At 39.9% G+C, this 72,089-nt stretch overlaps 2 protein-coding genes and 1 pseudogene across 2 annotated transcripts; all 3 read left to right on the top strand.

Annotated features, from left to right (window-relative positions):
* Nucleotides 1-3,269: 3,269 nt before the first annotated feature.
* LOC113276439 (E3 ubiquitin-protein ligase SIS3-like) lies at nt 3,270-7,127 on the top strand. The gene is made up of 9 exons (XM_026526040.1): nt 3,270-3,558; nt 3,657-3,762; nt 3,877-3,950; nt 4,467-4,605; nt 4,691-4,783; nt 5,428-5,493; nt 5,887-6,009; nt 6,155-6,268; nt 6,476-7,127. The coding sequence occupies exons 1-9, from the start codon at nt 3,530-3,532 to the stop codon at nt 6,857-6,859; spliced, it is 1,128 nt and encodes a 375-aa protein (XP_026381825.1). The 5' UTR covers nt 3,270-3,529; the 3' UTR covers nt 6,860-7,127.
* Nucleotides 7,128-7,499: 372 nt separating this feature from the next.
* On the top strand, nt 7,500-12,019 carry LOC113276440 (annotated as a pseudogene).
* Nucleotides 12,020-12,326: 307 nt separating this feature from the next.
* LOC113276441 (2-methylene-furan-3-one reductase-like) lies at nt 12,327-14,341 on the top strand. The gene is made up of 4 exons (XM_026526042.1): nt 12,327-12,877; nt 13,235-13,558; nt 13,659-13,818; nt 13,921-14,341. The coding sequence occupies exons 1-4, from the start codon at nt 12,497-12,499 to the stop codon at nt 13,923-13,925; spliced, it is 870 nt and encodes a 289-aa protein (XP_026381827.1). The 5' UTR covers nt 12,327-12,496; the 3' UTR covers nt 13,926-14,341.
* The last annotated feature ends 57,748 nt before the right edge of the window (nt 14,342-72,089 follow it).

Genomic DNA, 72,089 nt, shown 5'->3' on the forward strand with positions numbered 1-72,089 from the left:
TTTATTTATAAAATCGAAAAGCTTCACAAGTCTTAACAAACCACTTTTCTTACCATCGTAAAAATCCGATCGTCGACCCCTTCATGGCGACGAACTAAATATTCTTCTTCATCGGCCGAGTCTGATTTGCCAGTTCTGAGTTGGGAGCTAGAGACTGTTAATCTTTCCAGAGATCGTCACATGCTTCCTATTGTATCACAAGGTCTCATCGTCCCAATTCTTATACAGGCACATTGACAACTCAAGAACAATTGAATCAAATGGAGTTAAGAGATATTGAAACTAGACGTATATACCTACAACAGTTGCACATATTTGGGGAGACCATGAACTTTAGTCCCAATTTTTCTCAGAGAACAACTCCATATTAACAGGAAGTAATGCTAGAAACACAAGTACCTCTTGGGAAACAATCTCCATATCATTTAGTGCAACGTTCTCCAATTCGTCTAGTGCAACAATCTTCTCATCGTCAGCTCAGTTAACTAACTCCCCAAGGTTATCAAGATTATAGGATATCATTAAACTTCGATGAATCTCCAGCTGATTCTTCGTGTCCACGTGTTGGAGGTCAGAGTTGAGGACATGATGTTGAAGGGTCTCAACCTGGAGGATCATATCAAGGATTTGGGAGTTTGATACAGGGCGGGAATGTATTACAAGAACTGGAACGGAGTCGAATAAAATTTTGCTTTATTTAATATTTTTAAACTGAAGTTATAATTAGTTAATCTACTTATGTAACCGTCACATGTAATCAGTACTAATTTATTTAGAAAGTAAATTAAAACTTAATTTGAGACGTTCATTTAATTAAAATTGAAAACAACTACATCAATATTTTGCTCGAGTAGTATCTATACTTTCCAATATCCAAAACGAGATATCAAAAAAATCTTTTTAGATTGCGTAATGAGCTTCATAAGTAAAAATTCGCATTTTCTATCTGCGCCATTCCTCTCGAGCTTGCAATACAACATCAATATTTGTCTCACCCCTAAGTCGATAATGATTAATAAGCCGAACCAAAGTTATAAATTCTCCAACTTCTTTTTTTATATCACCAATTGGACAAACCAACCAAGCCGCATTGCGGTTATTGGGGTTACATGTATTATGGAAGAAGTTTTCATAGATTCTATGGATATAATTCACACTCATTAACTCATTTTGACGTCGTTCTGCATCCCTAGCCGGATATAAAGCTTCGTAGTTTCGATAAAGCAACAAATCTTCAATCGTAAATTCCGTGGAATTGATATACGGTTAAGCCATCACTCAGAAAAAACTTTGGTGTAGAAGGAAGGTGTTGTATTGGAGTTCAATTCGATTCAATTTATAGGAAGGGGATTGATATCCGTTACCGACTTAGTTAAGACCGATCGGCTGAAAGTAATACGAGCAACGTCTCAATATTGCCGGTCGGCCAAATTTCCGCGGTCGTCTCTGGTTGATTCATTCGACTCAACTCAAGACTGATGGGCTGTCGTAGGCACAACAAATTGATAAATATATTTCCCACTAATTAACAAGTAATATAACGGTAGTAAGAGATCGTTCCCACAGAGAGCTGTGTAATTGATATGTTATTTGAATAAGCAAAATAAAGTAAAAGACAAAGGGGGATTTTGTTGTGAGATAAATAAAAAGACAATAAAGAAGAAAAGGATGATTAAGGAATCCTTCGCCGTTACCAAGCGTTAACAGGATTAGAATACTTATCTATCGTTCGTAAGAACTATTCATCACCAACCGTGGAATAACAGATAGATCAGTGTTATCCCCAAAACTCCTTCTATCACCAGATACGGAAGTTCTCGACTACCAGATTATATCCAACGAACCACCAAGTAGTAGAGCTCTCAAGGTGTAATACAATCGAACGCCTTAAGATTTGTGAATTTAGGTTGATCCCAGTAGTTAAACTCTTAGATCAAGGTTTATTTGCTGGTGTTGTCTTCACACACGATTGCTCCACAGAATCCCTATGTAAGGTCTTGCGATTTCTACTTGTGTAAAGAGTTAATCGACGATTACTTATCTCATAACTTCTACTAGCGATAGAACAATCAATAGATCAATCTAGCGTGCACTCCAAATCAATCTAAGAATCACTCATAAACCCTAGATATGGTAAAGACAAACTATGATGATAAAAACTCTCAATATATTTGTACTATTAATAAAGCTTCACGCTTAGAACATTGAATTCATCCTTAATCAACACAGGATTTAGCTACTCATATTACAAAGAAGATGAATAATGGTGGTTTCCCCCTTTAAACCCTAGGTTTTGATGTAGAACTTGTGATATGAGATGATATTCGATTACATAACCTAATACTTTTTTATATGTTTACATTGCTTGGCCTTCACGTATTTAGTTCGGTTCAAGAACCCGACTCGAAATAACGAAATAACGATCCCAAACGTGCCCTTAAGCCTTCCAAGGAGTTTATACACGTTTTCCTACTTGCTAGGTATGCATACCCATACGCGTACCTCAAATTCCAGCAGAAATTTTCGGAACTGGGGTATGCGTATCCGTACGCGTACCCTAGTGTCTTTGGTATACAATTAAAACTCGTTTTGGCCACAACTTCTTCATCCGAACTCGGAATGAACTCATTCTTTTTGCATTCTTTTTATCTTTCAATTCTCTTCAAGATGGTGATGAGAAATCCTTAATTTGAATGAGTTAATCTTGGTCTTTGGACCTTCTCTTGATTTTGAGCGGTTTGCTCCTTTTCGTCGCACTTCTTCCACTTCTCTTGGACTTGGGCACTTGGATACTTGGAATACTTCTCTTCCTAGCTCTTTTCAGCACTTTGTAGCTCCTTTTTGGATGATTCACCTAATTGAGACAAATAAGAGAAAACAAGAGTAATAATACAAAAATATGCAAGAATAATTGCTAAAACAAGTATGGAATGGACACTAAAATTATATGAATTATGCACTTATCAGAGACTCATGGACAAACCCTTTTATTTGAAGGTTTGTCCATCCATTTTACTCGTTTGTCTATCCCAAGTTTTCCATGCCCATTAGAGTTACTTTTAGCCACTTATACTTGCCACTTTGTCATATCCATAATGGGTGCAAAAATGGCAAAGATATATTAGATCCGTCCGTATACCACGTGTTTAAGAGTACTGTACGTTTTATTCACGCAATAATACAAGTGGGTGAACAGTATGGTAATCGTCACTCATTTTAATTTTAACCCCGTCATAACAGCCGTAACTTTTCCACGAAAAGCCTTACTATTATTCTCAAGAACTGATCTTTGCTGATTCAGACTGATTCTGTCTACTCCCACTTCTTCTCTCTTGACTCTTGTTTTCCTCGCTAGTCAATTCTCATTCAAATTTTAGGGTTTTAATAATTCCTCAAATTGATAAATTCATCACAATCTCATCCATCAATTCTCAAAAATTTTAACGTTTGATTAGTCTGTTTGCTTGAATCTTGAAGAAATTTTGATAAAGCACTAGGGTTTTTGGATGTAGTTTAAAGTTCATCTGTTATGGCTATCAGAGACATTGATTTCAAGTGGTAAGGTTTTAATTTAGAGTAGTTTATTTGTTGTTTGTGAATTTGCTTTATTGATATGGGGTAAGTCCTTATTTGTTGCTCTTGCTTTTTTGTTTCAGGTATGATGGATTTTTCTTGTCTATGTTAGCAATGAGTGTAATAATTGTTTCTATCAATTGGAAAAGATACCATCTTTGTACACACCCATTGCATATATGGATAGTGGTAAATGATTTCTCTATCATTCCTTTGATCATTTCATTCAATTAATTATTTTTGTGTTATTTTTGATTTTAAGGATAGTCAGATATTTTTATTTCTTTCGTTCTTCTTGTATAGGTTGATTATACAACGGTTTTCATTTTCCGGCTTTTGATGTTCGTAGACAATGGGCTTGCTGCAGGGATGGGTTTGTAAGTAGTCTCATGACTCTCATTTGAGACTGGTACTAGTGTATGGATTTTCCGTGTCTTATGTTTTGGAGTTTGATATTGCTTGCACAATCTCCCTGTGTTGGAAATGTTCGACAAATTTAGAATCTAGTTTGTAATAGGTTGTGGATGTTTTTCTTGCCAGGCGAAATTGAGTATGTTGAGATTTATGATCCTAAAAGCTCATTGAATGCAACGTTATTATTCTTTTCTATAGACTATATCTACTTCTGTAGAGATTGCATGGTGTAATTTTATTATTTTTATCCTTTCTTATATCTAGAACATCAAAAATTGAGTACTGGTTCATGGAATTGTGTGGTTATTTTTGTTATAAATTGCATGACCTCTTGAGATATTCTGTAAAATATATGTGAACTGCGGATTATGGGTTAAATCTCTCCAACCTGGGTTTCCTTTTGAAAAAAATCTTCTGCTTCTTCGATATGTACGACTGCTTGTGATAAGATCTGTTTTCCCCTCAATTGCATGTTATAGGGATCTGGGTTGGCAGCAAAGGAAAACTCGCTTCTGTGGGCGCATTGTAGTTTTGACAGTTCTTACCTTGCTACTTTACCCCTTTTTGTGGGCTTGGACTGTGATTGGTACCCTATGGTTTACAAGCGCAAGGAGCTGTGTAAGTTCTGCATTTTTTTTGTTTGTTATTGAAATCTTAATTTGGATAAAGCTTCTTAATTGGTCTGTTTCATATATGCACACAGCTGCCCGAGGAAGGTCAGAAATGGGGTTTCCTAATATGGTTACTTTTTAGCTACTGTGGACTAGTTTCCATTGCTTGCATGTCTATGGGGAAGGTATGGTTCTTTGAGTTTCACAAGTCTAACATAATAAAAAATGAATAAATTGTTTAGTTATATACCAGCGTAGAACTTTCATCTATCACATGTCAACAGTTTTCCATGAGATTAAAAGTCATGGTCCCATAGATACTGCATGGCGCATGCATTGTCCATGAGTGGAGTTTCTCACATGGATAAAGCATGTATTAAGCAAAAGATGAAAAGTTTCTTTTATCGATTCGAGATTTACAAGTTACACAGCAAACAACTGGTGTGAGAATGTTCATGATTTATCATTGTAGATAAAACTCAAGTATATCTTGAAGTAGGACAACACTACTAGCTCACTGAAAGTCAGACACTTGTAATGGAAAACTCGAGAAAAAAAAGACCCAGTAATAAGTAATTTTCCAAAATAATGTATAGACAAGCCTCTTTTTGCACATGGTTGCATTGCTGTCTATTTATGTGTCTATATTTGTAAATGGGACTTTAATGGGGTTTCTTTGTTTCCGGTTTCATGTAATTTTATTACACCAGGCTAGTTTGAAATAGTTGTTTGACATGAGTTTTATTGGTCCGATTAAACTATTTTTGCCCTTGATTTGCTCATGTAAGATATTCTTGTATCCGATCCTAATCTTTTATTTTTGTTGTAGTGGTTCACAAGGAGAGAAGCACATATGCAACGTGCTCAACAAGGGATTCCTATATCAGAATATGGGGTGCGATCAGTTATCTTCTCTAGAACTCTCATTTAATGCAGGAAATCTATGCCATGTGTGTCTACTTCACTTGTAGTTAGGCAACTTTTGCTATTGATAGGGAGACCTCGAGTCCGCTTCTTTGCAGACAGTTTTTCTTATCAGGATTTTTAAGGGGCTTCAAACTTCTTAGGCTACGAAGGAAGCAAACATACCACTTGACAAGAACTAGGAATCCTACATAAATCAAAAGACTACCATGTATCTTATAAACAACTACTATAAAAAATAGGGGAAGGAAAGATACCACTTGACAAACAATGCTTTGAGTTAGATTGATCTCATCTATTACATTTTGGTATCGTAATTCCAATTCATCTGCAATACAATGTTGCTTCTATTCTACCATATCAGGTTTTGCTAGACATGGTACGTGTTCCCGGTTGGGCCTTTGAAGCTGCTGCCGGTCAGGAGTTGAGAGGGATGGGTCAAGATGCTGCTGCATACCATCCAGGGTTTTACTTGACTACAACCCAGGTAAAGTCTGGGACCTTCTTTTATAATAAGTATGCATTATAAGTATGATAGTATATGCCTGCATTAGTTAGATAGATGTTATCTGCTGTTGATATCTTGGTTTTAGTAAGCCACTCATTCCTATTAATTACCATGATACCTGCAGAGAGAAGCGGTTGAGGCTCTCATTCAGGAACTTCCTAAATTTAGACTAAAGGCTGTTCCAGTTGATTGTAGTGAATGTCCAATCTGCCTTGAGGAGTTTTGCATGGGAAACGAGGTATTATTATCCACTAGGTCGCCATCAAACGAGTTAATGACTTCGAAAACTTTCAACATTCATTGCATTTTCCGTCATAGTGTCTCCCCATCATGCAGGGTTTTATCCCCTCTTGGATTGGTCAACAGCTTTCCTGACTGGCTAGATGCAATAACACAAGTGACAAATTTTCAAATCTCTCTTACCGAACTAAGTTTGTTTATGCAGGTACGAGGCCTCCCCTGTGCTCATAATTTCCATGTGGAATGTATCGACGAGTGGCTTCGCCTGAATGTGAAGTGTCCAAGATGCCGTTGTTCTGTATTTCCTAATCTTGATCTCAGTGCCCTTACCAATATTGGAGCTGGCACAGGCCACCCTTCTACCAGTGTGATGACAGCAACGTCAACATCAACACATTTTGTGCAAGCACAACCTACTCCTAGCCGGAGCTATCTGTTGAGATTGCAGGGTTTTCTACACCCAATCCGCACCGAAAATGCTGTAGGCAATACAGATTCAGACACTGGTTTGGAAGCAGTAGAGGAAGGAAGATCAACAACAGTAGTAGCTCGGACTCCTCATGCAGGCACTGTAGTGTCAGTACCATAATTCACTGCTCACTCATCATCTCCATCAAAGAACTAGGAGTAAGAGAGTTGCAGAAACAAAAGATAACGTATACATATAGCTTATCTATGTAACGGTTTTCATGGATTAAGAGTCATTACCATGTACAGCCCTGGGTTAAGTGTTCTGTTTGGTTTGGTTTTTTGGACTTGTATCGCCACACCAAATACTGGCTTCACATTGAAGGAAAGAGAATAACATATTTTGTTTTTTCCGCTGTCAACCAAATTCTCCAATGTTTTCCTGTGTATGAAGTCGATTGCCCTCTTCTTTTTTTGTTTTTTTGAAAGACCTGTCATTAAACTTTAAACAGGGTTGCAAATATCTGCAGCGCTTTAGTGGGGTTTTTGTGTGTGTGTAACCCATTGGGTTGGTGGTAGTTTTCACAAAGCATTTATTTTTTCAATAGTTCTTAACAGGCCGTGTAAATAGACAAGGCGAAAACCGTGTCCTACGTGTAAGCCCATGTGTCCTTCCAACAAAAGTGAAACGTCAGCTTTGTTTCTAAAAGCAAGTCTGAAAAATTTGTACATTATGTTAGCGGTAGATTTGTTTCTTGAAAGATTCAATGGTCCGTGTCCATTGGATTTATATCTAATGCAAACTAGTTTTAATTCTTCTGGCTCTTTCATCTCTCTTTCTTTAATATTCTGATTTAACTACCTTTTTGTTTTCTTTTGTTTGTGATTGTTACGTTTCTCTATATTTTTCTAATTGATTTATAATTGATCATTTTATTGTTGTGATTCTTTTAGGAACCGTGCAAAAATCAGAATTAAGAAAAGAAGAAAGGAGAAGGAGAGAAGAAAGATGAAAATGGAGTTTTTCCTACTATTTTGAAGGTGAAATTTTGATGATTGCGCTCAAAAAGTTGTCAGGTCCATTAAAGATATGAATCTCTAATATGAAGGAATTTCTACTCTAGATTAATTTTTATGTTTACTTTTTTGGTTTTAGATTTTGTTCGGATTAATTGTCTGGTTCTCAATTTTTTTTTTGAAGCAGGTTCTCAAATTATTGTTTTTGGTTTTATTTTTATTTTTGTCTTGTAATTCTGTGAAGGAGTTTGTAACGATTTTGCAGGCAACATCTTATTAAGCCTCTTGTATGAAGACTGAAATTTGTATAATACATCGCCTAATTGATTAATTCGAAACACCAGCAGTACCAGAAGAGATTTGGAGTTAAATCACCGATCAGAATATGTCATTAGATCTAAATCCTACGAACCGGAAGCATTGAATCTTTCAAGACATAAATGAACACCTAATATAATACACAAATTTTTAGATTCTGACGTTTCAGTCTAGCTGGAAGGACACATGCGATTCCACGTAGGACATGGTTTTGGCCTTGTCTATTTACACGATTTGTAAAGATTTTTTTTTTTCTTTTTTTTTTTTCTTTTGTAAAACTCACAGCAATATCATGCTCTCTCGGCAGGGCTGCAAATGTTTTTATCTGGGGATATTCACGGTATAAAGCAAACAAACATACAGCCACGTCTTCAAAGATTTTCCACTTTTATCCTTAAAAAAATATTTGCTTTCGTTCTTCTCCTTTCTCCAGAGCAGTCCTTCTAGAGAAAGACTTGCGAAGAAGAAGAAGAAGAAGAGATGGTGGTAGCAAGTGGATTAGGATTGCAGAATGCAAACCCTATATTCCAAATGAGAAAGCCTCAATCAGATTTTTCACTTATCACTAGAAAAGAAACTAATCTCGGGTTTTTCTGTTCAATACCTCAAAAAACACCAAGTTTCAGAAAATCTCGAAATCTTAGTAATAAGAATTTCTCTTGTCGGTGTAGTAATTCATCTTCTTCTTCGTCATCATCTACTGAATGGGATTGGTCACGTTGGAATCAACGTTTTTCAGAAATTGAAGAAACTGAGAGTATCTCTTCTGTTCTTAAGGTAATACTAACACCCATGTTTTTGCATCGAAACTATGTAGAATTTCAGGAAGCAACCTGGTAATTTTCTTAATCATTAATGTCTTGTTATCTTTTGTCAGACATGCTTTTGTTCACTTAGTAGTCTCATGCAAGAAACTAGTAAGCGTAATAAAAATGTTATACTGCTCTAGGATATGGTGCATGTGCTGGCCTATCTTCTGTACATGCTAGGCATTTACCCGAATGGGTTGCCCATCCATCAGTGAATAGGGTATCCATGTGGGACATTTGCACCCTAGCATAACTGGCTATTAAAATTGAAGAGATAAAAATAGTGGGTACTGGGTCAATAATATTCTTATGTTTTTGCAGGTAGGCTGGTGGGTTGGCTGTTCGAAGGATTTTGATGATCCTTTTGGAAGAGTTGTAAGAATAACCCCTGGTGTTGGTAGATTTGTGGCCAAGAGTTATACTCCAAGGTGGACACTTTTTCTAGCATATCATTCATTGTCTTGGTTTTCACTGATTCTATTGACGGCAAATTTAAAAAATGGGTTATGTTTGTTCCAGGCAATTGGTTACTAAATCTTCGGGGACCCCCTTATTTGAAATTTTTGTCGTCAAAGATGCCAATGATAGATACATGCAACGGGTAATATGCGGGCATTGATTGTGTCAGAAACCAATATGCTTGTATCAAACACAATGACTGAATGTTGGTTGTTCAGAGTCAGTTATGTTACGCCTATTTCTATATTGAATCGAGTTGGGTTTTCCTTTAAATGAGCAAAATTTACAGTGTTTCTCAGTATTAATGTCACCGCTAATACACGTGAGACTTGTTTTGACTACGCGGAAACGTATGGTTGTGACGTTAATGATGTGTGATCTCTTCTATTAGTTTCAATGATATTTGAAGGTTCGATGATAACATTCTTGTATCTGGACAGGTGGTATTTTTGCGACGAAATAAAGGAAGTTCAACAGTTTCTTTGTCGTCATCATCATCAACATCACCATCAAAAGTGTCAGAGGATCCACCCAATGTCGATTCTGAAAATGCTACAGACAAGAGTGTGGATAATGAAGAAGATGAGCCACATAAGAGCCAGGAGCGTGAACATTAGGGATACAAGTGAAGAAGGGATTAAAGGAGTTATTAACTTTCTTAAAGATAAAATTCCTGGATTAAAACTCAAAGTCATGAATGTAAATGTATCAGAGGAGATAATAGAAGATGGTGAATCCCTGGAGCAGCTAGTGCAAGAAAATGAAAATGAAAAGACAGATGCTTCTGAGACTTCTGAAGACGAAACTGAAAGCCTAGATGAGGTTCTTCCGGAGGGTATTCAACTGAGAGAAGGTCCCAGCACAAGGGATGAGAGCAAGAGTTTGGCTATGAAACTTTTTATCGGTGGACACAACAAGGATGATGTACCATTAAAAGATGATTTTGTACGCTCTCCAGCGGAAATAAGGGATATGGAAAAGGATTCGTTTGTCCTGCATATTCCCGAGAAAATTGTAGATGCTGATATTGGTGAGATGGAAGTGTCTGAGGTCAAATTGGCAACTGTTGCAGCTGAGGGAGTTTCTGAGCTCATGCCCCGTGATGTTGCCAAGGCATTTTGGAGTGTGGATAAGGTTCCTTCTAAGGTGAGTTAATTGTGGAGAAACAATGGTTTCATTTTGTTAAGAATTGACTTTGATTACCTCAAAGTTAGATATTTTATAGTTGTTGTTTCTCAGACTGATATTTTGGTCCTCCGATGGTTTATGCGAGTATCTAGTATATGGTAACATAGGAAAGTTATGTAAAGTATTATAGGCCATTCATTTCTCCTTTTTGTTGGGAAGTATATGCAGTGTGTCTTAGATCATGTTTTATTCTAGTTAGAATCTGTTGTATTGTGAAGAAACAATTTGGTTTAGGGTGTCGTTTCTGATCAAATATGTGATCTTATTACTTACTGCTGGTTCTTAGATTTCAAAAGATGTTCGTGAGATTGTCAAGCTTGCAGTTAGTCAGGCCCAAAAGCACAACAGACTATCAACGAATACAAATTTCAGCCGAATCATCTCAAATGATGATTCCGATCCCTTTACTGGTGAGTTACTTCCATTTACTTAGTTCTGCAGCTTGACTTTATAGAAGTAACAACACTTCAGTATTTTGAGGATAACACAAGCTCATCAATATGCAGGTCTCTATATTGGAGCTTTTGGCCCATATGGTCCAGAGGTGGTACAGTTAACCCGTAAGTTCGGTTACTGGAATAGTACAGATGATGTAGAAAATGTGGAATTTTTTGAGTACGTTGAGGCAGTAAAACTGACTGGTGATCTTAATGTTCCTGCTGGGGAGGTATTATCAAAACCCTGTATGTAATTAGATGTTTCTTCTCTTTTCATCCTGTGAAATAAATCAAGCAGTTTCTGTTAAATTTTGCTGTGCAGGTAACTTTTCGAGCCAAAATTGGTAAAGCAAACATGAATGCCAACCGTGGGGCTTTTCCAGATGAACTTGGAGTGGTAAATATACCTTCCATTGGGTATCCATAAAAATTTGCTGTTCATTTCCTAAATTCTAGGAGCTGATTTGTTAACTGGTGTTTATTCCAGGTTGCTAGTTACAAAGGTCAAGGAAGAATAGCAGAATTTGGGTTTCGCAAACCACAGTGGGTTGACGGTGAACTACTGCAACTTAGAGGAAAGGTAATTAAAGAGAGGATATTCATAAGTTTTTATTGTTCCTTTCAATGGTCAAGTAGTTTCATTTCATATATTAACTCTCTCCTTGATGCGCAGGGCACGGGACCATATATCAAAGGTGCAGACCTGGGTTTCCTGTATGTTATGCCAGAGCAAAGCTTCCTTGTTTTATTCAGCCGCTTGAAACTACCGGAGTGAGTCATTTGTTATAGTATTTTATCCGTGTATCCTTTGATGAGAGGCTCTCCAGAGTCGGAGATACCGGTTGAGACAGATACCGTGGGAATGTTCTGAATCGTCGTTACACAACATGCAAAAGCACCAGTCCCCCACTTGATGAACACAATACTGAGTAACTTCATCTTCTCCATGCGAATTCCTCGGGTCTTTTTTCCCATTCCCCATTTCCAAGGGGTGTCTTGTTGTGCAATGTATAATACCTGTTTTTTTTTTTTTTTTTTGTATCAGTGTATATCCAGAGTGTAAGAATCATACCTTCTTCTTAAACGTTTCAATACTATATACAGAATCCTATAAGTACTCACTCCATAAACATTCTATCTTTTTATATCCGCTTATGTGATCTTTGCTTCTTCAGATGCGCAAACCACTGATCAGTCGTGCGGGTGCAAGTCCACGGTTTTTATTTGGTGGACGGACGAGTTTTTTCACTCACTTTTCATGTGGGTGATGGAAATAACGCGAGTTTCTTTATCCTATGTCTAATGTGGATCACAATCCTTTTCTTATCCTTCTCTACGGATCTTTTAAGTTGTAACAAGTGAATCATCAATTGTGCATGGTACTACTACTATTAGTACAAAAAATAAAAGAACAGAAAAAGTAATTATATCCAGCAACAGAAAAAGAATAAAACAAACACTTGGATATAAAACCTCTGTGAGGGCAGGGAAGTGATAAGTTGGGGAAGAAAAGAAAGAAAGTATACCAACACTTGCTAGGCTGCTAGCAAATAGCAATGGAAGCTCTATGTACCAACACTAACCAATTTCATGCTCCTCTGTGTGATTCTTCTGGCATTGGTACGCCCATTAGCTATCTCTCTAAAACCTTGCTCACTCTTCTCCAAAACATTAAGAACAAGAGCAAACATTATCTCCACAACTTCAAGATACCCATCTCTAAGAATTTCTGCATCTTCTCCTGCTTCTTCAACAGAGACTGCTACTGCAGTTTCTGCTGTACCTTCTGAAATGAAGGCTTGGGTTTATGGAGAGTATGGTGGCATTGATGTTATCAAGTTTGACTCAAAAGTTTCAGTTCCTGAAATCAGTGAGGACCAAGTTCTACTCAAGGTTGTTGCTGCAGCACTCAATCCAGTTGATGGAAAGAGAAGACAAGGAAAATTTAAAGCAACTGATTCCCCTCTACCTGTAAGTTTTTTTTCTGGATTTCTGAAATTCTTCTAGTTTGCTTCTACTTGGGATCTTGCATGATGCATAGGTAAGTGCGCCATAATTTGTGAGGGGACAATGTTGAATTTTATTGTAGTTGACTAGTTTCTATCAAGTCTTTAAAAAAAGTGCCATACATGGACAGAATCACACCATGAAAGGCAAAAACTCAAACTCTCTTGCCTCTCTATTAGTTATTAGGTACAAAATGCCAATTGAAATCAAAGTTTAGTGTAGCATCCTGCCTAATCTATGTAAGCATGACTGGGTACTCAATTGCTGTGACCACTGCATAAGATGGATTTATTCATTTATTAAACGGGAGTTTCTGTGTAGACTGTTCCGGGCTATGATGTTGCTGGTATAGTTGTTAAAGTTGGAAGCCAAGTGAAGAATTTGAAAAATGGCGATGAAGTATACGGAAACATAAATGAGAAGGCTTTGGAGAACCCCCACCAGTTTGGATCATTAGCCGAGTTCACTGCAGTTGAGGAGAAATTGTTGGCTTTAAAGCCCAAGAATTTGGACTTCAGTCAGGCTGCTGGACTTCCTCTCGCCATCCAAACGGCTTACGAAGGTCTTGAAAGAACGGGGTTATCGGCCGGTAAATCAGTTCTTGTTTTAGGTGGTGCTGGTGGAGTTGGATCACTGGCAATTCAGGTATCTTTTGCTGTTCGCTCCCTATGCTTTTTATGTGATTGTGTTGGATGGAACTAATAAATGAATAATTTTGTTTTCTTTCTGTACTTTCCGAGGAAAGCTGGCAAAGCAGGTATTCGGGGCATCAATAGTCGCAGCTACTTCTAGCACAGGGAAAATAGAGCTATTGAAAAGCTTGGGTGTCGATTTGGCCATTGACTACACCAAGGAAAATTTTGAAGATCTTCCAGAGAAATTCGATGTTGTGTTTGATGCAGTTGGTAAGATATTGGCAATCTCCTACAGTGATAATAATATATGAATTGAAGCAACAGTTTAAACCTTCAAGTTACTATATACATTTTCCTTTTTATATGAAACAGGGTAGTCAGATAAGGCGGTGAAAGCCATTAAAGAAGGTGGAAGTGTTGTGGTGCTAACAGGTGCAGTCACTCCACCCGGTTTTAGATTTGTAGTCACTTCCAACAGAGAGGTGCTAAATAAACTGAACCCATATTTGGAAAGTGGGAAGATCAAACCAATGATCGATCCCAAGGGTCCATTTCCATTCTCTCAAGTCGTGGAAGCATTTACTTATCTTGAAGCAGGCAGAGCTACTGGAAAGGTGGTTATACATCCGATTCAATGAGCTTTAAAATCGTGCATGATCAACATCTCTAACTGAAAGGGTACTACATAAGCATATATCTACTGAGTACCTTCATTCAGTTTCGTCCCACTCTGTCTTGTACTAGATTCGAGACGTGAATCATAATTAACCTTAAATAACATTTCCATTTGGGGGACAGGTCAGTTGAAAGTGGGCAATTACAAAGTTAGGATAGCCTGACTAGGTAAGTGTTGGAACAATTGCCGATTTCACACCTGCAAAACAGAGATTAAGACACAAAACAAAATGACGGCTGAGTCACGACCAGGTCGCTCTTTTTAGGACGTTTCGTGACTCTGCGGGCAAATAAATCATGCCATAATTAACGCAATTAAAACATAATTAAGTGCAGTAAAAAAAACGGTTTGAAAAACCTCCCAAGACCCCGCACAATAATATATATGCACAATCGTAGGGGAGGAATTCGATCCTCAGACCTAACCCTCCAGGCCCAAAATACTTAACCACTGGGCCAAACTCGAACTATTGATATAAATGTATAAAAGAATTAAAACATATATCCCAACAGTAAGTCTAGACGAATACGGCGGATGATATATGGTAAGTTGGGTTGCGCCGAAACCTGAAGGGAGCGGCCATACCCGTCCGTGTCTGTACCAATACCGATACGATACACCCCCGAACTGCTTCATCTCATTTTTGTGTACAACTAGATCAATTTAGCATGTACGGTCTGAACAGTTTATGGCAGTACATAGCTTTATATAGATATGAGATGAGCCTCGACTAATTCTAGACTTACCTAGTCAGGCTATCCTGTATTACAGGAGATGCAGCAATCAATACAACTAGAATACAAATAGATAAAACAACCATTGTAGCTCAATTGTTAAGTTAGTTAATGCACTATATTCCGTTTAAGCAGATGAACGTGTGACAATAGGTTGCTTCTTGGATTTCCAAGAAATGGCGCTATCACCAGTAAAATAAAATATCCAGTGGTAGACCGACTAGTGGTAGGACATCGAGCCCAATATGAATCAGTAAAACCTCGTAACTGTATAGAGCTACGAGAATGTGAACACATAAATCTCGAAGCCATCCACGTGTTCCAGATTGTGAACACATAAATCTCGAAGCCATCCACGTGTTCACAAACAATAATCGCATACATTCTAATTCTGAAATTGTACATCATATATGTAAAGGGGATGATTATATCGATTCATCGACTCTAAGCCTTCGGGCTTGTCGTTGTCTAGTCGAATATTATCATGAATAATGTTCGTATAAAAGGAGTAAACAGAGAATCAAACATAAATGTAAAGCACATGACGTTCAATGCTGAATGTAAAGTGCTGAAATATAAATGAGACAAAGATTTACGTGGTTCGACACTAAGGCCTACATCCACGGGGTTGGTGTTTCACTATGTATTGAATGATTACAAAGATAGTCAAATGACTTTAGAGTACACATAGGTCTGTGGAAGTAGGGGGATCACTTACTCTTCCTATTTCTCTCTCCCATATTCTCCTATCTTTTCTCTGGATCGGTCGACCTCTTATCTCTTAGTGGAGAGGGGTATTTATAGGGTTGGAACGTGGGTCCTACTTCTGAGGTGCCATTGTAATCTTATCTTCTTGTGCTTTGTTCCCATTACGCAGAGGTCTTCGGCATATGCTGCGGCCTAAGCTTGAATACGAAGGGTTATCCTCGCCTCTTACACGAGCTGATTGACACGTGTATATCTCTTTGGTATTTAATGCGGGTAGATGGATGTCTGCTCGTGTCAGACAAGTGTCTCTTTGTCTGGTCACATCTATGTCAGTCAAACTTCCTCTCATCCGTTGATCTGGGATCTTCCTCGGGATTGGGTGTATTAACACCCAAGGGGTATTATCTGGTGCTCCTCTAAGCCATCATACCTCTGTGATCCTCTGTCCCTGACCGTCAGATCTGCTGACCGGTGGCATCTTCTGATGAGATGCTTGTTATCATGTTTTGATATCTTGTTTTGCTTGCCTTCCACGTGTCTCTTTCTGTACACGTGGTGGATGATGAAAGGTGTACGTACAATTTTCCCCTCCTCTTCTCACTTGGGCGCATTTTTCAATTTAGAAGAAGAAAGGTCGTCCTACACGTTTTATCTCTCCTGAAATAACTTCCCCTATAAATACGGGCACGTTTTCCACTTTGCATTAACTTTCCCCATAACTGCTCCTTGGTACGAGGGACAATTATTGTCTTCTCTAGCTTTATAAATATGAAAGAGAATGTGAAAAAAAACTTTTATCCTCTTCTTTTAAGTGTTCATCCTTTCTTTGTTTTCTATTCTTGTTCTTTCGTCATTTATTATCGTCATTCTTGTGAGGAAGATAACAGCATTCAATTTTATGTCTCTTTCGCTCTCGACTGTTGTTGCCCCTGTATCGCAGACAACTATCTTTTGATATCTCCGATCCTCCTTTCTTCGACTGTGGTTGGTGCTTGTCGTCCTCTTCTATACAGGTATGGGGTTTTTCATTAGATGATCATCATTGATTTATCTATGTATCTACCCGTTTGTTTCCTGCTGCTGTATTCTTGGCTTTGTGATGAAGAACACACATGTCGAAGTATATATGCTTGCCCCTGTTCTTTGTTACAAAGTCTGTGAGTCTGTATCTAAGTATTATCCCTGGAGTTTGATGGAGTACTTCTGGTTATTTTTAGTTCTTAGGGTTTTTAATGTTTATCCGGATGAACCATCAATTATGTTTTTTTTTTTTTTTATCTTTAGTGATCTCCTCGTATTCTTCTCTAAACTGTTTTTGTGTTTCCTTGTAGATATGTCTGATCGTCCGCGGGCTCCTTACCAAACCCCGCCGTCTAGTCCGCCAAGATCCCCTCCGCGTCGAGATTCTGACAGATCTCCACTTGGGGAAGGTCCTTACAAGTATTCGCAATCGGATCCTCGGGGTCATAGGGTTTCATCTTCCTCTGGTGCGAAGGTTGTGCCTACTAGGAAAGGGGATGTGCCGAAGGGTCCTTTTGGGTCTAGGTATGCTGTTAACCGTGCCTCTTCTCGTCCTCGTGAAGATTCTAGGAGTACGCAGGCTCCCCCTCGTGATGACTCTAGGAATACGCGGGCTCCTCCTCCTCGAAATGAAACATTGGATGTTCCGCCCCTTCGTTCTATGGCTCCTCCTTCAGTGCCTCCGCAGAAATCTTTGCCGCCTCCTCCCACGGTTTCTTTCAAAGGGAAGTACTCCAAGGGTACTATGTCGAGAGCTGACCCGTCTAAAAATCTTCCTTCTAAAAGGAAAGCTTCGGAATTGAGTCCTACTTCTGATTCCGCAGACGAAGAAGAAACTGTCCCCGTGATACGCATCATTTCAGTTGGTAAGAAGAAGGTCACATTCAAGCATATTGATCTTGAGATGTTCAAGGAAAAACATGAGCTTCAAGCTTTTGAGGTTCGCTTCTATGCCCCTGACGATGATATCACTTACGAGCTCCTTGCTAAGTATCAGTTTGACGAGTTTCATCTATTGACTACGGTTGGAGCCTTCGAGGCGGGTCTAATGTTGCCCCTATATAAGTCGGGTGACTCCTTTTATTATGACGTGCTGGCTAGTCGCGAAGGCTCTTCCACAAACACTCATAATCGTTCCGTGTCACAACTATCTGGGAATTATCTTCGTGCACTGAAGGAATGTTACCAGCAAAGCAAGGGAGAGACTATGATGACCTGCTATGTTCCAAATCCTGCTGAGAGAGAGTGGTACACTCCTCAGAATTTTAACAGTTCCTTTGGGGATTATGTCAACAGTAGAAACCGTAAGCCGTGGAGTGTTAGTCTTCGTAACATTGCTTCTCCTCGTGGTGAAATTCGTCTTTTGAGTGAGGTGAGTGATGCCAAGCTGAAGTATGTTCCTGGTACTGAGAGATCTGCTAAACGGAAACTCTTTCCTGCTCGTGAAAGGATTAAGCGTGACCATGATTATGAATGGCATGCTACTGTTATTGAGGTAGTTGGTCCTTGGGCTTATGGCTGGATTCCTGGTCCGCGCGGTTGGCGTCCTTCTGAAAACAGCAAGCCTCGTGAAACTCCTTCTGCTCGTTATGGAGATTTCTGTCCTTGGCGTCCGAATTTCGCGGGCATGAATTTTCCTTACGCTCTTGATGTCGTTGATGGAGATGAGGAGGAGGGTTCTGGTGCTACCCATCCACCGAAGAGTGCTGCTGCTGCCAAGGTATAGTTTCTTCTTATATTCTCTATTCTATTTGCCCCTTTTTCCTTGCTTGAAATAATTTTCATTTTTGAAGTGAGGGAAAAAATGAGCCTTTGTGGGGATGTGTACTGGTTTATAGGCCCAAACAATCTTCTACTGTGGTTACCGATGAGGCTGAGGTTTATGAGGAGGTTACGAGTCCTGTAAAAGAAGGGTGTGCTGAGGATGAAGAAATGTTCGATGGAGAAGAGCGTACCGATACTTCTCACCCTGATGACGAAGGTGGTAATGGTGAAGAAGAAGTTTCCGCGGGTGGTGATGGTGAAGAATAAATTTTCGCGGGTGGTGATGGTGAGTCTGAGGGTAATATTACCGTTGGTGGTACTGGCGGGGGTGGATCTTCTCCTGTTGGCGATAATATTGTTGGTGTGGGTACTCTGCCCGTTATTTCCCCTGAATTTTCTTTTGGTAGGATATATTCCGCGGGGGAATCCTTTGATGTGAATGCTGCCATGGGTCTTGCCGAAGACTTCTCATTGCTTTCCCTAAATGATGATTGGGATGTTCTTGGGGATATTGGTAAAGAAGATGCCACCGGTCAGCAGGCTGAAAACGCCGGTGGTCATACTGAGGCTGGTGATGTCGAGACTTGCGCGAGTGAGGGGAGAACAACCAAAGGGAAGTCTGCGGTTGAATATCCTTCATAGGATTTCCCTTACTCGCTAATGCCTGAAGGCGAAGATGCCATTTTGGCTTGGCTTAAGAAGAAAAATCTGATGTTCGTCCCCAACCATGCCCCAGTGGTCCCTGGTGAGAAGAATTCTGACGCTTATACTCGCCAGATGATGCAAGTGTCTTCTGAAGTCCGCGTTGCTGAGATGTGGGAGAAAAATCTAAGAGTTTCAGAAGCTAACATAGTGGTTGACCCTCCATCCTCTGTTGCTGATATGATGGCCATAGCTGATGGGTACCAATATGGTTTTCCCCAGCAGCGTGTCTTAGAGGTAAATCCTTATACTGATTCCCTCATGATATACGAACATTGTATTCTTCGCGATATCCGATCCCTTGGGTATAATAATGTTTGTTGTTTGTGACATAGATGATGAGGAGCGAACATTGTAACCATGTTCTATACCAATTCTTTAAAGCAAAGTCTTTAAAGTTGGAGGCTAAGCTTCGTCATAGAGAAGAAGAACTATCTGCGGACGAGATGGAAATAAGTGAACTGAAGGGTCGCCTGAAGGAAAAGGAGCGGCTGGGTAATGCCGAGGAGAATCTCCGTTCGGAACTTGCTATAGTCCGCACAGAATTGGAGCAAGCTCGCAGAAATGTATCGTCCCTCACAGGTTCGTATTTTTTATTGGTCTTTTACTCCTCGTGATTCCCTATTTGTACTTTGGTGTTCTGTCTCAGTCTCCCCACCCTATCTTCAGTGGGTGGAGTCCTCGAGCTCATATGGCTTCGGAAAGAAAGGGAACGACAGAAATCCCGCATTGCATAATTGGTGGGTAAGTTGAAAAGCGAAGCCGTAAAGTGGAATGCTCGTGCTGATGAGCACAACGCCTTAGCAGCTGAGTGGCGTGAAAAGCGAACACTGATGGTTGATATGCAAAATAAGTACAATCATGACCGTCGTCTGTTTAATGGTACGCTGCTATGGACGCGTGACAACCTGCGTGATGCTCGAGGACATGCTTCAGACTTAGAGGCTAGAGTGCGCTTTTTGGAAGGAGAGTTACAACAAGCTCGTTCTTTCTTAGGCCTCGGGGTTAGGGATAGTATGCTGCATCTTTCTGAGGTAAGAGATAATGTTAGGGCTGAGGTTGGTGCTCTTAGTAAAGCCCTAGCAGCGTCTCGATCTGATGTTGCTCGCCAAGTGGAATCTGAAAGAGATCTTGAAGTGAATGTGTATCGACTCCATAAAAGGATGGGGGAGATGAATGACAAAGTCAACCATCTTCGTCACTTGGATTCAATGAAGCAGGTAGACTTAGACACGAGTCAATTTGCTCTTACGAACCTTCAAACGGATTATAAGAAACTATCCGACGAATATGACTTTCTTGATGAGGCTCGGGACGCAGTTGTTAATGAGTATGAAGAGGCTTCGGCTAATGTCGAAGGTATAACCTCGTTTTATCGAGTGTGATTCTGTTATTTCTTCGTTTTAACCCCTTGGTATTTCTTGTTTTCAGCACTCGAGGGACAGCTTCACGCAGCAAATGATGAGCTTAAAAAAACTCAATCTGCCTTAGTGCAGCAGGAAGGACAAGCCAACTATTTCAAAGGGTTGGCCGCGTCTCGTGAGGAAGCAGCAGAGATTGCCTCCAAAGAGGCGGAACGCCTATCTTCATTGCTGTCTCAGGCCAACCAGTGGACCGCTGTTATCACTTATAAAGCTCGATGTCAATTAGCTGAAGAGACCAACAAAGTCCTAGATAAGATTGAACTTGATCTTAAAGTCGAACATGGTCTTGTCAAGAATTATCCGCGTCGTCCCCTTCCCGCGCCCTTGCCTGGTTCTTCTGGGCCTTCTTCAGGTGGTAGCGTACCTTCATCTCGCAGAGACAACCCTGTTGATGGAGCTGTATCGTCCAAGTAGATTTCTTTTATTAGTCAGAGAAAGTTGATCCTTGTTGATTATATAATTTCGGATCATTTTTTGATGTGTTTCCTGCTTTATCTTATTTGCTGAACTTGTAATCAACTCTTTATGAAATGGATCATCCTTTTGGCATACCTGCGTTATCAATTCATTTTTATTTCAAGTATTGTGAAGTGTTAAACTAGAAATAACTTGCTTTGTAAAAATTTGAGAGTGTTTGGGTGCGACACCGAAGGTAAATACCTTTGTGATCGTCTCGAGACCTGTCACCCCGCCGGCGAATCCTGGGCCAGAGGATTCCCAAACGGTGGGGGCCGAGGCAACGTTCTAGGATATGGGATGCTTATTTGAAATATTTACATGCACCCATTCCGTCGACCCGCTGCCTTAAAATTGGTTGGGTATCTCTTTCTGCTGGGTGCCTTCCCCCTGGTCTTACACTCATAGACACTGATAGGGGTGCCCTGAGAGATTGTAGATTAACTACTTTCCCCAATATTGTTAATTTATTATGTAATGTACATGCGTTCACCCAGCGGGCCTTTTGACCATTTCGTTTGCTTGAAGATTTCCCAAAAAGTTTGTTTGATTGATAGGTTGAGGCCTGCTACTCCTCGTCCAGAGATAGAAACATGTAAAGCGGTTACGCTGCCTTCTTCTTCTGGTATTCTTCACGCAGATGCAAAGCTGCGCTGCTCCTATGGGTAGTACGGTTTGAGCCATTTAGCATTCCAAGGGTGCCGGAGGACCTCGCCTTTCAGATTGCGAAGATAGTAGGAACCGTTTCCCGCAATGTCGTGTATTATAAAAGGTCCTCCCCATGTAGGTGCTAACTTTCCCCATTTCTTCTCTCGTTGATACTGCGGGATTGTTCTTAGCACATACTGCCCTTCTACAAAATTTCGAAGCTTAACCTTTTTGTTGTACTCTCTCGCTAATCTCCGTTGATAATTTTCCATCTTTTGCAATGCTGCTTCCCTCCTTTCTTCCAGGTCGTCCAGTCTCTCTAACATCATGTCTGTTGTGAGATTTTTCTCCCATGCTTCGGTCTTTGTGGTTGGCATGAGGATCTCTGTTGGGATGACTGCTTCAGCTCCATAAGTGAGGAGAAATGGGGACTCCCCAGTGGCAGATCTTCGTGTTGTCCTGTATGCCCATAATACATTGTGTAGCTGTTCACACCATCGCCCCTTGTGTTCGTCTAATTGCTTTTTGAGGATAAGGGCGAGGGTCTTGTTAGTAGCTTCCGCTTGTCCGTTGCTTTGAGGGTATATGGGGGTGGACTTGTTTTTCCTTATTTTGAAAGTGTCGAAGAGCATGTCTATGTTTTTCCCCTGTAATTGTTTACCATTATCGGACACGATTTCCGCTGGTATGCCGAACCTGCAAATAATGTTTTGGAATATGAAAGTAAACACGTCCACGTCTCTGATCCTGGCTAAGGCTTTGGCTTCCACCCATTTACTGAAGTAGTCCGTGGCTACTATCAAAAATCGTCTTTTCCCTGATCCTTCGATGAAAGGCCCAACGATATCTATGCCCCATTTTGCAAATGGCCATGGACTATCCACAGAATACAACGTTGTTGCTGGTGCGTGTATCTTTTTGGCGAAACGCTGACATTATTCACATCGCCGGGACATTCTTGCAGCATCTTGTATCATTGTGGGCCAGTAATATCCTTGCATTTTTGCTTTGTCGGCTAGTGATCTCATGCCGCTATGATTCCCTGCGTCACCATAATGGATGTCGTTTAGAATTCGATGCCCCTCTTTCCTGGATAAGCAACGTAGTAACGGTCCGAGGACAGATTTCTTGTACAGGACCCCATCCCGAAGATCATATCTTCCTACTTTGGAGAGTATTTTCCTGGTTTGTTTATGATCCGCGGGTAAGGTTCCATCCTTGAGAAACGCATGGATCATCATTCTCTAATCATCTTCGTTGTTGAAATCTTTGTCTTGATTTGCTCTTGACAGGATATCTTCTTCGTCAAAATCGTTGCAGATGTCTTCTCCCACCTGATCTTCGATATTTTCTTCCACTGTATCTTGATTTGTAGCAAAGGAAAATTGTGATGCAATCGAAGGCTCGTATACCCTTGTTATTTTGATAGCTTCGATATTCTTGTCCTTCAGCATGGATGATATATATTCTAGGGCATCCGCGTGCCTGAGATCCCTTCTGCATAAGTGCCGGAACTTGATGTTCGGAATTTGTGATGCCAATGTTTGGACCAAGGCCATGTAAGCTGAGAGGGTGTCGTCGTACACATTGTATTCGAGCCCTATTTGTCGTATGACAAGCTGCGAATCACTTTTCAGTCTTACATCAGTTACCCCCATCTCTATTATCAAGCGGAGGGCATGTACGACTGCCTCGTATTCGACGATGTTGTTAGTATGCTCTTTGAATTCTAACCTGAGTGCCTGTACGATCCTTTCTCCAGTTGGGGTGGTGATGACAATGCCTATTCCTGCCCCTTCCTTATTTTTGGAACCATCAACGAAGACTTCCCATCTTCTTTGACTCGCGGGTTCGAGGACATCAACTTGATCCTTGCTTTCCTCGTCGGCTTCTGGTATTCCCCTAATCTCTTCATCGTTGTCCAGGGGGAGGTCTGCTAAGAAATCCGGTAATACTTGGGATTTTTGGGAATGTTGAATTTCATGAATGATGTTGAATTGGTCCAGGTGGGTGTTCCACTTGGCTATTCTACCTACTTTTCCCGCGCTTTTGAGGACTGCTTCCAGTGGTGCTTTGCATGGGACGCAGATGAAGTGAGTTAGGAAATAGGTTCTCAGCTTTTGAGTAGCCCATACTAATACCATGATGAGTTGTTTGATCTTCGTGTAATTCCTTTCCGCAGAATTGAGGGTCTTGCTGACATAATAGATAGGTTGTTCTATCTTCGTATTGGTTTTGACCAACACTGCGCTAACTGCGTCTTCTGTCGCTGCTATGTACAATGCCAAAACCTCATCAGGATCAGGCTTCTGCAGGATTGTAATTGAATCCAGATATCCTTGATTCTTTGGAAGGCTTCTTCGCATTCTGCGGTCCATTCAAACTTACTCCCTTTTTTGAGAATATTGAAAAAATGTTTGCATTTGTCCGAGGATCGGGCAATAAATCTGCCCAAGGCTGCTAAGGACCCATTGAGCTTTTGCACTTCTTTTAAATTCTTCGGAGATGGCATTTCCACTATGGCCTGAATCTTCGCGGGGTCTACCTCAATACCCCTTTTTGTTACCAGATATCCGAGAAATTTCCCTGAGGTGACACCGAAGGTGCATTTTTCTGGATTTACTTTTATATGATGTTTCCTCATTGCTTCGAAAATATCTCTCAGGTCCTGGTGGTGATCTTTGCGCATCCTACTTTTGACGAGCATGTCATCAACGTAGACTTCTAGGGTACTACCAATCCATGGCCTGAAGATAGCATCGACCATTCTCTGGTAAGTTGCCCATGCGTTTCGAAGTCCAAAGGGCATTCTAGTGTAGAAATAAAGGCCATGCGGGGTGTAGAATGCTGTGTGTTGTTGATCTTTTTATGCCAGGGATACTTGGTTGTAACCAGAATATCCGTCCATGAGTGACATCTCTTCGTACCCTTCCACTGCTTCAACCAGTTGATCTATGATCGGTAGGGGATATCTGTCTTTTGGACATGCATTGTTGAGGTTAGTAAAGTGGATGCATATCCTAAACCCTCCATTTTTCTTAGGAACGATGACCATGTTGGAGATACATGTAGGGTATTTGACTTCCTTGATGAAGCATGCTTCTAGTAGTTTCCTAAGTTCTTTTTCCACTGCCTTATGATACTCTGGTGCAACTTTTCTTATTTTCTGCCTGAAAGGTGGCGTGCCTGGTTTGATGCGCAGCTCGTGTTGGATTATTTTTGGATCAATCCCCGGCATGTCTCCTAACTTCCAGGCGAATACATCCGCGTATTCTTTAAGTAATTTGGTTAAGGAATCTTCTCTTTATTCGTCCATTATGGTCCCTACTTTGATCATCTTCGGGTTTTCTTCCGTTCCTATGTTGATTTCTTTTACGGGCTCCACTGGTGTGAACACTGGCTTCGGGTTCCCAAGGACTAGGACGTTCTTTAAATGCTATTTGGTATGTTTCTGTCCTTCGTTGGCTGCTGAAGTACTTGCCTCTGTGTTAAGGACATTATCATCTTTTGTCAAGCCCTTCCTGCGATTTCCTTGAGGAACAGGTCTATGGCCTTTTCTTTCGCAGCTTCTTTATTTTTGATCCTTCGGGTTTTTCGCTGCTCTTCCTGTTCGTTGTTGATACGATCCTGAGTGGCCTGGCACTCTTTTGCAGAGACCCGATCTCCCTTGATTTCCATTACTCCCTCGGGTGTAGGGAACCTGAGATATTGGTAGTAAGTTGCTGCCACTCCCTTGAGTTTATGTACCCACTTTCGTCCAATAATGGCGTTATAGGGGGATGGGGAGTCTACCACGCTGAATCGTGTTTCTACTTTCATGGGCCCGGCGTTCACCTGCAACACGATGTCTCCCACTGGCTTTGTGGGCGCTCCATTGAACCCGTAGATGGTGTAATAAGAGGTCATCAGCTTTTCATCATGGAGCTTCATCCGTTTGAAGGCGTCGTAGAATATAACGTTCACTGAGCTTCCCCCGTCGATGAGGATCTTTTTGAGGTTACATCCGGCCACTGGTAGTGTGAGGACCAAGGGATCGTTATGGTTTTCCATATCTTCTTCGATATCTTCAGTATCGAAGATGATAGGTGCGTCCATCCACTCTTCGTGCTCGTCCACCTCTACGCCATCAATCTTAAATAATTCGCAGTGGTCTTCGAATTGCTTTCGTAGCCTCTTTACTATCTGCGCTGTAAGTGAGGGCCCTGCGGCTTCGGAACACGAGATGGTGTTGCTTGTGCGGTTTCCTTCTGGAAGTTGGACTTGCTTGGTTCAATTGGATCTGTCCTAGGTGACTTCCTTTCGTATGTATTGCTTGAGTTCGCCAGTATCAATCAATTTTTGGATCATTATTTTGAGGTTTTTGCATTTCTCGGTCTGGTGTCCATTGAAGCAATGATACTCACAGTAATCTTTAGACTTCTCGGTCCTTGGGGGTTGTTTTCCCTTAGACCACAGCCACTCCAAATTTTCCCTTCCTTTGATCTGTCGCAAGATCCGTGCGTAGCTATCATTGAGCTTCGTGTAAACCTAATCTTCGAATTTTCGATCGTCTTTTCGTCGTTCATCTCTTCGTTCCTTCCTATCTTCGTGCGGTCGTTCCACTGAGCTATTTCTTTTGGCCCCGCTGGTTTGGTCTGCGGAATTGGCACGGTGATACCTCTGCGTTTGTGCCCTCGGGTTCTCACGCTGGATTTCTTCAAGACGAGCATACTTCTCAATAATTATTCGAAGATACCCTTCTGTCTTAGGTACGCTTCCGTGGATCTCAACAAATAGTGGACTCATTCGGTCTAATCCCCACTTGTAGCAGTTGATGCTCACTGCGGGATCCACACTCCCTATGGATTGGCAGATCTTGTGCCATCTGTTGGTGTATTCCCTCGTGTTCTCCTTGTAACCAATTGCCAGAGAAAAAAGTTTATCCATTCCGGTGTTGACAGCTTTGTTGTACATGTAGGTTCTCAAGAATTTCTCTGCGAGTTGATCGTAGGAGTTGATGGAATCAGGTGGCAGGTTTTCAAACCAAGACAAAGCCGATCCCTTCAGACTTGATGGGAAATACCTACAGAAGACGGCGTCGTTTTGACTCCATCGGGCTAAGATACGATTATAATACCGGATATGTGCCGCGGGATCACTGGATCCGTCATAGCATTCAAAAGTTGGGACAGGGCAATTTAACGGAATGGGGGTATTTGCCAGGCGATGAGTTAGAGGAGTGGAATTGGCCTCTTTCATCACCTCTTCAAGCCTTCCTCCGCCTTGTCTGGCTTTTAACTGCCTGATCTCAGCCATCATCTCATCATGCAGCTCTTCCATTGCGCGGTAATGTCCCACGTTCTCATGCTCAGTTGAGAGTTTCTTTCTTCGATCTTCACTGTCATAATAGTCTAAGTCTTCGGCGGCATATTCCGGATCGGATGCACTGCTTCCCCTAGCGGAATTTGCTAGGATGATTCTTCGGTCTCGATTAGGCTCTGGTGCCTTAGAATTTGCTTCGTCCAGTTGTTGGCTAGTCTTCGTGCTTTGGGCAATCCTATCTTTCAAGTCTTGGTTCTCTCTGGCCAGAAGAGCTACGACATCTGCGTAGACCTGCTGGCTCTTTTTCAATTCTTCGAGCTCTACCATCAGTCGGTGGGACTGGTTTGATCCCTGATTGGGAGTTCCGACTTGTACCCCTGCGGCCATAGTTCCCCCTTCGTCTACTGTGTGTATTAAGGGTGGTAGAGGATCAACTTCAATTGTTGGTATCTCCAAGTTTGGTCCCCTCGGTTGAGCTTCCACCCGCGGTACTAAAACCACTGATATGGTTTGATTCTGACCGTTGGTTGACGGCATTCCGAAGACTGGTGGATGTGCGGGCTGATGTGTCATAGATTCTGCCACCCCTTCTCTTTGTTGATGGATTTGGTTTGAAACCAAAGTCTTGTTAGCTTCTGTAGCCTGGAGGGCCGCAACAGTTGCGTTGTTCTTTGTGGCTGCTGCTTTGAGAGCCGCGGCTGCAATGGAGTTAGTGTTCATAGGTGAGGTGATTTCCGCAGCATCCTGCCTCTGAGTAGCTGTTTTAGCTTAGTCTCCTTTCTGCTTGCTTCGGATCATGACCGGGGTAATCCTCGGTGTCTCCTTTGATGAGGCCTTGGTTTTTCCTGCCTCTAGTATCTTTTCCATTTTTAGTCCTTTTCTGCATAGGGGAATAAATAAAGAGAACCAAAGATATCCACGAGGATCGGGTTAGTGCCATTCGTATCCGCAAAATTTGTGGAATAAAAGGAAATGAGCTGCCCAAGGGCCTTAATAAAAGAGAAACATAAAGACTCCATCGGTCTAGTTTTCGCAATACAAATCCTCTAATAAACAATCATGGACCTTGTTTTCAGACTACTTTTGAAAAGGAAAACTCTTGAAAAGGCAGATCCGTAGCGTGAACTCATGAATCTGGATTATTAAGTCTTAGTTTTAAAAGAAAAACGCCTCACGTGCAAATATGTGATAGATAGCCGTGGATTTGTCTGCTTTGAAATGGTGTTTGTGAAAATGAAGACCATGAACCCAGAATAAAAAAGGTCTTGAAAGCACGCTGAACCCAGAATAGGGCACGACCATAATGCGCGTTTAAGGTGAAATCATAGGATAAGATAAATCTTTTACCGGGACAAAGTCCCTGTTTCTAGCGCCAGATTGTGAACACATAAATCTCGAAGCCATCCACATGTTCCAGATTGTGAACACATAAATCTCGAAGCCATCCACGTGTTCACAAACAATAATCGCATACATTCTAATTATGAAATTGTACGTCGTATATGTAAAGGGGATGATTATATCGATTCATCGACTCTAAGCCTTCGGTCTTGTCATTGTCTAGTCGAATATTATCATGAATAATGTTCGTATAAAATGGGTAAACAGAGAATCAAACATAAATGTAAAGCACATGACGTTCAATGCTGAATGTAAAGTGCTGAAATATAAATGAGACAAAGATTTACGTGGTTCGGCACTAAGGCCTACATCCACGGGGTTGGTGTTTCACTATGTATTGAATGATTACAAAGATAGTCAAATGACTTTAGAGTACACATAGGTCTGTGGAAGTAGGGGGATCACTTACTCTTCATATTTCTCTCTCCTATATTCTCCTATCTTTTCTCTGGATCGGTCGACCTCTTATCTCTTAGTGGAGAGGGGTATTCATAGGGTTGGAACGTGGGTCCTACTTCTGAGGTGCCGTTGTAATCTTATCTCTTGTGCTTTGTGCCCATTACGCAGAGGTCTTCGGCATATGCTGCGCTCTAAGCTTGAATACGAAGGGTTATCCTCTCCTCTTCCACGAGATGATTGAAACGTGTATATCTCTTTGGTATTTAATGCGGGTAGATGGATGTCTGCTCGTGTCAGACAAGTGTCTCTTTGTCTGGTCACATCTGTGTCAGTCAAACTTCCTCTCAGCCGTTGATCTGGGATCTTCCTCGGGATTGGGTGTATTAACACCCAAGGGGTATTATCTGGTGCTCCTCTAAGCCATCATACCTATGTGATCCTCTGTCCCTGACCGTCAGATCTGCTGACCAGTGGCATCTTCTGATGAGATGCTTGTTATCATGTTTTGATATCTTGTTTTGCATGCCTTCCACGTGTCTCTTTCTGTACACGTGGTGGATGATGAAAGGTGTACATACAGAGAAGAAAAAAAAATTCCATGGCCGATGGTCGCTTTTAAATACTGAAGAACGCGCAAAGCATCAAGGTGAACGGACCTAGGAGAAGACAAAAGTTGGCTCACATAAGTCATAAGTAATATCAGGCCAATATGAGATAAAGTAGACGACTTATGAGTCGACGAAATTGAAGAAGGTCAGAAAGAGGATCACCATCAGTAGGAAATAATTTTAGATGTTGCTCCATGGGAAAATGAGATATCCATCATCATGTAAATTATCAGCAGTATATTTATGTTGGCAAACAAAAATTTCATCGGATATCGATAAAATAATTCTTTTTCATCGGATGAACGGGAAACCTCTATTCACAAATTTATATGTGTATATGCAAAGAGCTAAAGAAAATGTTTCGACTTTTGATGACAGAAATACAAAATATTTGCATGATAAAGTCAAGTTTAGGAAGAAAAGAATTCAGATTGAATCTCTTCAATCTGATATAGGAGTTTGGCTTATTGATGATAGTATTGCTTATGCTCTTAGGAATCATTTTACTAAGATGAGTAGGTCCTCTAATCCACCTAATTCTAATGTTGATGATTACTTAAAAGATCTTACTCCTTGTATTTCAAGTTCTGAGAATGACATGTTTATTAAAATGCCTGATGCTGAGGAAATTAGGAATACTTTGTTCCAAATGCAACCATGGACCTCTCCAGGTCCAGATTGTTATCCACCCGGTTTCTACCAAAAAATGTGGGAGATTGTAGGTGAAGTTATGGTTAAGATGGTTCAGGTATTCTTCCATTATAAACGTTTATTAAAACAATTGGACCATAATTTTATTTCTTTGATACTGTTGCCCCTAGAAATGCTTCGGATTTTAGACCTATAAGCCTTAGTAATGTTGCTTATAAAGTTATAAGTAAATTATTATCTTCTAGGCTTAAAGTGGTGATGGATAAGTTTATCATCCCTTACCACCAAGCTGCGTTCCTTGCTTCTAGGAAAATCACAGATAACATTGTGATTGCCCATGAAATGGTTGATACTATTAGGAAAAACAAAGCTAAGAAAAGTCTTATGGCTGTTAAGTTGGACATGTCCAAGGCCTTTGATAGAATTGAGTAGAATTTCTTGATTGTTGTTCTTAGGAAACTGGGATTTCATGATGATTTGTGTACCATGATCCATGAATGCATCTCTACTATTTCTTATTCTGTGTTGCTTAATGGGTCTCCAGGTGAAGTGTTTATCCAACAGGGGGTCTTAGACAGGGAGACCCCTTGTCCCCTTATCTCTTCATAATTTGTATGGAATGTTTTTCTAGAATGTTACTTAAAGCTGAGCATGAAAATTCTATGCAGGATATAAAGATCACTAAAACTAATACTTCAGTTAGTCATCTGCTTTTTGCAGATGACTGTTTGATTTTTGCTAAGGCTAATCTTAATAGTGCTAGGAAATTAGATAGTATTATTAAGGACTTTAGTAAATTCTCTGGACAGTCTATTAACTTAGACAAATCTGGTATGGCTTTTAGCCCTAAAATGGACCCTAACACTAAGAGCCAAATTGTTGGTATCCTCAATATCAAAACTTTGGCCCTTAAAGATAAATATTTAGGTGTGCCCATCTTAATTCAGAAAAACAAAACAGAGACTTTTGGTCATCTTGAGGAGAAATTTTATGGTAGATTAGCAAATTGGAAAGGTAAGAATCTGAATCAGCCATCTAGGACAGTTATGGTTCAGTCTATCTTACGTACTCTGACTTCACATCATCTTGCTGTTTTCCTAATGCCTAAGAAACTTACTGATAGGATAGACGAAATTCAAAGAAGATTCTGGTGGAACAAAAAGCAAGGTGCTAGAGGTGGGTATTTCATTAATTGGAATTGTGTTGCTAAACCTAAAGCTGTAGGGGGATTAAACATAAAAAAGACTGCTGAATTGAATCAAGCACTCTTGGCTAAATTATCCTGGAGAATGCTTCATGAATAAGATGCTTTATGGGTTCAAATTTTTATCCATAAGTATTTCCTAGATTCTAATCCCCTGCATCATCTAGTTGATAGGGTTCTTGGGTCTGGAGGGGAGTGTGTGAAGGGCTATAAACTATAAAAAACATTATTGTTGGAAGGTAGGAGATGGTAGAAAGATTTATATATGGAAATATAGGTGGGTTCCTTGTCGACAACAACTGCTTCCTTCTAGATTTTGTTCTGCTGGCATGGAAACTGTTGACCAACTTATGATTCCTAACAGTAATCAATGGGATCTGGATATATTGAATGTGTTGTTTGATACTGATGTGGTAAGTGACATTTGCAGGATTAGAATACCTTTAAAAGGTGAAGACAGGCTTACTTGGATGCCTGCCTCAAATGGAATCTTTACAGTAAAATCTACGTACCAGGCATTAGATAATAATAATGTTTATGTTAATAGTACTACTGCCAATTTTTCTTGGAAACAGTTATGGAAGTTGGTGCTGCCACCAAAAATTCTACATTTCCTTTGGAAGTGTGTACACAGATGCCTACCTGTCAAGAGTAAGATCTTTAGAAACCAAATAGGTGATGAGAATAAATGTGTCTTTTGCCACTCTTCTATCGAAACTATTGGCCATTTATTGTTGGAATGTCTTGTCACTAACCAAATCTGGAATAGTACTGATTCAAGTTTTGCAGGAACGTTTATTGATTTCAAGATAGAGGAATGGATATCTAGCTGGTTTGATAATGGTTCTGGTGGTAATGGGGTACCTAATCAGAATATGATACTGTTTGCAGGTTTTATATTATGGAACATCTGGAAGATAAAATGTGCAATACATTTTGAAAAAGTAAACTTTAATCTGGATAATACTGTTAGACTGATTAAAAAGGAAATGTAGGACTGGAAGGAAAACATAGTTAGATTGAATGCTCAACAGAATAATAATGATAATCCTGGAATTGTTGTACCATGGACAACTCCACCAAATATATTTACTAAAATAAATTTTGATGCATCGTATTTTTAAACCAGTAAGTGCGTGGGGTCTGGACTAATTGTGATTAGTGCAACATGTACAATACTTGGAGCAAGGTGTGTCCCGTCAATAACAGAGGATGAGGAACAAGCCGAAGCGATAGCGACATTGAAGGCAGTCAAGCTAGCAAGAGAAATGAAAATCACAAATTTACAGTTGCAAGGAGATTGTCTCAATGTAGTTAATGCTTTAAAAGGGAGAGTTGGGTCCATTAAATGGACAAACAATGCAATTATAAGAGATTTTTTAGAACTTCTGAAGTTTTTTAATAAGTGGGAAGTGTCTTATGTTCCCAGAGTCACAAATAGTGTGGCTGATGTCCTTGCCAAAGATGCAAGTAGTAGTAATCATATAATCAATTGGTAATAAATGATTCCTAGTTGGTTAGTAGATCTCGTTAAAGAGAAACTCAATGTAATTGAAGTTTAAGAAATGAATTTTATCCTTTCCTATTAAGAAAAAAAAATTATATTTGAAAACGTCCAAGGTTTTTGATGAAAAAAATGTTTCCAAATGTGAAACTAATTGGGGAATGATAGTAGGATCAAGTTGGTGTAAGTGCCAATCTTTTATGACAGCTAAATAAAGAAAACTCTGATAATAACTATTTTACGACAGGGGCAAAAGTATCATGATTGTTTATCCCTTCAAGTTGGGGATAATCTTTTGCAACCAAATGAGCTTTGCATAGCTCGATAATACCGTCAGATTTATACTTAATTTTGTTACCCATTTGCAACCAACAACAGACTTACCGGGAGGAATAAAATTCACCTTTGTCCAAGTATTCTTATCCTTTACATCCCGAACTTCTTTACCGATCGCATTACGCTGTACTGGAATCTGCATTGCAATCTTAAAAGAAGTTATTTCAACTGTATCTTTTAACTACAGTCGAGAAAATTTTATGAGAATGACTAAAATTATCAAATGATAAATAATTTGTCAAAAGATAAAGTTGAGATTGAGAACATCCAGCAAAAGAACAACTATATTCCTTTGAATACGTCGGTGAACGATAAGTTCTTTCTGATCGTCGTAAAACAGTACAATTGAACCATCTAGCACACTGGAGTCATCGTCTAAATTTTTCATGGGTCATATGGATTCATTATGGTCATGTATAATCGCCGGGTCAATAGTTAAAGGAGGTGTTGATGGTGGATTTTTGATGAAGGATTAAATCGTAAAATCTCCTAGAAACATCATACTTTTATATGTTTATGACTTGGCTTCGTAACTATAAGCCCATATTTCATATTCCGCACAATAATTGAAATAAATCCATATTTCATATTCCGCAAGAGAATTGAAATAAAATCTTCATATTTCATAAGAGAACTGAAATAAAACCATGTTACAGGCATCTTTGATGGATTATGTAACCTCTTCAAAGCATATATACATAAAGAAAATATTAGAGCCTCACTCGGATGATCATTCAATATTCGATATATTTCACCATTATAAAGAATATACATTTAGAACGAGGTTGGTACTACTACCATCCCGTACCTCATTCTCGAATCAATACAATGCTCCTAGATTGGTTGCCTACTCGTATAAAACGACTATTAATTAATTCTGGTGCTACATTCATTAATTTGATTTTTAGAAAACATTCTATTCTCACTATAATATACTATTATAATTAATTTGTGGCTTTTCTCAACATAATTCCATGTATTAATAATGAACATTCGATTTTCGGACGTGTGGGCTACTATCGGTTACCTCGAGAAAATAACGTTGGTATGGTTTAATATAATGGACTTGAGAGCATATCAAAATGTGGTCTAAGTGCATATCATCTAAAGAGGAAAAGAATAATTAAATAAAAATAAAAATAAAATAGGAAACGCATTGGTGGGGCCCATGCCGGTTGGCCGACCATTCCGCCGGTTTTGGTCCCCCTCCCCCTCCCTCTTCCCATTTATTTTATATTATTTTTATCATATTCTTTATCAAGGAATTCCTCTTTACAAAATTGTTTGATTATTTTTTTTTATCATATGTGATCGAATCTTGCTCCACATACCATATGGTTTACAAAGCAAATAGTCTCGTTACCATTAGATTTTTTATAGCACGTAGTAAATTAAAATATTATTATTTTAATATTTTTAATAGTGGTCTTTAAAGCAAAATTCCACTTGATGTTAAATCAAAATCCCATTTGATCTTTAAACTAAAATTAGGTCTTTCAGTCAATATCAAAATTCTTCTGGAAATACCATAATAATACCTGAAGGACCAATAATAAAACACAAAATACTTAGGAATGATCCACAATCACAATGGTGGTCCGTACACCACCATGGCCGCTCCCATGTTGGTCCTCTTATCACCAAGGGGCGGTTCCTCCTTTTACTATTAGTTGGTCTTTTTTATACCAATTAATCGTTTTTACACCAAATCCTCTTCGAGCCACCCGGATAATCCGATGTACACCATACGGCCGGTCCCTCCTCCATCATTGGTCGGTCCCTTTTGCCACCAAAGGTTGGTTCTCTATTTATCATTTCTTAGTTGATCCATCTATCATGTTAGGTTTTAATACCTGATGCTCTAACGGGCATAATTATAATTAGGTCTAAACACCAATTATTTTAATAATGGTTGATAAACACGTAGATGTTACATTTTATATCCATATTTATATTAGGTAGGATTCGATATTTTGGCTAATAACAATGTTTAAGTAGTTTTGTAGAACGTACAAACGAATTCGATCATCGGAAGGATAAACGGCTAATATTTGATTTTAATGGCATTTGCGACCCGCCGTACCAAAATGAGTCGGAACTTAATTAATGTCAGCTTCACTAAATCTATCCAAGGCTAGAGACAGAGAAACGAGGGAACTGAGCTGCCTTTGTTTATATCAATCACATCAATTCCACTAGCCAGGTGTCAGTAGGTATTCGTGTGAGATTAAAGGGGGATACATTTATATTCATCTAACGGACAGGAAGAGAAACAAGGAACTCATTTTTGCCTACTCTACTTCTAACTTCAACACGTCAGGTCTACTAAGAGCTATAACGGATGGTATAATTTGGGGTCTGTTGATTGAAGAAGAACTGGTGAACAGAATCAGAATTTCAGGCGACTGCATTGGGATGGAGAATGACTGGGCAGCGTCACGTAAGATCCAGCAAGAAATGACGAAAGTTTGAGAAGACATAAATGATGTTAACTGATTTATTTCGGAGGTGAACGGTTCAGACAGTTCTGAGCTCGAACTGTTGGTGTTTCTGGACATGAGAACTTGAGTTAAAACCATGTTGCTTGAGTTCAGATTTCATTGGATTTGTACAAAAATGCTGGGATAAAGTAATGTTTTGGTTGATCGAGAGCTTACTGCCATGGTGTTCGATGGTGCAGTCAAGGGAGCTCAGATAAATGTCACATGTAGAAGAAAAGGAACTGCAGGAGTTGAGAGAAATCAGGTGGTACTGGGCAGTCATCGATATGAAAATGGGGAATATCTCATGGGTCGATAAGCTGGATTTGTAGTTTTTTCGTATAGTGAGGTGTTGTTGGATTCAAGTGCAGCAGCGAAGATGGAAGGTGGTGCAGTTGTTTTGAAAGTCAGGCAATAGAGCTGGCGCTGTGGTCAGTTCAGAAAAGAGTTTTGATTTGGAAAGGCCTGAACTTGAAAGTGGTGCCGGAACCTGAATTGCAAGCACTGGTGGATGGCTATAGTTCTTGGCCTGAGACTGTGCAGCCAGGTGGAGGAAAGGGCTTATTGACAGAAAGTAGGATATTGGTTCCGTAGTCGGATTTAGGAAGGAGATGGAGGAGGCATCACATACGACCAAGGAGAAGAAGGCTTGAGTTGATTATGAAGCTATATAAAGTCCCGGTGTTTTAATGATGACTCTATTTATTCACAGCAGCGAAGTTAGGTTCCGTTGGAGGAAGCAAGTAATGTTGTGAACCGAAAACTGATCGGTGGTGATGACTAGGGTCAGAAGACAGAAACTGGAGCTCAGATGGTTGAGTGTGACGGACAGAACGGCCGATGGTAAGACTTGGGCAATGTTCTGAATTAGGAATACCGTGGTGCTGGAAAGGATGATGTGGCACGTTTTCATTGGCTGGTAATTTATTTGTGATGTGAAGAAGAAAAGAAATAATCTTTTATTATTGTTTTGAGGCCGGCTGGAGAGCGCGGCTACCGTGCCGTGAAGGGAAGAAGACTAGGGTCTGGAGTTTCGTTTTTGGAATCCATTTTTTATTAGTTAGTGATTTTATATTTGTTTATGGTTTTTGAGAAAGTCATGTCTGGCTAATTCATGTTAGTATCTAGATAAAAGCCAATTTAATTTTATAAACTTTACGATGATATTTTTAATAATAGTTCATTGACCAGTAATTTCTCTTCATATAGATTGATACTCAATTGTTTATGTGATTTTCTTGATTATCTATGCTTTTCAATTGATATTTCGTGCTTCGGTTGAATTCCTTGACGTGATATGCTTTAGGATTGATATATAATGTTTTAGAATCGCTACCCATGAAACGAAGGAAGTTACAGCGGATAAGCAATATTTTAGAATTTAACTTTTCATCTTCCGGGACATGAGATTGATTTCGATATTTGTCTTGCGTAATAAATAGAAATTATTAGAGTTATATGTGATTGAATTGGTGGAAATCGAAAACCCTAACAATCCTTTTCCATTTTGGTTACATCTTTGTTATTTATTATTTCATTTCATCCCGAACATCTGAAAAATCGTTAAACATCATCTTCTTGATTAGTTAATTCTTGGTATTAGTTGGTAGTAGTATTTTCACACTCCTCGTGGAAACGACCTGTACTTGCCATTGTATACTAGTTAGACACTGTGCGTTTGCAGTATTTTATTGTACGTTTCCCAACCTACCAAGTTTTTGGCGTCGCTGCCGGGGAGTGGTTGCATAATACTCTCTGATTGATATCACTTTTTCCTTGTACATAGTTATTTTTATTTACTGTACATAGCTTATTTTTGTTTTTATTTTTATAAGTTTTTCTTTTGGTTCCTTTTTACGTAGTTTTCTTTTATTTTGTTTTGGTTCTTTTCATTTTGTACATAATTTTATACATAATATCTTTTTGTACATAATATATATATATTTTTTTACTTTTAGATTTCTTTTGGTTCTTTTTACGTAGCTTTATTTTTAGGTACCTTAGTCTGAAGTGCTGCGAGTGAAAAGAAAGCATGTACTCGTAAAGATTTTGCAAAAGCCGTTCGGAAGATCCATTAGAGGTTTGCTTAGCTCATTTCGGGTATGATTTTGATGATGATAGTGTTATTTGTGAAGTCAATGCCTTATTAGACGCCCAAACTAGAACCTCTAGTTCTGCCCGAGTCTCGATTAGTTTCATCAGTCGAAAAAGCTCCGACCTTGACCCATAAACCATTTTCAGACCTATCCAGTTCTGCTTTTTCTCATCTTAATGAAACCGTTGTAGATGATATTGGGTCTACGAGTCGTGATATTATTGCTCAATTGAGCTCCTGTTCAACGAGTAAATTTGAACCAATATCTGCCGAGCAAGTTATTTCTTCGGACTTAAAATTTGATTTAGGGAGTACAACAACTGTTCAATTCTTTAAGCAATCATTAATAATTATCTGCAAATCTGATTTACTTCACATTACCACATATGGTTGGGAAGGTTCGAATTATGTTTTGAATAAGATTGAATTCAGTTTTTTTCTCTCTGAGTATTAATCATTCTTGTTGCGGGTTCATGTTTTCGACTGACCGGATTAGTTGGGTTGATCTCAACTTTTCAGGCTCTACATATATGATTGCCAGCTTACTTTGAGGTACTAACCTCACCTCGTTTGAGAACGTGCTACTGGTAAAAAGGGAGACAAATACCTTTCGCTTCATGTGAGTCAACCCATCAGATTTGTTCCTTTCACTCTATCTTTTATTCTTATTTGTTTAGAATTTCCCACCTTAATTTCTACGTTGGATGACTCAATTACATTGAGGACAATGAAATGTTGAAGTGTGGGGGAGTGGCATTTTTGTTAGGAATTTTCTTTAATAATTGCATGATATGACCAGCTGTAGAGCGGGTCTTAAAAAAAATTGAAAAAAAAATTGATGACCAGCTGTTTAGAGGGTCTACAAAAAAAAATAATATCAAAATTATTATTTTTTAGAGTATTTTCTATGAATAGCTGTTTAGCGGGTCCTTTTTTTTTCTTTTCTTCAGATTTTCATTTTATGACCAGCTGTTCAGCGGGTCTACAATAAAAATAAAAATAAAAATGACCAGTTGTTTAGCTGGTCTTTTGTCTAGCTGTTTAGCAGACATCTCTATCCACTGTTTAGTGGATCCGTCTAGTTGTTTAGCAGACATCTTTATACCACTGTTTAGTGGTTTTGTCTTGCTGTTTAGTAAACTTTCTACACCACTGTTTAGTGGATCCGTCGTGCTGTTTAGCGGACATCACTCTTTATCCAGCTGTTTAGCAGATATATTCTTTCTTTTGTTCGAGGACTAGCAAAATATAAATGTGGGGGTGTTGATAAACATGTAGATGCTACATTTTATACCTATAATTATATTATAAATATAGCTATGACCGAATACTTTGATAATAACAACGTTAAGTACTTTTGTAGAAGGACAAACAGATTCGATCATCTGGAGGATAAACAACTAATATTGGATTTTAATGGCATTTGGGACGCGCCGTACCAAAATGAGTCGGAACTTAATTAATGTCAGCTTCACTAAATCTATTCAAGGCTAGAGACAGAGAAACAAGGGAGTTGAGATGCCTTTGTTTATATCAAGCACATCAATTCCACTAGCCAGGTGTCAGTAGGTATTTGTGTGAGATTAAAGGGGGACACACTTATATTCATCTAATGGCCAGGAAGAGAAACAAAGAACTCATTTTTGCCTACTCTACTTCTAACTTCAACACGTCAGGTCTACTAAGAGCTATGATGGATGGTATAATTTGGGGTCTGTTGATCGAAGAAGAACTGGTGAACAGAATCAGAAGTTCAGGCGACTGCATTGAGATGGAGAATGACTGGGCAGCATCACCTAAGATCCAGCAAGAAATGACGAGAGTTTGAGAAGACATAAATGATGTTAACTGATTTATTTCGGAGGTGAATGGTTCAGACAGTTCTGAGCTCGAACTGTTTGTGTTTTTGGACACGAGAACTTGAGTTAAAACCATGCTGCTTGGGTTCGGATTTCGTTGTATTTGTACTAAAATGCTAGTAGAAAGTAATGTGTTGGTTGATCGAGAGCTTACTTCCATGGTGTTCGATGGTGCAGTGAAGGGAGCTCAGATAAATGTCACATGTAGAAGAAAATGAACTGCAGGAGTTGAGAGAAATCAGGTGGCACAGAAATTTCAGTTAGCTGGGCAGTCATCGAGATGCAAATGGGGAATATCTCATGGGTCGATAAACTGGATTTGTAGTTTGTTCGTATGGTGAGGTGCTGTTGGATTCAAGTGCAGCAGTGAAGATGGAAGGTGGTGCAGTTGTTTTGAAATTCAGGCAATAGAGCTGGCGCTGTGGTCAGATCAGAAAAGAGTTTTGATTTGGAAAGGCCTGAACTTGAAAGTGGTGCCGGAACCTGAGTTGCAAGCAGTGGTGGATGGCTATAGTTCTTGGCCTGAGACTGTGCAACCAGGTGGAGTAAAGGGCTTATGGACAGAAAGTAGGATATTGGTTCCGTAGTCGGATTTAGGAAGGAGATGGAGGAGACATCACATACAACCAGGTAGAAGAAGGCTTGAGTTGATTATGAAGCTATATAAAGTCCCGGTATTTTAATGATGACTCTATTTATTCACAACAGTGAAGTTAGGTTCCGTTGGAGGAAGCAAGTAATGTTGTGAACTGAAAACTGATAGGTGGTGATGACTAGGGTCAGAAGACAGAAACTAGAGCTCAGATGGTTGAGTGTGACGGACAGATCGGCCGATGGCAAGACTTGGGAAATGTTATGAATTAGGAATACAGTGGTGCAGAAAAGGATGATGTGGCACGTTTTCATTGGCTGGTAATTTATTTGTGATGTGAAAAAGAAAAGAAATAATCTTTTATTATTGTTTTGAGGTCGGACGGGGATTCGGGGGAGGCCGTATGGAGAGCGCGGCTACGGTGCCGTGAAGGGAAGAAGATCAGGGTTTGGAGTTTCGTTTTTGGATTCCATCTTTTATTAGCTAATGATTTCATACTTGTTTATGGTTTTTGAGAAAGCCATGTCTGGCTAATTCATGTTAGGATCTAGATAGAAGCAATTTAGTTTTATAAACTCTACGATGATATTTCTAATAATAATTCATTGACTAGTAATTTCTCTTCATATAGCTTGATACTCAATTGTTTATGTGATCTTCTTGATTATCTATGCTTTTCAATTGATATTTCGTGCTCTGGTTGAATCCCTTGACGTGATATGTTTTAGGATTGATATATATTTGTTTAGAATCGCTACCCATGAAGCGAATGAAGTTACAGCGGAGAAACAATATTTTAGAATTTAACATTTCATCTTCCGGGACATGAGATTGATTTCGATATTTGTCTTGAGTAATAAATAGAAATTAGTAGAGTTATGAGTGATTGAATTGGTGGAAATCGAAAACCCTAATAACCCTTTTCCATTTAGGTTACATCTTTGTTATTTATTATTTCATTTCATCCCGAACATCTGAAAAATCGTTAAACATCATCTTCTTGATTAATTAATTCTTGGTGTTAGTTGGTAGTAGTATTTTAACTCTCATCGTGGGAACGACCTGTACTTGCCATTGTCTACTGGTTAGACACTGTGCGCTTGTAGTATTTTATTGTAGGTTTCCCAACCTAACAAGTCTTTGGCATTTTCGTTAGGAGTTTTCTTTAAAAATTGCATGATATGACCAGCTGTAGAGCGGGTCTTAAAAAAAATTAAAAATTATTACTTTTAGAGTATTTTCTATGACCAGCTGTTTAGTGGGTCTTTTTCATTCTTTTACAGATTTTTATTTTATGAACATCTGTTTAGCGGGTCTACAATAAAAAAAATAATAAAAAAATGACCAGCTGTTTAGAGGGTCTTTCTGTCTAGCTGTTTAGCAGACATCTCTATCCACTGTTTGGTGGATCCGTCTAGCTGTCTAGCAGACATCTTTATACCACTGTTTAGTGGTTTTGTCTCGCTGTTTAACAGACTTTCTACACCACTGTTTAGTGGATCCGTCGTGCTGTTTAGCAGACATCACTCTTTATCCAGTTGTTTAGCAGATAATTTTTTGTTTTGTTTGGGGACTAGCAAAATATAAGTGTGGGGGTGTTGATAAGCACGTAGATGCTACATTTTATACTCATATTTATATTAGCTAAGACTCGATATTTTGGCTAATAACAATGTTTAGGACTTTTGTTGAAAGTACAAACGAATTTGATCTTCCGAAGGATAAACAACTAATATTGGATTTTAATGGCATTTGCGACCCGCCGTACCAAAATGAGTCGAAACTTAATTAATGTCAGCTTCACTAAATGCATTCAAGGCTAGAGACAGAGAAACAGGGGAATTGAGCTGCCTTTGTTTATATCAAGCACATCAATTCCACTAACCAGGTGTCGGTAGGTATTTGTGTGAGATTAAAGGGGGACACACTTATACTCATCTAATGGCCAGGAAGAGAACCAAGGAACTCATTTTTGCCTACTCTACTTCTAACTTCAACACGTCAGGTCTACTAAGAGCTATGATGGATGATATAATTTGGGGTCTGTTGATCGAAGAAGAACTGGTGAACAGAATCAGAAGTTCAGGCGACTGCATTGGGATGGAGAATGACTGGGCAGCATCACCTAAGATCCATCAAGAAATTCCAAAAAAGACATAAATGATGTTAACTGATTTATTTCGGAGGTGAATGGCTAGATAGTTCTGAGCTCGAACTGTTGGTGTTTCTGGACATGAGAACTTGAATTAAAACCATGCTGCTTGGGTTGGGATTTCATTGGATTTGTACTAAAATGCTGGGAGAAAGTAATGTGTTGGTTGATAGAGAGCTTACTGCCATGGTGTTCGATGGTGCAGTGAAGGGAGCTTAGATACATGTCACATGTAGAAGAAAAGGAACTGCAGGAGTTGAGAGAAATCAGGTGGCACGGAAATTTCAGTTAGCTGGGAAGTCATCGAGATGCAAATGGGGAATATCTCATGGGTCGATAAACTGGATTTATAGTTTGTTCGTATGGTGAGGTGCTGTTGGATTCAAGTGTATTGGTCCTACTACCAATATTTTCATATTTATCTTGTAATCAATATCAATCAAAGTGGTTCAGACATCCATATCTCATTGATTCAACTATCAATATTTCATTGGTCTATTGACAAATATTTTATTGGTCTGCTTTGTCATTCGAACCGCTCATGACATGGTGGATCGAGGATGAATATTCTATAATTACTGCTAATATTAACATTAATTATCCAAGTGCTTGACATATATGATTTCCTGTCATTTGACACATCAACATGTCAAAGTATATATTTGTACATATATTGGTCTATGCTCGATCCAACAATCTCATCAGACATATGCCTATTGATCCAAATCATCCAAGTATCACTGCTTCCTCAGCTGACAATATGATATATTATAATCATCAATATTCTATCAAAAACTCTATGTCTATGGTCCATAAAGCATCATAGTTGTCTCAACATGCACCTTGTGCTTCATTCATCATAATAATGAGTTAAGAAACATGGCACGTTCATCATTGAGAATCATACTCAACTGATCAATATGCTAAGCGATCAAATTTTTATAGTGGTAAATAAGTTTGTCGTTCACTCGGACTTTGTTGAGATTTATTTAGGATTGAATATACAAAATACTAAAAACAAAGGAAAATATACAAAATAAGGTCACAGGATGAAGAGATACTAGGACGCATGATTTCACTACTTTCCATATTCTTGTGGTTCAATCGTTAATTCTAAACAATATAGCTCAAACAAAAGAAGTTGTGACTCTAATTCTTTGGCAAAAATAGATTTCACAAAACAATAATTGTAAGTTGTGAGCATGACGCATCAAAAGTAATTAAAACCAAGCATGCGACAACAAACAAAATAACAAATAATTAGTAGAAATCATAACACAATTAAATCTATGCAAAAAGTCATATAAAGAATTAATTCATTTACCACAATCATGAAAATTTGCTTCCTCCGTTGTCCCAGTAATGGGTTCTAGCTCCGCATGGTGAAAACACACTCAAAAGTTAATTTCATTGCTCAATAGGTGCTTACAAAGATGAGTAGAGTGAAAACAACAATTTGTAACGCTTATAATTGTTGCAATTGTCACTGTTACAGAGAACGATACAAATTATTTGTCACTGACACTGTAGCTAAACGACAGTTCTGATGCGTCTTATGTTCTTCGTGTTCTTCAGTGCACCAGCAGAAAACAGTTTTCCTGCAACTTGATTTTCATCTCTGTTGAAGCTCTAAACTGCTCCACAAACTCTCCATCCCCTTATCATAACACTTAGAATCCTTTATATGCTCTTCAGAATTGAAAATACTCGACAGTAACTCCATATAATCTTCATTAATCACTTCTTATTCTCTGCTGCCAAAAACAGAAATAATTTCTATCTCTTGGTCTTTCACGCGCTCCTGTTGCTTTCAAATCTTCCTAACTTGTCGATTACACATTTATGAAGAATATAAACACCCAACAGACACATGCTAATCGCAGGAAAACACGGGAAAGAGTGCAACACATCCCGTGAATATTCACTCACCCATGTTTTATGCAATCCACGTACACCTTCCCTTTCTCGTTTCCACACGACTTACCATCTTTACTTGACCGTGACAAGTTATTATGAAACAAAAACAGTAACCGAATTTCACCAAATCAATCCAGAATATCTTCCAGAAAATCACGCAGAGAATCACCAAACTTTCCCTGTTTTCACGAGATCATCTTTCCTTTCCTTTTCTTACGAATCCAACTTGATTACCAACCCTGTTTGGATGAAACATAGTGTTTACAATCCAATCCCGTGAATATCTCCTACCAAATCTCGTGTAATTCCAATTCAGAATAATTCACCCTTTGAAAACTACTTTTCCTGCCAAAAACATCTTCAAACCGTAAAGAAGAAGAGTGCCCCCTATCCGGTCCTGGGGTGCCCATAGAAAGTGGGTGCAAATAGTGAAGAGGGTCCCCTTAGTAACTGGGAGCCCCTTAGTAACTGGGAGCCCCTTAGTAATTGAGTTTCCCCCTTATCCAAACTTGGGTTCGAATATCATGTGTCCTCTGGGGTACAAAAACCACTTTTCGAGCAACTTTCTCCATAAGAGCTTATTTTACAAAAACACCTACAAACAAGTTCATTAGTGATAAAATGAGTCCTAAATAATGTATTTATGGGTGGAAATGCGTCGCACTTTCGTGCTCATCAAATTCCCCCACACTTACATTTTGCTAGTCCTCGAGCAAAACAGAAAATTGACCCGCTACACAGCTGATCATGAAATAAGAGAGAGAGAAGACCCGCTACACAGCTAGTCATAATTTATTTATTTTTTAGACCCGCTACACAGCTGGTCATATAATGCAACAAAAAAAAGAAAAGACCCGCTACACAGCTGGTCATAACCGTAACAATCAAATTATTATTATTATTTTTTATATTTTTAATATATTTTTTTTTTAATTTTTTTAGGCCCGCTACACAGCTGGTCATAACATGCAAGAAAAAGGAACAGACCCGCCACACAGCTGGTCATGATTTGCAAGGAATTTCCTGAAAAAATAGAGTAAAAAGTTAACCTCTCCCCCAAACTTAAACATTACATTGTCCTCAATGTAATTGAGTCATCCAACACAAATATTAAGATGGGAAATGCAAAAAGTAAACGAAAATATAAAAATAAAATAAAAAATACACCTACTGGAATATACAAAAAGGATCCCCATAAACAAACAACCTAAAAATTTGGGGATCAACCCAAAATACAACATTTACAAATGACGGCTTCACACTTATGTTATCACGATGCGGAGACACTGTAACTATCAAAAACAGAGACTTACCTCCAAACCAAGTTTTTACAACACAAGGAAGTGTGTAAAAGAACATAATATGGGGATATTATTGGGACTGGGAAATTTTCAATTGGCTCATGCACGATATCAGGAATATGCAAGTTCTCTGGGTACTTAGATGCAAAATAATCCAACAACACTTTAGAAGCACACAATTCTAAATCTAAATTAGGAAACTTTTGGAAGTCTAGAGGTCTAGAAACAACCTCTAAGTTGGATGAATTATCTTGTGGGATGGATTCATCTATGGAATTAGGCAAATCATCCACACAATCATCCACAGGGTCATCTATATGTTCTGTTTGGAACAGAGAGTTACTACAAGATTCATCACCATCATCATATAATCTTTGACATTCAATAACTCTGAATCTTTGTTCCAAACTAGGCGGTGTGTGTTTGTAATACTTCTCAAATATTGTTAAAGGTGATTGTTCACTTACCACATGTGGAGTAGAAACTCCATACTGTTGCCTACGCTTATATTCAGCTAGCGTCATCTAATATGAGGTTTCCTGATAATTTGACTTTCTACGCTTATATTCCGCCAGCGTCATCTTAGGTGACGTCTCCTCGGAAGAAGCCATCATCCTCAAAAAGTCCCTGAAAATAAATACAAAAAGAAACGCATAAAAAGGAAAAAAGAAAATCTAAAATGAAATGAAAATACTGTACAACCTAAAAATAAACCTAAAAATTAATCTAAAAACAAATCCGTGTCGGCGGTGCCAAAATGATCATATTTTTTATAGTGGTAAATAGAGTTGTCGTTCACTCGGACTTTGTTGAGATTGATTTAGGCTTGAATATATAAAATACTAAAAACAAAGGAAAATATACAAAATAAGGTCACAGGATGAAGAGATACTAGGACGCATGATTTCACTACTTTCCATATTCTTGTGGTTCAATCATTAATTATAAAAAATATAGCTCAAACAAAAGAAGTTGTGACTCTAATTCTTTGGCAAAAATAGATTTCACAAAACAATAATTGTAAGTTGTGAGCATGACGCATCAAAAGTAATTAAAACCAAGCATGCGACAACAAACAAAATAACAAATAATTAGTAGAAATCATAACACAATTAAATCTATGCAAAAAGTCATATAAAGAATTAATTCATTTACCACAATCATGAAAATTTGCTTCCTCCGTTGTCCCAGTAATGGGTTCTAGCTCCGCATGGTGAAAACACACTCAAAAGTTAATTTCATTGCTCAATAGGTGCTTACAAAGATGAGTAGAGTGAAAACAACAATTTGTAACGCTTATAATTGTTGCAATTGTCACTGTTACAGAGAACGATACAAATTATTTGTCACTGACACTGTAGCTAAACGACAGTTCTGATGCGTCTTATGTTCTTCGTGTTCTTCAGTGCACCAGCAGAAAACAGTTTTCCTGCAACTTGATTTTCAGCTCTGTTGAAGATGTAAACTGCTCCCCAAACTCTCCATCCCCTTCTCATAACACTTAGAACCCTTTATATACTCTTCAGAATCGAAAATACTCGACAATAACTCCATATAATCTTCATTAATCACTTATTATTCTCTGCTTCCAAAATTGAAAATAATTTCTATCTCTTGCTCTTTCACGCGCTCCTATTGCTTTCAAATCTTCTTAACTTGTCGATTACACATTTATGAAGAATAGAAATACCCAACAGACACATGCTAATCGCAGGAAAACACGGGAAAGAGTTCATCACATCCCGTGAATATTCACTCACCCATGTTTTATTCAATCAACGTACACCTTCCCGTTTTCTCGTTTCCACACGATTTACCATCTTTACTTGACCGTGACAAGTCATTCTCAAACAAAAAAAGTAACAGAATTTCACCAAATTAATCCAGAATATCTTTCAGAAAATCACGCAGAGAATCACCAAACTTTCCCCGTTTTCATGAGATCATCTTTCCTTTCCTTTTCTTACGAATCCAACTTGATTACCAACCCTGTTTGGATGAAACAGAGTGTTTACAATCCAATCCCATGAATATCTCCTACCAAATCTCGTGTAATTCCAATTCAGAATAATTTGCCCTTTGAAAACTACTTTTCCCGCCAAAAACATCTTCAAACCGTAAAGAAGAAGGGTCCCCCCTATCCGGTCCTGGGGTGCCCATAGCAAGTGGGTGCAAATAGTGAAGAGGGTGCCCCTTAGTAATTGAGTTGCCCCTTATCCAAAATTTGGGTTCGAATAACATGTGTCCTCCGAGGTACAAAAACCACTTTTCGAGCAACTTTCTCCATAAGAGCTTATTTTACAAAAACACCTACAAACAAGTTTATTAGTGATAAAATGAGTCCCAGCTAATGTATTTATGGGTGAAAATGCGTCGCACTTTCGTGCTCATCACTATGACCGATAGTCTATCTAGGTCAACGATTGATCGAATAAATATACGTCTGCAAAGCAGACTTAGTTTTGAGATATTAATCGTGTCACGTGGGGGGACATTCACTAGGGTTTTGGTCTCGCGGCCTACAACATGTGTGATGTAGCAATACATTCACGATGATAAAGTGAGTGAGTCGTGCTTCCAGTTGAAGGAGTAAATGGAGTAGTGGTTTGACAACCACCATGTTTCCCTGACGAAGCGGAACTGCGTTAACCACGATGTCCTACTTCCCTACTCTTCCACCCATCTTAAACCATCACCAGTTACATGAGGTCAATGTCTTAAGTACCTCTGCTACAAATAGGTTCCTTAACCTATGATACAGATAACTTATGACAATGTATCTTTATCACACACATAAGCTTTTTCTCGGTTTAACACATAGAAATCATCTTTAAAGCAGTTCAACACATCCACAATCAATTTCCATTGATCTCAACATGTTCCCACCTTACCTCCATACATATTGACCATTTTCCTTCCATTGTGACCAAATCGAATCTGCACGACCATTTCTTGTTCTAGGCCAAAATCGTACAGATTGGTCTCCCGAACTCAAAAGCAGTCTCATGCAGTGCATTTTTTAAAGGTTTAGACGAGTTGCTCTATCTAGCATTTGCAAACTCCATACTCTTACATTTTATCCAGCAAACTATTTTACCCAAAACAGGAGGACCTGAACTATATATTGTAGTAGAAAGTGGAAATGGTCTTGAAATAAATGATGTAGTGGAAGTTGGTAGTAGACGTGAATTGGAGACAATCGGTGGCTCAATATGTAAAGATGGAGTATAAAGTGGAGGAGTGTCCATATAAGAAGTACTAATAAAATTATTTGGTGGGAAGTGTTAGTGAAAGTAGTGGGAGGTAAGTTTGTAATGTTTGGAAAGTTGACATGATTAGGTTCCACCCATTTTGTAGGTTGGATGAATTCACGGATAATTTCTTCGTCTTCCAAGTCAGTAGACATTATATATGGGTGGTGTCAATTTTTGCTTAATTAGTAGGTTTTCGATTGATATAGTCAGCCATTTTTGTTGTTATGTTGGATAATATGGTGTTGAACAACCAATCCATGCATGTAAATACTGCAGTCACCTACCAGATTCTGGGCTTTGAGATGGTAATAGAGAAAATGATTCCGAGCTTCATGAGTATTCAAAAGACCTGCAAATAAAATAAAATCGTTTAAAGATCTAGTTTTCTTCCCTAAGGGATTTGATCCAGTAGAATGATAGACATGCTAAAAGTAAGTGAAATGAGCGCCTTCCATAAAATAAAAAAGAGTGATGGATTACGAGAGAAAACTTTTTTTTTTCATTTGTTCAAAACCCGATCCCGAATTGAACTCCCTTGATATCATCCAAACTTTCAGTTAGAGTAACTCTCATGATGGAACCCCAATTATTTATCATCCCTGGAAGATAATTCGAAATTCTACAAGTGTGAAGTAAAATCATGATCGATTTGTCATAAAGCGCAAATACAAATGACGCTATTGAAAATGTTTGTCTGACGCTCAACGTTTATATTTGTTTTGACTCTTTTTAGTTCCCCACTCCTTAAAAAAACTTGAGAGAAGCATTCTATAGAATTATCAAGTTTGATCTATCAAGGATAACTGTACTGTTAGTCAATCAAATCACTTAATTGAAAACTAAAATAATATGATTTAGTTAATTTTCCACCAACAGTACTACTAAAAGCTTCTTGATTCCAAAGAATCCTTTAGACGAAGGCAACGCAAGATATTTCACCTAATTAGTAATTAGATTATTACTCTCTTTTATCAATGAGCTGGCTTCGCACACTATCAATCAAGTAGTGTGTTCAAGGGATGAGTTTGTAAGTGTTAGAGCATTGCTCGGTTGAACCCACCAAGCATTGGTATGCCAAGTTTGGTTGTCATATTTTAGTGAATCAAAACTCATGTTAAGAGTCGCTTGATTATGTACTAGAGTCAACTTAGTATAGGTTAGGTTGAAAGTATTAGGATATGAGACATTACAAGTATTAAGGAATACAATATGAGGTTTATTGCTTAACCATTAAACTTTGTAGATAAGACATAACCATAATCATTTGAATGCTATTGTGATTATGTATGGGTATGAGGTGAGGATTTCATCCTAGGGAACAATGTTTACATGTGTTCTAAGGAAGTAAGTTCATAAACTTGTTTGTGGACCGAAAAGGAAATTTCCAGGTGTTATTGGTTTTGTTTTTCATTGCATATCTTATGAACAACCAATATGTGTGATAGAGTATAACCGCTCACAACTTGTTGTGTTCTTGGTAGAACTATCACAAAGGCCTGACTTATGTATTGGTATAAATTTTATTAGTAAAACCGATCTTAAGTAATCACCCGTGGTATGATCGGATTTTGTATGTCTGACCAATTAAAAGGAAAGGGGAATCGATCCTTGTAAGGGGTGCAGTACATCAAAGGGAACCGATCCTTATATGGGGTGCATCAAGGTTTATAACAGAAAGGGGAACCGATCCTACGGACATGTGCAACACATATAAGTTAGATACCATATATATGCGGGGAACCGATCATAGTACCTAGTCAACCGAATTTTTGGAAAGCTAGTGTGACTATGCACAATACTCACATGGAGGTAGAACCGAAACTTATTTTGGTAGAACCGTAAACCCATGATTGTGATTGAATGTTGGTTTGATCAATCACATAGTTCTTGAAAGTCAGATGAACCAATTCTAAACTTGTTTGGAAGTGTGGCAAATCGGTTTCAAGGTTGTACGTGTGAAAGGAAACTTACAAAGTTAAGATGTCGACAAACTTTGAACACGTGCTGTGAATGTTTATTTCTTTAATTGTTCAAAGATATTCCTTAACGACTAAGGGAAGAGAATCCCAGGATAGAAACATAATTAAGGTTATTAATTTCATTTTGTAGGAAAATTACAGAATTAGTAATGTGCATTTACTAACTAGATTTTCCGAGAGATTTCAATCGTTATTTTTGGACAAAGCATTTCCAGGAATTATGAAAACCGAAGATGTGCTTTAATGAATATCTTGAGAATATTTTCGGTTTTGGAAATTCCTTGGTGTCCAAACTGCCTTGTCTATAAATACTCGAAGTTTTCCTTTCTAGCAAACTAATCCTTCGTAACAACAGATTTACTCTTTTGTTGTTGTTACTAGTGTAGCCGCCTATTCAGAGAGGAGAGTAACCAAATTAGGCGAAATCTCTTACGGCCGCTCAGTTTAAAGTCTTCTTTGGGATTGAGAAGCTCTAGCGTGTACCGTTGGTGACAAACTAGAATTGCAGTTTGTCTTTTGTTTTTGATTGATTTGATTGACTAACGATGGTTGAAATCTGATTGCACCTAGTTTGTTTATTCTTGAGAATATTCTCTTCTGATATAGGATTCAATCAAACTAGTTCAGAGTTTCAACAGGGATTTTTAGACTGTTGTTAGTTCTAAAGACGATCTTGTGATGATTCATTGTTAATAGACTCCGTTCTGTGCGTGATTGATCACAAAAGATACAAGTGATTGTGTGCAGGTTTTTATTGAAGATTTAAGAAGATTTGAAGACAAAGAAGATATTGAAGATCTGACTTAGTTTTTATAATCTTTGGTTTGCACAATACTTGTTTCGGTAAAAGAGGATCCAATTAATAATCGGTTTATCCTTGTGGTAGATTGGATTGATTAATTGAGTAGATCGGCATCAACACGATTCTTCGGATTAAAGGTGTTGTTGGCTTAATCTTAAACGATTACCTTTGGGTGATTGAATATAAGATAGATCTAAGGACATGACGAAGGAATTTATGTTGAGATAAACGGAAGAGCCTTTGTCCGACTCATATCACTTGGTTTAATAGAGTTGATACCAAACAGGTTTGTTGTTCCTTTACTGTTTGGAATACGAACCAAAGGAATTGTTCCAAGTACGTGACTTATTTACAAGTTGAAGGAGTGGGAATACAAAAGGAACTAGGTGAACTATAGGGTTAGTTACTTGGTCTCAACTATACGAAGTTAATGTAATTTTGTGTAGCGGCTTAATCCTGAGAGTATTCAATTCTGGACTGGGTCCTGGGGCTTTTCTGCATTTGCGGTTTCCTCGTTAACAAAATCTTGACGTGTCATTTACTTTTATATTCTGCATTATAATTGTTTTATTATAATTAAAGTAAATTACACAAATGTTAATTCCTATTTACTTGATAAGCAATTCTATTGTGTTTGGTCAAGTCCGAATATTTGTATCAAGTAAACATACTTCGTTGTTGTATTGTCTCGATCTCGTATCCATAGACGATCACACGAAGTGTGAACCGATTAGTTGTATTGTCTCGACTCAGTCCATAGACAATCACTTTCGGAGAAAGGACTTATAGGTAGGAAAAGTTTTATCTTGAGGTATATTTGGGTACCCTCGCCTTTTTGATTGGTATCAGAGCAGGAAAACATGAAAAGATATAACAATCTGTGTTTGGTGCGATCCAACCTATAAGAATTAAATCTAATAAATGATTCAGTTAACGTAAAGCAAGACATCAAGAGTTCTGAATTAACACTTGATGATGGCATCTACGATTCAATATCTGAAGAAATCATCTCTAGAGATTCTATTAGACAAGTTAATGTTGTTAATAATGTAGAAACCGATGACGACTGGAAAATACGTCTATAAGAAAGGTTAGATGAAATTTCCGGTGATGACGACTCAGATTTTGAACAAGAAGTAGAAGAGGATATCTCAGAATACTCTAAACTGCTGGAACCGTTGAAAAATGAAAAGCTAAGAACTTCGGATTTTCTTTGTTTTATAACTCCTCTTTGTCGTGAGAACAAGAAATTGAAGAAGGTTTTTCAAGGATATTATATTGGTTACCAAAACAGTGAATATCTTCTTAAGGATCGTACAAGCGATCTAAATTCTAAGAAATTAGAATGTGAAAATCTTCGAAGAGAACTGTTTTTGTTGGAAAAGAAACGTGCTGAATCGGAAGAAATGTTTAATTCTCGACAAGTACAGGGTCTTGAAAAAAAAGTCGTTGCTAGTCTCTCTCAAACAAAATTATTAGAGAAAGAGCGTAATGTTGTTCTTGAAAAATTCACTTGTTGGAAGAGAAACTTGTTGAATCTGATGCAAGGATTAACTCTCAACAAAAGAGTTTTGAAGAGAAAGAAGGTGTATATCTCTCACGAGAAAAACTCCTTGAGGATGATCTAGCCGTTGCTCTTGATAAAATCAAGATGTTGGAAGAAGAAAATTTGGAATTGAAAAAATCCAATAAAAGCTCAAACAAGTTAACCTCAATGTTAGAAGCAAGTAGAAATCATCGTGATACACGAGGATTGGGCTATAAGGGAATAAATGCTACAAATATTAACAAAGAGGTAAAATTCGTTAAAGCTACAAATTCTGCTAAACCAGAGGCTTCCACTGATGTAAAAGTTGCTCGTAAAGAAGGAAAACCAGTCAAGCCTAAGAATCATGTTCAACCAAGTACAATAATCAAAGAGAGCACTTCTGCCAATATCAAGAAAGCAACAACGTTGAACAAGGATAAGAAGAAGAAGAAGAAGAAAAAGAAGAAGAAGAAAACTCGTCGAGCTCCAATGCAAGAGGATCCACAAAAAGGTAACATTAAAACTCATACTTCGTATATTTATACTAAGCATTGTTTTTATTGTGGTAATAAAGGACACTTGCAATGGGGATGCAAAGTTCGTAAGATGCAAGTTGAACTTTCTTTTGTATCAAACGAATTGGCTAAGTTTTCTCCTCATAAGAATTCTGATCGTTATTGCCCTAAGTTTAGGCAAAAGAATTATTATAATGATGGTTCAAATTTTGCATATCACTCGACAAGGTCATCTCATGAAATAGCCAATTATAGAAAGAGAGATGACGTTTCAAATGCAAAGACAAGATCTGATGCTCCAAATTGGAGAAAGGATGTTTCGCAAAGTATTCAAAAGGACAATCGTCCTAACGGTATGAAGGAGAAAGTTGCTCCTGCGAAAACCAACTCTAAATGGGTCCCGAAGTCCTTCATAGCCAAGAAGGGACCAAAAGTTAGTCACAAGAATGACTCTTAGTTGTTAATTGTTGGTGACAATAATTACAAGAGTCTTCTTGAAAGGCTAAAGAAAGACATTATGTCTGAAATCTCTTATACTAGCAAAGGTTGTGATAATGACACTCTACATCACAAGTCAAATAAGAAAAACAAGAGAAAACAAACCAAGCAAGGGGTCAAGAATGATGATTCCATCTTAGTCACCCGTGACGAACAAGACAAGGATCAACTCAACACAACCTAATTGTGTTAGAATATGCATACTCACCTTGGTGCTCAATTTTTAAATGTTAGGAAGCACATGAAACTGATCACATGATCCCTCGATTATTATATGACTAATTAACATCTTTAGGAGATTTCTTTTCTTCTATACTCATAATTTCTCTTTATATATTTGGGTTTTGAAAGAAACGGTAATTTTGAGTTTATGATGTTGATATATACTGATCATATATATGTAGCTCTTGTTTTTACGGTTAAAACGAGCCAAAAATCACTGAATTCGGACATCGTATGCAAAAGTTATGTCGAAAACAGTTTAGTGTTGTGATCTGTCACAAGTAACTCTTGGGAACCGATCCTAGTACCATGTCATAGTGAGGGAACCGATCCCAGTACCATGTCATGGTGAGGGAACCGATCCTAGTGATATGTCCCCTTACGAAGAAGTGTAAAAATTGTTTTGCGCATAACTTCTTCGTCCGAACTCGGAATGACCTCATTCTTTTTGAGTTGGTTTCGTAATTAAATTTACTAAAAGATTGAGGTAATTGAAATACTTTATTTTATGTTGAATATTTATGGTGTATTGCAAATTGATTTATGGGATGTTTGATTTCGGTTTTACTACCTTAATATTCAATCTCATGTGTTGTGAACCCTTATGGTTTGGGTGAATTTTTGATTCAGCGGGATTATGTTCTGCCGTAGTAGGTAGGATTTATCAAAGGATAATGAGGGGTTCTGGTAGAAAAAATATGTGAAAAATTCACAATATGTTGAATCGGTTTTGGGTTTAGCATAAAAGCATATGTGTTTCGACGGTTTTCAACTTTTGCTTGCAATTGTTAAAACCGGTTTTCAACCTTTCTCTGGTAAAGGTTGAGGTGTGTTTTTATTATTTTGTTTATGCATAAGGATGACAACGTGGTGATATTTCGATATCAATTCTCCCTGGACGTAGATGCTATCATATTGGAGAAGTGGATGCAAAATTTGAGGTAACAATCTTGTTAGTTAATTGTTTTCTTGTTTAAGAAAAGCCTGAGTTTATATTATATATATTTGTTGTTTTTTCTTAACAAAATTTTGGTTCAATTGATATTTATTCCATGATGTATGTGTGGATGTGTGATTCAGTTGGTTCCGATTAAGAAAAACGATTGTTATCTTGCTTTATTGTGTGGTATCAATTCTTTAGGCTTACAGAATTTCGGTACAATTGATTTGTGTGTGATTCAATTGGTTCCGGTTAAGGAAAACCATTGTTATTTTGCTTTTGTATGATATCAATTGTTTAGGCTTACAAAATTACGGTGCAATTGCGGTGCTTTTAATGTCTATGTTGTTTCAATTGCTTCTGGTTGAGGTGAATAATTATACAAGTTGATTTATTTTGTTTTGTATGAATTATTTGTGGCTTAGCGAAATAATTTATGTACGGGATGAGTTGTTTAGTCCAATTCGATTCCGGATAAGAAACTAAGTTAATTCTTGTATATGGGGAAAAACGAGTCGCTGGTTTTTCAGGGAATTGAAGAGACGAGCGTGTTGTCGAGACTCCTCAACCGAGCAAACAATTCAACCTCACACATATGCACTGCAAAGGGAGTGCTTAGATTCGAGAGATCAATCTGTAGGACTCCGGCCTAAACCAAGTCAATGGCCGTTCCAGAATCAATTCGGTCGCAAAGAGGGAAATGGGTTGATCTGTAGGGGGAAGCTGAGAATTGTGTGGGATCAATGTTGATCAAGGATTATGGATGTGTTGAAGGTTTCTGCAATAATGATGAACTGCTGAAGTTGAGTTTTGTGAATAAGTTTTTTATCGAGTTGTTGACGAATGATGATCGATGATGTCTGATGTTGTCCTTGATTTTGGACTTATTTATATTGCAAGAATGATGAACACCCTGATCCCTGTAAGCGTGACGGTTTCTTGAGTGAAAGAGTGGGAAAGCGGGAGATTGTGGTGAAACCAGTTCCAGGTCGTGCGGAGACTTGGTTGATCACTCACCCAATACTTTTCTAAGTCATTCAACCGTTGACACGACTTACTCACATTTCTCGTTGTGGATGAATCCACGTGTTGTAGGCTGCCAAACCAAAACCCTAAGTGATATCCCCCCTTTGTGACGTGATTCATGTCTCACAAATCGTGGAGTCAGCATGACAGACGTGCATTTAATTAGTCACATTGACTGATTTAGACAATGAGTCTAGGTTTTGTTGAATTGAGCATAAATGACGAACTGCTCAGTGGAACATTCGAGTAACTGAGCAAGTATTGCTTGACGAATTACTGGGTGTTGATGGTTGGATCAATATTCGAGCAATTGAGCAAGTATTGCTCAATCCGACGGATTACTGATAAATTACTGAATATTGATAGTTGGATCAATATTCGAGCAATTGAGCAAGTATTACTCAATTTAGAAAATTACTGATAATTTACTGAATTTTGGTGGACTGAGCAAGTATTGCTCAATTCGGCTAATTATTTATGGATGCCGTCACCCAATAAAATATTAATTAAAATATTGGTAGATTACCAAATATTATATAATTAATCCAGATGATGATTGCTGGATCAACATAAATTCATTAATGTTTGAATCCTGCTTAGCATGATGATTCGTGGAGCATTTGTTCGAAACCCTAATTTTTGATTGATTGCTCATTAATTGACGAATCATTGAAAATAGGTCATGCGCGAAGGAGGGTCCGACCACATGGGACTATGAACGTCCATGTGATGCCCAATTGCTCAAGTGAGCGTACGCCAGGGTCTTGAGTTGACCGGTTGGTGAAGGAATGACGATTAAATGTCAGTTTCATCATTTATTGAAATAGTGCTCGATTGAGCATTAGGTGATAAAACCTAATTATAGAAAAATGGGGGACCGACCAAGATGGATGGCATGAGAACGGCCCTTTGTGGTCGTGGGACCACTGATGGGTATTTGCACAAACTCTGAGTTGGTTGTGAAGAGTTTGGACCTAATATGAGCAATTGCGCAAATTAGGTCAAAAGTGTGAAAACGTGTGGGACCGGCTTATTGAAAGCCTTAGAGCCGCCCTTGGTCGGTCAAGGGAGCATGCCCGTGTCTCCATAATGCTCTTGTCCCATTCATGAGAGTTTCGTCATTTTCTGATGTGCGTTTGAGCAATATTTCGGATTTTCAGAAGAGTTCGATCTTTGACTGAAATCCTCGATTTTGCTCGAATGAGCAAGTATGCTCGTTTGATCAATATTTTGTGAATATTAAAATAATAATATTTTAATATATTTTTCGTGAGTAGCCCAGTCAGTTATGCGATTATGTTGACTTTTGGCTTTTTCATGATTTGCGCAATATTTGAGAAAATATGGAGAAACCACGATTTTTGGGAAGTTTCACAAGATGAGAAAAATAACAATTTATGAAAGATTAGGGATTGCAAGGTGTGGGACCGGCCATGGCTAGGGCATGGCCGGCCGGCCAAGTTGCCCGGTCCCGCAACCCCTTTCCCTATTTTTTATTATTATTTTTCGTGAAACTACACAAAATTGGGGAAACCACAAAATATGGAGAAACCATGAGTTTTGCTCAAACAAGGAAAGTTGCTGAGATGGAGGAGTCTTCATGAGTTTATGAAAACAACAAAAATAAGGAAAAATAATGGAGGAAGCATGGGACCGGCCACGGCTAGGGCACGACCGGCCGGTCGGTGGGCCCGGCCCATGGGCGCTTCTCCATTATTTTAATATTGTTATTTTCTCTCTCCTGTTTTGTGCGGGATTCCTCATTTGTCCATATTTTGGATCCGCGTTCGCGCATTTGGGTGCTCGTTCGTGCATCATTATCGAGTACACTTGCATTATTTTATGGGGCTTACTCAGTGGTAGTCCAGATTCCCGATTGTTGAGTATTTATCGCTAATTTATGAAATTCAGTGGAGAATGATTCATGAAACTGAGTAATAAAAGTGAGTAGTTTTTTATTATCAATCTATAGGATCAGCCGTGGATTCGACCATGAATTCAGAATAATAAAATAGGTATTACCATTCCATGGGATCGTGGATTCAACCATGAAATCGGAGTAATAAAATAAGTGGTGATATTACCATTTCATGAGACCAGCTGTGGGTTCGACCATGAAATCGGAGTAATATCTATTACCATTTCATGAGATCAGCCGCGGATTCGATCATGAAATCGGAGTAATACATTTATCTATTACCATTTCGATCATGAAATAAGAGTAATGAGATAAGATATATTATCTTCTAGGAATTCAGTGGTGAATGTCACAGTAGAATTTAATCTCTTGCATATAGTCAGTGAATCAGAGAGTGTTACCGATGTCCCGAAGACGTTATTGCTCTCAATCTTACGGAGAACCGCCTGGGTCTATACACGGTCTCTCTACATAGTCAGGGAACAGTGAATGTCACCGACATCCTGAAGGCGTTATTGCTCTCAATCTTACGGAGAACCGCCCAATCGTTCTTCTATGTAGAGGGGGGTCTCTCTCATGTAGTCAGGGAACAGTGAGTGTCACCGACGTGGCATTGTTGCTTTCAATCTTACGGAGAACCGCCAAATTATGTTATTCTACATAGAGGGCATGATGAAATGCGAGGTATCTAACGCTCAACTAGTGGAGGCCTTCCGAAATGCATATTCATCTTGGCTTCGTAAAATACGAATCGTCACATGCCTGAAAGACGTGTCAGAAACATGTATCATGATTTTAAGGTTTTGTCCTTTGTTGAAAATCCACCATCTACAATTCTGATCTTAGTTTGTCTTATCAAAAGTGAGGTTTCGGTTATTCAAGTCTAATTGAATGCCTAAACAAGGAATGCTAGTTAACTAACCTAGTACTTGTCTTGTTTAAAATTGAAAGGTCTAAGTTTATGGATAATTAGAACCTGATGAGAAAAATGGAGTTTATCTCTATTTTGGTCTTATCGAATTAAGCGGTTGTTTTTGAACAATCAGTTTAGCAAAGGGACTAATGTGCTTAGTTGTTTTTGGTTTGATAAACTAAATTGGAAAAATTGTTTCGGACAATTGTTTTCTTGGTAACATATCAAAATAAGACTACTCGTAGTTTCGGTTTTGATATTGGTTATCAGAACGTGATGTGTGGAACCCTCGTGCCTAACTCTACAGGTTTGCAAGTCTATTCTGAGATTTGTAAGATTCTTTTCGTGTTGTCCTTTATTTTTCGTTTCTTTATCATTTTTGTGACAAAAAGGGGGAGAAATATATGGAGTAAACAGGTGATGCTGACATTGATTTTATGTTAATTGGCATCGCTAGGGAAAAGAACATTGGTACTTAAATGTTTTATCTAACGAAAGAGTGAAAGCACAGACTAAGGGGGAGTAACATGTCATATAAATTGGTATAACAAATACATGCGGATTGAATATCTACCTATCTTCCTTAGGGGGAGTATTAGGTTTGTTATTATAATGTCAACAGCGGCATTTTAAAGGATTGAATGTAAGCAGTTTTACTGTGCTGTTGAATCGGGAATCAAGCGGATTGTAATGAATTCTTGTAATTTTTTTATCCATATGATGTAAGAGTTTTGTCACTAAAATTGACAAAAGGGGAGATTGTTAGAGCATTGCTCGGTTGAACTCACTAAGCGTTGGTAGGTCAAGTTTGGTTGTCATATTTTAGTGAATCAAAACTCATGTTAAGAGTCGGTTGATTATGTACTAGAGTCAACTTCGTATAGGTTAGCTTGAAAGTATTAGGATATGAGACATTACAAGTATTGCGAAGTCTTGAAGATGTGAAGAAGCAAGGAGCTACAACGACAACAATCATCCTTCCACTTGAGGTTAGTGATATTTGACTTGAACTGTTTCATTCCCTAACGTATCTTTCAAGTCGTGCATATTGAAAACATAACTTTGAAGCATATTTGAACTCTAGATAGACATAGTATTAAGGAATACAATACGAGGTTTATTGCTTAACCATTAAACTTTGTAGATAAGTGTTGATGGTGGTTTTTAGCTTAGGGTTAAAATCGTAAAACCCTATTCAGACAGTGACGTCACAGAATTTAAACGCATTTATTGAGACCCTTTAATATGTCTGCGAGAAAATTACCAGGGTACCTTTTTTAATGCTAATTAGGGTTTCTATAGGCCAAACCCTAATTCCCACACCGTACGTTCCAATGGCATGCCGTGCCAGCCACATCTCCGCGCCGAGGCATGCCAACCATGCCAGCCGCACCACATGTGCCAATGGCATGCCGTGCCAGCCACATCTCCGCGCCAAGGCATGGAAACCATGCCAGCCGCACCACATGTGCCAATGGCATGCCGTGCCAGCCACATCTCCGCGCCAAGGCATGCCAACCATGCCAGTCGCACCACATGTGCCAATGGCATGCCGTGCCAGACACATCTCCGAGCCAAGGCATGCCAACCATGCCAGCCGCACCACATGTGCCAATGGCATGCCGTGCCAGCCATATCTCCGCGCCAAGGCATGCCAGCCGCACCACATATTCCAATGGCATGCCGTGCCAGCCACATCTCCGCGCCAAGGCATGCCAACCATGCCAGCCTCACCACATGTACAAATGACATGCCGTGCCAGCCACATCTCCGCGCCAAGGCATGCCAACCATGCCAGCCGCACCACATGTGCCAATGGAATGCCGTGCCAGCCACATCTCCGCGCCAAGGCATGCCAACCATGTCAGCCGCACCACATGTGTCAACGGCATGCCGTGCCAGCCACATCTCCGCGCCAAGGCATGCCAACCATGCCAGCCGCACCACATGTGCCAATGGCATGCCGTGCCAGCCACATCTCCGCGCCAGGGGCATGCCAACCATGCCAGCCGCACCACCGTGCCAATGGAAAACCATGCCAGCCACGTTTTCATGCCAAAGCCATGCCGGCCCCGCTACATGCCGCTGACTGCCAAAACGAAGGGTGGCAACGATCAACGACCACCCTTCCATCTGAGATGCACATCTCAGCTGTCCAAGGTCGCTAGCCAACGCGTGGTAACCTTTGGCCCAACGCCAAGCCCTAATTTTGGCCGCGCCCAAAACTAATGCCAAACCCTAGTTTTTGGCCGCGCATGCCAAAATCCTAGCTTGGCCACGTCTCCATGCCATGATGGCCCCGCTACATGCCGCTGGCCGCCAAAACGAAGGGTTGCAACGATCAACGACCACTCTTCCATCTGAGATGCAGATCTCAGCCGTCCAAGGTCGCCAGCCAACACGTGGTAACCTTTTGCCCAACGCCAAGCCCTAATTTTGGCCGCGCCCAAAACTTATGCCAAACCCTAGTTTTTGGCCGTGCCTAACTATGCCAAAATCCTAGCTTGGCCACGTTTCCCTGCCAAAGCCATGCTGGCCCCGCTACATGCCGCTGGCTGACAAAACGAAGGGTTGCGACGATCAACAATCACCCTTCCATCTGAGATGCAGATCTTAGCCGTCCAAGGTCGCTAGCTAACGCGTGGTAACCTTTGGCCCAATGCCAAGCCCTAATTTTGGCCGCGCCCAAAACTAATGCCAAACCCTAGTTTTTGGCCGCGCCTAACTATGCCAAAATCCTAGCTTGGCCACGTTTTCATGCCAAAGCCATGCCAGCCCCGCTACATGTTGCTGGCTGCCAAAACGAAGAGTTGCAACGATCAACGACCACCCTTCCATCTGAGATGAAGATCTCAACCGTGCAACCTCTCCGTGCCAAGGCATGCTAACCATGCCGCACCACATGTGCCAATGGCACGCCATGCAACCTCTCCGCGCCAAGGCATGCCAACCATGCCGCATGTGCCAATGGCATGCCGTACCAGCCACATCTCCACGCCAAGGCATGCCAACCATGCCACATGTGCCAATGACACACTGTGCCAACCACATCTCCGCGACAAGGCATGCCAACCATGCCAACCACACCACATGTGCCAATGGCATGCCATGCAACCCCTCCGCGCCAACGCATGCCAACCATGTCGCATGTGCCAATGGCATGCCGTGCTAGCCACATCTCCATGCCAAGTCATGCCAACCATGCCACATGTGCCAATGGCACACTGTGCCAGCCACATCTCCGTGACAAGGCATGCCAACCATGCCAACCGCACCACTGTGCCAAAACCTTGCCAGCCTTTCCTTCACGACGTTGGCTGCCAAGACGAAGGGTTGCAACAATTGACGACCACCCTTCCATCTAAGATGCAGATCTTAGCCGTCCAAGGTTACCAGCTAATGCATGACCACCTTTGGCCCGACGCCAAGCCCAAAATTTTGGTCGCGCTCAAACAATGCCAAAACCATAGCCTTTTTGTCCGCGCCTAAACTATGCCAAAATCCTAGCTTGGCCATGCCTAACCATGTTAAAGCCATGCCGGCCATGCTTTCATGCTGCTGGCTACCAAACGAAGGGTTGCAATAATCAACGGCTACCCTTCCTCTCAAGATGCAAAATCTCGACCGTCGAAGGTCAGCACCGAGCCGGCGAGTCTCCCAAGCTCAATTTTCCAAACAACAACAACATGCTACATGTTTTCCACAAAAACACTCGAGACATCAAAACGTGTCACAAACTGGGGGATGCTCGTTGGGGTATTGGTTTGGCGGTTTACAGCGTGTGGCGTACACTACGCCCGATACAAGACAGTGTCATAAGGATGAGGCGATTAGTAAATACATGGAGTAATGGTGAAACGCTTTCCTTCATTATGGAACATCAATTCCAGGCGTTACCGGTTACCACCTCCTCCCATTTACTCATCCGTTTCCATTTTTTTCGAGACCAGAGTACGTTTCACTTCGGCTTGTATATATAGATCTTACCTATTTCCACCGAACAACAAGTTTTGGTCAGGAGCATACAACACTCAGAAAACATTTTGTTAGCTTTCCCATCTGTTAGATTACGCTTTCTGATACAAGTCAAACAACTACTCTTCCAGAACCAACTATTTTGTTCTCAACACTCTCTTCGCTTCCCTCCCCAAAACCAACCCTTATCTTTCACTTTGTGACCGAAGCAAGTCTGGAACGACCATTTCTTGGTTTAGGTCGGATTTGTACAGATTGATCTCTCGAATCTAAAGTACTCCCTTGCAGTACATTTTTTAGGGTTTAGACTCGTTTCTCATCCACAGCACACACACGAAATTACCAAAACCAGCAAAAACCATTTTTACCCTCAAACAATTGGCGACCACAGTGGGAGATTAGTCTCTCGGTTACAATATCGATTTCCAACTCCCAATCTCATACTTCAACCCAGACATCATGGTGGTAGAAGCAGACGATCCGCCCAGGGATCGACGACTCAGTTACCAGTCATAACATGACAAGAGGTGACTGGGGACTTCCAAGATGGTAGAAGAAAACGATCCGCCCAAGGATCGATGACTCAGTTACCAGTCATAACATGACAAGAGGTGACTGGGGACTTCCAAGATTTTAGAAGCAAATGATCCGCCTATGGATCGACGACTCAGTTACCAGTCATGACACGATAAGAGGTGACTAGGGACTTCCAAGATGGTAGGAGCAAACGATCCGCCCAGGGATCGACGACTCGGTTATCAGGTGACTCAGGGACGACTGGGGACTTTCCACAATCGCGGCGGTGCTTCCCACAAAACTCGGACTTACACCTGGAAGATTCATTTTTCGTCAAGAGATCCGAAAAAACCGAGTAAGTATTGCCTAGACAAAATACATGGTTTACTACTTCAAGCTTTCACGGAAATGATAAAATCGATAGCCATGTTACGTTTCATCCCATGCTCTCTACTGACACGTAACGCTCACGGTTTTATGGTTTTCCTGGGATGTTTGCGTCACTTGCAATCGAAACCAAGACAACATTATTCTAAAAAAATTCATTCCAAGAAGAATAATCCAAACCCTTATAGATAACAGTTATCTGTCAATTCAAATCAAGCCATAAACCAGGCGTTTGGTTTGCCTTTCAAAAAAAAAAAAACAGCCACCTACCTGTACGTGTCTACTTTGCATAATAACGATTACCCATCACGTCACTATTCATGAGGTAGCTGACGTTACTACGGTGATATTCGAAGAGGAATTGTTTATGATGAAGTATTTCTACAATTTTATGAAAGGCATGCCCACGGCTAGGGTTTACACCAGTTCAGAAGAACAATATTTCTACAGATTTATGGAAGGCATACCTGTGGCTGGGGTTTGTACCAACACAAGTAAACAAGAAAACAAATTGAAAGAGAAACACTGGAGTACATAGCTAGAATATTCTTGCCCACTTTATTGCTACCGCGCTATCGCTAACACCAGGACGTGAGGACAAAGATACGAGATAAAAAGGAGAGCCAAACCCTTTCATAGGCACTTTTGGAATTTGAATAAGGAAAGTGTTTCCTATGTGAGCTACGTATGGGAAGAGGAAACTGGGCCCGCAAGAACAAGTCCGCGCCATGCCAAGCCAACGGTACGCGCCAGGCCCAACCAACAGTCCGCGCCATGCCCGGCCAATAGTCCGCGCCATACCAAATCCAAGCCAGCGTCCATGCCAAGCCAGTGTCCACGCCAAGCCAGCGCCCGTTCCAAGTCGATCCAGCGCTAACAACTTGCGTCCTTCCAGCACCGACAGCTTAAATCTTCCCAGCACTGACAGTTTACGTCCTTCCAGCGCCGAAAACCTGCATCTTCCCAGCGCTGACAACTTGCGTCCTTCCGGCGCCGGAAGCCTGCATCATCCCAGCGCTGACAACTTGCGTCCTTCCAGCACCGACAAATTACATCTTCCTAGCGCTGACAGCTTGCGTCCTTCCAGCGCCGGTAGCCTGCATCTTCCCAGCGCTGACAGCTTGCATCCTTCCAGCGCCGGCAACCTGCATCTTCCCAGCGCTGACAGCTTGCGTCCTTCCAGCAACGGCATCTTACATATTCCCAATGCTGACAGCTTACGTCCTTCCAGCGCCGACATCCTGCATCTTCCCAGCGCTGACAACTTACGTCCTTCCAGCGCCGGCAGCCTGCATCTTCCCAGCGCTGACAACTTGCGTCCTTCCAGCGCTGACAGCCTGCATCTTCCCAGCTCTGACAGCTTACGTCCTTCCAGCGCCGGCAACCTGCATCTTCCCAACGCTGAAAGCTTGCGTCCTTCCAGCGCCGGCAGCTGACATCTTTTCAAGCGCTGACAGCTTACGTCCTTCGAACAACTTACATCTTTTCCAGCACTGACAGCTTGCATCTTTACAGCAGCTTGCATCTTCCCAGCGCTAACATCTTGCATATTCCTAGCGCTAGCAGCTTGTATCCTTCCAGAATTGCACTTGAACACCCAATAGAAGGGAATCAACAACCCAATTTCATCACACGTAAAGATCAGGAACGACTTCTCCAAAATCGAAGCAAAGAAAATCAGCAACCCCCCCTGAGTTCACAAAGGCTCTTTTCCTGTCAGGAGATGCATGATTTCTAGGGATTTCGCCCGCAAAATCGTGCAGTCTATGGTGAAACATTTATGTGAGATTTTATATTTCCCCAAGGCGCAACGTCAAGACATATTTGTAACCCTCAACCGCACTGCATCAGGAAAGCAACTGTTTCCAGCCAGGAAGCCGTTCCCAAACCCCAATCTCTCTTGGAAAGCACGATTGATAGACGGAACTGGGGAATCCTAACCACTGTTCTCTTGAAGGGTGTCCAGCTTTACAACATACTGATTGACGCAGCCTCTCCGCTTCAATGTTCGCTTTAGCAGCCGCTCCACTTTAACGTTCGCTCCAACAGCCGCTCCGCTTCAGCGTTCTCTCCATAAGCTGCTCCAGGATCCGAAGAAGAAACTTTAGCGTTTTTTCTCCATAAGTTTCAACGTCCTCTCCAAGAACCGAAGCCACTTCAACGGCTCCTTCATGCCAAGGATCTTGTCGTAGCCGCTACTCCTTCTTTCTAAGGATCTTGTCGTAGTCGCCGCTCTTCTTTGCCGAGGATCGTGCTGTAATCGCCACTCCTTCCTTCCAAGTATCGTTCCACCACACTCCCCATGCCAAGGATCATGATCCCAACCATCCAATTTCCGTAGCCGTGGACACATTTTGTTCCATCCCACCAAAGCTTGTGGTCATAGACAGTTTGCTCGCTTACGCATCCAGACAATCCCTTTACTTCCATGGATAGTTTCTTCTGATCACATCTGCTGCCAAGAACTGTTGCCGCCCATTTGTTGTACCATCCAGAGCTTCACCATGGAAATATCACTGTAAAGGTAACCCGTGCTCCTCCATATTTTAGTTCCACGCGGAAGAAGTAACAAAATCACAAGTACGAACACACGATGGTGATATCCTTATCATGGTCAACCCACCGACCACAAAATATGGAAACATGCAAACCACACTTGGGGACTGGGAATCTACACGGAATCCCTTCGTTGTCAAAGCTCAGAAGACACGGTCAACCAAAGGTCATAGCCACGACAAAGCCATCTTCTCTGCAAGGGTGTAGCGTAAGAATATCATCACCTCTTTGTCTAGAAGACACCTGCAACACTCTACGAGGACGTGGCATATCCCAAGCCTGCCCAGAGGAAACAAATTCAGAAACTAAAGAAAAGTACGACTGGGCACTGCTCATCGCAGTCCATCCTGATGACCATCAATGATTCGTGAGATAACTCCAGAGACGCGGCTGAAACATTTTCCTGAAGAAACAGAGGGAGCCACGATAAATAATATAATTCTATCATTTTATACCTCTTCGCTATCCAGAATATTTTTCCATGTGATATTCTGAGTATCCTGGCATCACATCCAGAAGAGTACAATAAGCTTGCATCAAATCCGTGGACGTGGATTCAAGGCGATGCAATGAAAGTATGTTACACATGGGGACTACCAACATGGGACGCTTTCACTCCCCTCAACCAGGATAGTCCAAGATTCTGAAGATGGTTCGAAGGATGTCGCTAGGAATAAAGTCCTTGAAGACTTTGATAGCAATACATCGGCAATGGAACGTCTCCCAACTCATCTATTTTATCCAGTGGCGTCAGAAGATTTCGACCATATAAGCATTCACAGCACATCATCATCACGGTCAGAAGGTCCAGGCACTAAACAACCTAAAGCTGAGGATTGGCCGACAACGTAACAACAATATCCAATATTATCCCTAACATGGTCGTTGCCGAGCACATATTTCATCCATCCGTCCCAAGAATGCGACAAAGTTCGGTAAATTTTGGAATCCATTGGAGAGACACTGCAGACGAAGGCGCGGATCCGGACGGGCAACAGAAAACAGAAGAAGGTCAATATCTCTTTTTATGCGGACGGAGTTTCTAAAGTTTGAGCAAAATAAATATTCCTTCCTTCTCCATGAAACAGATGACTGGGTGCGACTAGGCCACCTCGGGCCCGCAATTCATCCTGAATTTTACTGTCGAGTTGTTTTAACCAACCGAACGAGCTCAAAAACAAAATATTCTCGCGATGGGAGATAGGAAATTCTTTTCCGTTCAGAATGGAGGGGCAGACCGTCAAAATCCGAATTCGTCCGAGAATTCTACAACGATTCTAGTAAGGGGTGCTAATTAGGGTTGCAACATGCTAAAATCTGAAGCAAGTTGTTACCTTCCCGAAGCCAGTCGTCACTTTCCCAAGGAACTGAAGCAAGTTGTTATCTTCCTGAAGCCAGTCGTCAGCTTCCCAGGGAACTAAAGCAAGCCAGTCGTCACCTTCCCAGGGAACTGAAGCAAGTTGTTATCTTCCCAAAGCAAGTCATAATCTTCCCACGGAACTAAAGCAAGTTGTTATCTTCCCAAAGCAAGTCATCATCTTCCCATGGAACTAAAGCAAGCTTCCATCATTCCACGGGCCCGCAATTCTTCCTGAATTTTACAGTCGAGCTGTTTTCACCTCCCGAACGAGCTCAAAACCTAAATATTCTCGCGTGGGGAGATAGGAAATTTTTTTCCGTTCAGAATGGAAGGGGCGGACCTCCAAATTCCGAGTTCGTACGAGAATTCTACATCGATTCTAGTAAAGGGCGCTAAGTAGGGTTTCGGCATGCCAAACCCTAATTCAGACAAAGTTGCCATCATCCCACGGAACTAAAGCCGGTCGTCATCCTTCCACGGAATTGAAGCCATTCGTCATCCTTCCAAGGAACTCAATCTAGCTCCACTCCAAGCCGAGCAACGCAAGCAGCTCCATTTCAAGACGACCAATGCTGACGGATCCCATTCCAAGCCAATCAAGTGCTAACGGCTCCAAGTCCAAGCCGACCAATGCTGACGGCTAATCCCAAGCCGATCCAATGCCAGCGGCTTCCCTTCACGCCAAGTCTATGCTAGCATCTCCAGCCCACGTTCCAAAGCCTAGCCCAGAAGACACGCAACCATTCCAGATCGAGGCCAACAACTTACATCTCAACCGGCCTCTACCACTCCGCAACCTAACCTGCAGTACCACGAGCAGAATCTACGAAAAGCTTCCAAACACAAGGATCACAGATTCTCCTTGCTTCCCGAAAAAGTTTAGACGGATCTTCCTGACCATCTTGCATGATTTATGTTTCGATTATATCCTTGTCTGTCACCATCTTATGCTTACCTCGCATCAACGCCCCTGTTCCGAGCTAAGCGCAGGACTTAATGTTGATGGTGGTTTTTAGCTTAGGGTTAAAATCGTAAAACCCTAGTCAGACAGTGACGTCACAGAATTTAAACGCATTTATTGAGGCCCTTTAATATGTCTGTGAGAAAATTACCAGGGTACCTTTTTTTAATGCTAATTAGGGTTTCAATAGGCCAAACCCTAATTCCCACACCGTATGTGCCAATGGCATGCCGTGCCAACCACATATCCGCACCGAGCATGCCAACTATGCCAGCCGCACCACATGTGCCATTGGCATGCCGTGCCAGCCACATCTCTGCGCCAAGGCATGCCAACCATGCCAGCCGCACCACATGTGCCAATGGCATGCCGTGCCAGCCACATCTCCGTGCCAAGGCATGCCAACCATGCCAGCCGCACCACATGTACCAATGGCATGCCGTGCCAGCCACATCTCCGTGCTAAGGCATGCCAACCATGCCAGCCGCAACACATGTGCCAATGGCATGCCGTGCCAGCCACATCTCCGCACCAAGGCATGCCAACCATGCCAGCCGCACCACCATGCCAATGGCATGCCGTGCCAGCCACGTTTCCATGCCAAAGCCATGTCGGCCCCGTTATATACCGCTGGCTGCCAAAATGAAGGGTTGCAACGATCAACAGTCACCCTTCCATCTGAGATGCAGATCTCAGCCGTCCAAGGTCGCCAGCCAACGCGTGGTAACCTTTGTCCCAACACCAAGCCCTAAAAGTAAGTGAAATGAGCGCCTTCCATAAAATAAAAAAGAGTAATGGATTACGAGAGCAAACTTTGTTTTCATTTGTTCAAAACCCAATCCCAAATTGAACTCCCTTGATATTATCCAAACTTTCAGTTAGAGTAAATCTCATGATAGAACCCCAACTATTTATCATCCCTGGAAGATAACTCAAAATTCTACAAGTATAAAGTAAAATCATGCTCGATTTGTCACAAAGCGCAAATACAAATGACCCTATTGAAAATGTTTGTCTGACGCTCAACGTTTATATTTGTTTTGACTTTTTTTAGTTCCCCACTCCTTAAACAAACTTGAGAGGGGAATTATATAGAATTAACAAGTTTGATCTATCAAGGATAACTGTACTGTTAGTCAATCAAATCACTTAATTGAAAACTAAAATAATAATATGATTTAGTTAATTTCCCACCAACAGTACTGCTAAAAGCTTCTTGATCCCAAAGAAGCCTTTAGACGAAGGCAACGCAAGAGATTTCACCTAATTAGTAATTAGATTACTCTTTTTTATCAATGAGTTGGCTTTGCACACTATCAATCAAGTAGTGTGTTCAAGGGATGAATTTGTAAGTGTTAGAGCATTGCTCGGTTGAACCCACCAAGCATTGGTATGTCAAGTTTGGTTGTCATATTTTAGTGAATCAAAACTCATGTTAAGAGTCGCTTGATTATGTACTAGAGTCAACTTCGTATATGTTAGCTTGAAAGTATTAGGGTATGAGACATTACAAGTATTAAGGAATACAATACGAGGTTTATTTCTTAACCATTAAACTTTGTAGATAAGACATCGCCATAATCATTTGAATGCTATTGTGGGCTGAAAAGGAAGTAAGTTCATAAACTCGTTTGTGGACCGAAAAGGAAATTGCCAGGTGTTATTGATTTTGTTATTCATTGAATATCTTATGAACAGCCAATATGTGTGATAGAGTATAACCGCTCACAACTTGTTGTGTTCTTGGTAGAACTATTCACAAAGGCCTGACTTATGTATTGGTATAAATTTTATTAGTAAAACCGATCTTAAGTAATCACCCGTGGTATGATCGAATTTTGTATGTCTGACCAATTAAAATGAAAGGGGAACCGATACTTGTAAGGGATGCAGTACATCAAAGGGAACCGATCCTTGTATGGGGTGCAGCAAGGTTTATTGCAGAAAGGGGAACCGATCCTACGAACATGTGAAACACATATAAGTTATATACCATATATATGCGGGGAACCGATCCTAGTACCTAGTCAACCGAATTTTTGGAAAGCTAGTATGACTATGCACAGTACTCACATGGAGGTAGAACCGAAACTTGTTTTGGTAGAACCGTAAACCCATGATTGTGATTGAATGTTGGTTTGATCAATAACATAGTTCTTGAAAGTCAGATGAACCAATTCTAAACTTGTTTGGAAGTGTGGCAAATCGGTTTCAAGGTTGTAAGTGTGAAAGAGAACTTACAAATTTAAGATGTCGACAAACTTTGAACACGTGCTGTGAATGTTTATTTCTTTAATTGTTCAAAGATATTCCTTAACGGCTAAGGGTAGAGAATCCCAGGATCGAAACATAAGTAAGTTAAGAATCTTTTAATTAAGGTTATTAATTTCATTTTGTGGGAAAATTACAGAATTAGTAATGTGCATTTACTAACTAGATTTTCCGCGAGATTTCGATCGTTATTTTTGGACAGAGCATTTCCAGGAATTATGAAAACCGAATCTATGCTTTAATGAATATCTTGAGAATATTTTCGATTTTGGAAATTCCTTGGTGTCCAAACTTCCTTGTCTATAAATACTCGAAGTTTGTGTTAGATCATTGCTCGGCCGAACTCGCATGTGTTGCTATCTCAAGCATGTTTGTCAATGTTATTGATCAAAACTATAAGTCTTGATTTCTAGTATATTATAGCTAAGTCTCGGACTAGGATATAAAGTGTAGTTGAGCTCAAGGACTTCATGGCGATTCATCATACAAGTAGAAGAACTACTCAAGGAACCGGTGGAACTTCTCGACAAAAAGGTATGTGAAGACTTGAACTTATCTATCACTCAAAAGTCTATCTACTCTATCTCCTACTATTTGAGACAATAAGTCGTATGCTATATATATAGACTTTGATTATACACATTTGGTATTTCGAGCCAAGTATACCTCGCCTATCTATATCTCGAAATATGTGTTGGTAAGCTTTTCGCTTCGATCAAGTTTATCTTTACCATGTGACGAAAGTCATGATATCTTTCAATCATCTTGTAAATTGCTTTGACGAGAAATGGTGTAACAATTATATAACGTCCTCTAAGAATGTTTCAATGATTGGAATGAGAGTTTAGATTACATAACCAATGGTGGACATAAGCATTGTTGTGGAAACAAATTTATGTATAAGTCATATTCCTTGAACCAAAGTTTGCGAACTTTGTTGATCAAGAGAACCAGAAGAATGGCGTGAGCCAAGTCTGTGAACTCAGTC

This window comes from Papaver somniferum, chromosome 4 (genome assembly GCF_003573695.1).
Source record: "Papaver somniferum cultivar HN1 chromosome 4, ASM357369v1, whole genome shotgun sequence".
In the NCBI taxonomy this organism is placed as follows: domain Eukaryota; kingdom Viridiplantae; phylum Streptophyta; class Magnoliopsida; order Ranunculales; family Papaveraceae; genus Papaver; species Papaver somniferum.

Excerpts from the sequence above, each read along its gene's own strand:
- LOC113276439 (XM_026526040.1), top strand. The coding sequence starts at position 3,530 with ATGGCTATCAGAGACATTGATTTCAAGTG. Across the intron at positions 3,559-3,656 it reads AGAGACATTGATTTCAAGTG|GTATGATGGATTTTTCTTGT; the intron begins GTAAGGTTTTAA and ends TTTTTGTTTCAG. Across the intron at positions 3,763-3,876 it reads CATTGCATATATGGATAGTG|GTTGATTATACAACGGTTTT; the intron begins GTAAATGATTTC and ends CTTCTTGTATAG.
- LOC113276441 (XM_026526042.1), top strand. The coding sequence starts at position 12,497 with ATGCTCCTCTGTGTGATTCTTCTGGCATTGGTACGCCCATTAGCTATC. Across the intron at positions 12,878-13,234 it reads CAACTGATTCCCCTCTACCT|ACTGTTCCGGGCTATGATGT; the intron begins GTAAGTTTTTTT and ends GTTTCTGTGTAG. Across the intron at positions 13,559-13,658 it reads TTGGATCACTGGCAATTCAG|CTGGCAAAGCAGGTATTCGG; the intron begins GTATCTTTTGCT and ends TTCCGAGGAAAG.